The following is a 72,089-nucleotide window of genomic DNA, read 5'->3' on the forward strand; positions in this document are numbered from 1 at the left end:
GTGGCAGAGTGTCAGGTGCCGGGTGGTGAGCAGTTGCACTGTGCATCACTCTTTTTGTATACTTTTTCATTAGTACCGTTGTTGTTGTTGTAATTTTTTCTTTGTGTTTGTCCCAGTAAACCGCCTTTATCTCAACCCTTGAGGTTCCAGTTTCTTTTTCTTTTCTCTCCTCCGTCTCCTCCCCATCCCACCGGAGGGGGGCGGAGGAGCGAGCGAGCGGCTGCGTGGTCCTTTGTTACCGGCTGGGCTGAAACCACGACAGTCCTTTTTTGGCGCCCAACGTGGGGCACGAAGGGTTGAGATAACGACAGATCTGGCCAGAGCGTGTTGAAACAAATTTGCCAAACGCATTTCTTAGATAAATAGATGTTAGTCACAATGTTGTTTCATTTGTTTACATGGTGGCATTTTGTAAGCTCTTATATGCTCTATGTATTGCCTGTAGTTGCGTATCTCATCTCTGGGAGAGTGATTGGGATTATCATTTTGCTGTACTGGGCAATGTCGACTTATGAAATTATTACATCACTGGTCATGAGGTTAAGCTGGTATCTGTATGAGGCAGTGATATCATTTCCATACTTCGGGCACATTCTGACGGATTTTATTGGTAATTACACCCAATCCATGGGGAAATTAGGGGGGGATACCTCCCCCCGTCCGTTCACCTCCCTTTTCTCCTTCCGACTAATTACAACAGCTTTTGAGAATTTTGAATATCCTTGGGATGCGCAAGCCAGTGTGCTGTTAGTGCTATGCCTCCTGAATATGTTTCATGTCTTCTTTAGGGCTACAAAAAGGCTCTTTAAGAGTACCACTCTGAGATCTCCCCCAAAGCTGGATACTCATGGGTGGCACGGCATGTGGGAGGATGTGGGCAGTTACCTAGAGAACTTCTCACCGCCAGTGACTTGAAAGTTCACTCCCAAACAACTACAGAACCCTCATGAAGTGATAGAATATTTGAAAGAAAAATGCTGTGGCTATCCCAGAGACGCACAACTCACTACATTGTGCTGGGCCCTGGCCAGTATCTACCAAACACTGCTTGATACTAGGCAGCACCCTCAGGGAGAAAAGATGGAAAACAGGACAACAGGCACCGTGGCTACCCCAACCCCGACAACAGGCACCGCGGCTAAACCAGAGAACCAACCTGTGCCAGTATCAGTCGCCCCTGTACAGAAAAAGAAACACACAAAGACATCAGTTCGCTTAGCGAAAGATGAAGATGAACCAGGGTCATCGCGAGAACAGGAGGAAGAGGCAGAACCTGAAATAATTACCCCATCTCTATCCATGAGTGAGTTGCGTGACATGCGAAAAGATTTTAGCCGCCACCCAGGTGAGCGCATTGTTACCTGGCTGCTCCGATGCTGGGATAGTGGGGCTAGTAGTGTGGAATTAGAGGGTAAGGAAGCTAAGCAGTTGGGATCTCTGTCTAGGGAAGGAGGCATCGACAAGGCAATTGGGAGAAAAACACAAGTCCTCAGCCTCTGGAGGCGACTTCTGTTAGGTGTAAAGGAAAGATACCCCTTCAGGGATGAAGTTACATGTCACCAAGGCAAGTGGACCACCATGGAGAGAGATATCCAGTACCTGAGAGAATTAGCCGTGCTGGAGGTGATTTATAATGATCCAGAAAATGCGCAGTCACCCACAGGTCCAGATGAAGTCCAATGCACACAACCCATGTGGCAGAAGTTTCTACGAAGTGCACCACCAACCTATGCCAACTCATTGGCAGTAATGTCCTGGAAAGAAGGCTATGGACAAACGGTGGATGAATTGGCTGTCCAACTCCGGCAATACAAAGGAAGTCTCTCTTCCTCCCTACGGGCCTGTGTCTCAGCTGTAGAGGGGTTGTCCCGAGAGTTCCAGCAATTCAAAGTGGATCTGTCCTCCTCCTCACCTGTACAGGCCCACATCACAGTTATTGGGAGTAAGCATTCCTCTGCCCAAGAGAGAGGAGAGAGAAAGTACACACGACGGGCTAACCTGTGGTTTTACCTGCGTGACAATGGAGAGGACATGAGGAAGTGGGATGGAAAACCTACCTCAGTCTTGGATGCACGGGTACAGGAGTTGCGAGAAAAAGCAACCAGAAAAGAGAATTCTTCTTGGAAAACTGCTGCTCCAGTTTCCTGTGAGCAGTCCCCCAGACACAGCAGACAGGCTGATCTCATTTCTGATCCCCTTGTAGGGATTTCTGATTCACGTGTGCAGAAAGTAACAGATATTCTAACCAGGATTAGAGGGGCCCTGCCTCCAGCCAGGTGGAGGAGAGGGACAACCGAGTCTACTGGACAGTGTGGATTCGATGGCTCGGCACATCAGACCCACAGGAATATAAGGCTCTAGTGGACACTGGTGCACAATGTACCCTAATGCCATCAAGTTATAAAGGGGCAGAACCCATCTGTATCTCTGGTGTGACAGGGGGATCCCAAGAGCTAACCATATTGGAAGCTGAAATGAGTCTAACCGGGAATGAGTGGCATAAACACCCCATTGCGACTGGCCTGGAGGCCCCGTGCATCCTTGGTATAGATTATCTCAGGAGGGGGTATTTCAAGGACCCAAAAGGGTACCGTTGGGCCTTTGGTATAGCTGCCTTGGAGACGGAGGAGATTGAACAGCTGTCTACCCTGCCGGGTCTCTCCCAAGACCCTTCAGTTGTGGGGTTGCTGAAGGTTGAAGAACAACAGGTGCCAATTGCTACCACGATGGTGCACCGGCGACAATATCGCACCAACCGAGACTCCCTGATCCCAATCCATAAGCTGATTTGCCAACTGGAGAGCCAAGGAGTGATCAGCAAGACTCACTCACCCTTTAGTAGTCCCATATGGCCCGTTCGGAAATCCAGTGGGGAATGGAGACTAACAGTAGATTATCGTGGGCTGAATGAAGTCACGCCACTGCTAAGCGCTGCTGTACCAGATATGTTAGAGCTTCAATATGGACTGGAATCAAAGGCAGCTAAGTGGTATGCCACAATTGACATTGCTAATGCATTTTTCTCCATTCCTTTGGCAGCGGAGTGCAGGCCTCAGTTTGCTTTCACTTGGAGGGGCGTCCAGTACACCTGGAATCGACTGCCCCAGGGGTGGAAACACAGCCCCACCATTTGCCATGGACTGATCCAGGCTGCACTAGAAAAAGGTGAAGCTCCAGAGTACCTGCAATATATTGATGACATCATCGTATGGGGCAACACGGCAGAAGAAGTTTTTGAGAAAGGGAAGAAAATAATCCAAATCCTTTTGAAAGCTGGTTTTGCCATAAAAGAAAGTAAGGTCAAGGGACTTGCGCAGGAAATCCAGTTCTTAGGAGTGAAATGGCAAGATGGGCATCGTCAGATCCCTGCAGACGTGATCAACAAAATAGCAGCTATGTCCTCACCGACTAACAAAAAGTAAACACAGGCTTTCTTAGGTGTTGTGGGCTTTTGGAGAATGCATATTCCAAATTACAGTCAAATTGTAAGCCCTCTCTACCAAGTTACTCGGAAGAAGAACGATTTTAAATGGGGGCCTGAGCAACGACAAGCCTTTGAACAGATTAAGCAGGAGATTGATCACGTGGTAGCTCTTGGGCCAGTCCGGACAGGACAAGGTATTAAAAATATGCTCTACACTGCAGCTGGTGAGAATGGCCCTACCTGGAGCCTTTGGCAGAAAGCACCTGGGGAGACCCGAGGCCGACCTCTGGGGTTTTGGAGTCAGGGATATCGAGGATCCGAGGCTCGCTATACTCCAACTGAAAAAGAGATCTTGGCAGCATATGAAGGAGTTCGAGCCGCCTCAGAAGTGGTTGGTACTGAAACACAGCTCTTCTTAGCACCCCGACTGCCAGTGCTGGGCTGGATGTTCAAAGGGAAAGTTTCCTCTACACATCACGCGACTGACGCCACGTGGAGTAAGTGGATTGCACTGATCACACAGCGGGCTCGCATAGGAAACCCCAGTCGCCCAGGAATGTTAGAAGTGATCACGGACTGGCCAGAAGGCAAAGATTTTGGAATGTCGCCAGAGGAAGAGGTGACACGGGCTGAAGAGGCCCCGCTGTATAATAAACTGCCAGAAAATGAGAGGCAATATGCCCTGTTCATTGATGGGTCTTGTCGCATTGTGGGAAAACATTGGAGGTGGAAGGCTGCTGTATGGAGTCCTACACGACTAGTCGCAGAAACTGCTGAAGGAGAAGGTGAATCGAGTCAGTCTGCAGAGGTGAAAGCCATCCAGCTAGCGTTAGACATTGCTGAAAGCAAAAAGTGGCCAGTGCTCTATCTCTATACTGACTCATGGATGGTGGCAAATGCCCTATGGGGGCGGCTACAGCAATGGAAGAAGAGCAACCGGCAGCGCAGAGGTAAACCCATCTGGGCTGCCGCACTGTGGCAAGATATTGCTGTTTGGATAGAGAAGCTAGTGGTAAAAGTACATCACGTAGATGCTCATGTACCCAAGAGTCGAGCCACTGAAGAACATCAAAACAGTCAGCAGGCAGATCAGGCTGCCAAGATTGAAGTGTCTCACGTAGACCTGGACTGGCAACGTAGGGGTGAGCTATTTATGGCTCGGTGGGCCCACGATACCTCAGGCCATCAGGGAAGAGATGCTACATATAGATGGGCTCGAGATCGAGGGGTGGACTTGACCATGGACACTATCGCACAGGTCATCCGTGAATGTGAAACACGTGCTGCAATTAAGCAAGCCAAGCGGCAAAAACCCCTGGCGCATGGAGGGCAATGGCTGAAATATAAACAGTGGGAGGCCTGGCAGACTGACTATATCACACTCCCATGAACACGCCAAGGCAAGTGCCATGTGCTTACAATGGTGGAAGCAACCACTGGATGGCTGGAGACATACCCTGTGTCCCACGCCACTGCCCAGAACACTATCCTGGGCCTTGAAGAGAAAATTTTATGGCAACACGGCACCCCAGAAAGAATCGAGTCGGACAACGGGACTCACTTCCGAAACAACCTCGTAGACACCTGGGCCAAAGAACATGGCAGTGAGTGGGTGTATCACATCCCTTATCACGCACCGGCCTCTGGAAAAATCGAACGATACAATGGACTGCTGAAAACTACATTGAGAGCGATGGGGGGTGGAACTTTCAAGCATTGGGATACACATTTAACAAAAGCCGCCTGGTTAGTTAATACTAGAGGATCCTCCAATCGGGCTGGCCCCGCCCAACCAAGAGTTCCACATACTGTAGAAGGGGATAAAGTCCCTGTAGTGCGCATGAGGAGTATGTTAGGAAAGACAGTCTGGGTTAGTCCTCCCTCAAGCAGAGGCAAACCCATTCAAGGGGTTGTTTTTGCTTAAGGACCTGGGTACACCTGGTGGGTGATGCAGAAGGATGGGGAAGTTCGATGTGTACCTCAGGGAGATTTGATTTTGGGAGAGAATAGCCAGTGAATTGGGCTGTATGATATTTAACTGCTAAATAACCTGCCAATGCATGTCATTGTATCTATAGTGTCTATATGCCATATCAAGGGTATTATTGTGAGAATTATCCAAATGACTACAGAATGGACTTTTGAAACTGAGCCAAGTACAACAGCGATAGAACTTGAACTGGCACGCAGCAATTTCCTCAAGATCAACATCTTTGACCTGCAGACCAAGGGCGTGAGTTGCACCAACTATAATAGCCACAAGTTCCAGAGACAACATACAACGACCCAACATCTCACCATCTCTCTCTTATCCTGAAGAACTGTTACAACAGACAGAGCCCCAAGATCGATGGACACATTAGAGGGATAGCCCATAGGCTAAAAGAACACCATGTCTGTGTGTGTGCAAGGTCGGAGCGGGGGGGAGTCCATATACTTAGATATAAGACAAGGAAAGGAGTAGTGGTTGATTGGGAAAAAATGTAAGATCTGGGCATGATGTAGATGGTATAGAATAAGGGGTGGATAATGTCCTGGGTTCAGCTGGGATAGAGTTAATTTTTACAGGAACCTGGGAGGTGGGGGCATAGCCGGGGCAGCTGACCTGAACTGGCCAAGGAGCTATTCCATACCATATGACATCATGCTCAGTATATAAATGGGGAGCGGGCCAGCGGGTGCTCTCTCTTTTCAGTGGGGGAAGTGGCGGAGTGTAAGGTCCCGGGTGGTGAGCAGTTGCACTGTGCATCACTCTTTTTGTATACTTTTTCATTAGTACCGTTGTTGTTGTTGTAATTTTTTCTTTGTGTTTGTCCCAGTAAACTGCCTTTATCTCAACCCTCGAGGTTCCAGCTTCTTTTTCTTTTCTCTCCTCCGTCTCCTCCCCATCCCACCGGAGGGGGGCGGAGGAGTGAGCGAGCGGCTGCGTGGTCCTTTGTTACCGGCTGGGCTGAAACCACGACAAGGTACAAGAGCCCCAAAGCACAAAAGACACCACAAGACCCCCATGGAAAAACACGGGGGGGACCAGGCAGCAGCCATGCCCTACAAGGACAGGGCAGGGGGGCAATGACACCCCCTGCAGTCATGCAGGAAAGGGTCAGCAGAAGCCACACCCCTGTGGGTCGGGGGGCATCGGGGCAGCCACAAATGACACCAAGAAAACATGGAACTTCGGGGATACACGGCCAGTGGGGGGAAGGGGGTGACGCCCCCACCAATCGGCATGGGAAAAAACTCACAGGGAAGGTGGGTTAGATGGATAATTTGCGGTGGTAAGCTACGTGCGCAAGAACATGCACAGGCTGAGGGGGTCATGCATAAGGTTTACCTTCACCAGGGGCTCCAACTAGGTAATCCACAGCAGGTAAACTCATCTGGGATCATCTGCAACAGCAATTCCACTCTGGGGGAACCTCCTAACCTACAGCTCCCCAGAGACTCCGAGCTCTGCTACATGCCCACAAAATAAAGTCCAGTCCCAAGGCTTGTAATCTACGAGGGGCCTGCCACAAGCTGCAAAGATTCTAGGGACAACGTGGCATTCTGTGGGCAATGAGGAAAGGCATCCCAAACCCTGAAGGGCACTGTGCCTCACGGCCCTTCTGCTTTCTTCAGAAATACTAAAACTCCATATACAAATACATACAAGATGCTCACCCTAACCCCTGCTAAACAACATCACCATCAGTCCCGTTAAGAGGTATCAGCAATGTACAGAGCATACAGCAGAACGCGTGAAGAAAACAAGGTTCCTTTTTCGATAAAGTTGGGAATTCCAAAAAAACACATTGCATGAAGAATTAAAAACAAACAAACAATGCCTACTATTAAACCATCTTTCTACCCCTGAACACTCAAAACAAAACTACGGACCTGAAGAAAAAGAAGGGGGCGGGGGGAAGCAGCTACATACAAGTGTTACTTTCTACCACACATGCTGCTGAACCTTGACTGGTCCTGAAGCTCTTACCTCAGGCAGACACCTCTTCCCCAAAGGGCTGAGCCAGCTCAAAAGCTGCAAAGCACTCAAGGAAGAGCTGAGCACCAACACCAGAGAAACCCAGGAGTACAATGAGCTCCCTCAGCAGAGGCTGCGGCTCAAATGCCCCCGAGCCCCCACCCACCACCCTTAGCACAATCCCCTGGGAAAGGGGAAGGGCAAACCACCAGCAGTTATAAAGTCAGCTGGAGGAGCAGCAGGAGTGTTCTCACCTGCCTTAAATTTACAGCAAATGAGACCCTGAACAGAGAAAGTAACCCCCCCAGGAAATGACACTACTTGCACCTGTACTACAGCTGCAACTATTGCATCGGCAATGTGACCAGGTAAGGAGTTAATCTTAATTTTTCTGAGGCGCAGACCGAAAAAGACATTTGTGTCTCTAAACTAGGTAGGAAATTAGCTCGTTAAATGCAATGACAATGTAGTTATTAAAATCACAGTGGTCACTGGCGAGGCCAGCAGACGCAATGGTAAGTTGGCGGCTAGCGCTAGATTGAGGTGGACCAGGAGGTTCCCGAGGCCCAGGAGCCCTGGGGAAGAGCAGAGGAACCGTGCAGAGCAGGCAGCTCTCGCGAGAGAGGCTGACGCGGCGTGGGCTTTGCCAGGGGCAACCGTGGGAGATTTAAATGGCCCTGAGGAGCGCCAGCGACCGGGAGCTTGGCAAGCAGGGCGTGGTGCGTCAGAAAGGCATGCCGTGGTGTGTCAGGGGATGCAATGAGTCTACGGAATTCCTGACAGTTCAAGAACAGCGCGACCTTGAGCAGCTTGTAGTATATCCTTGAGAAGTCTGGAAAGATCCGAGAAGACCAGTACGAAAACAAGATAGTGATAAGAAGAACCGTCCTGACAAACTCACCAATCATGAATTGTTAGTTACTAAGTAAGCCAATCATATACTAACACATACTCTGAAGAAGGGGATAAAAAGGTGCGTTAGAACAATAAAGTAGCCATTTTGCGTGATCCATTACTTGTCATGTCCGTCTCTACCGCGACAGTGGTGCGGCACTTTGCGTGGCAGTTCGTGCAGGCAGGGCGCAGCCCCCCCCCCCTTCCCAGCTCAAGCAGGCTACTGAAGCGGTGGGCATCGTCCTCAGAAGGGGACCCCGGTATGGCTGCCACTGAGATGAAAGCCATCGCTAGGAAAAACGTGGTGACGCGGGCTGAGCTCCCATGTAAACGTGCAGCTGTCCGGGTATCTGGCTGAGGGGAGTGCCTGAGTCTATCACTGATGCTGGAGGGCAGCAGGGACACCTCTTGTGTGAGATGTGACCAGGTAGATGATCTGCTCAGCCTGGTGGCAGAGCTGAAGGAGGAAGTGGAAAGGTTGAGGAGTATCAAGGAGCATGAGAGGGAGATAGATTGGTGGACCCACACCCTACCATCCCTGGGGCAGAGGCAGCAGATGGAGGCTCCGCGAGAAGCGGAGGTTCCCCTGCCCCCTCGCCACCAGGCAGGAGGGGACCTAAGAGATGCAGGGGAATGGATACAGGTCCCTGCTCGGGGAGGCAGGCGAGTCCCCTCCCGGTCTCCCTCACCTTCCCAGTTGCCCCTACGCAACAGGAGCGTGGCTCTGGAACTTGAGGACCAGGTCAATGAAGATCAGGGTGTAGGCGAAGCCCTATCCAGGGAGGCGCCTAGGCTCAGTCGGGCAGCCCCACGCGTTCCCAAAGCCCCCCAAAAAAAGAAAAAGGAGGGTAATTGTCATAGGCGACTCCCTTCTGAGGGGGACAGAGGGCCCAATATGCAGTCCTGACCCATCCCACAGGATGAGGAGGAGAGGGAAGGCCGATAAGGCAGATATTGTGCTGAGAGTCTGTAATAGACTGCCTGACCGGGTTGAAGAGACGGATGAATCATTCTACAAGCGGCTGGCAGGGCACTAGGGCGATCAGTGGAAGGAGCACAGGTAGTGTTTTCCTCAATCTCTCAGTGGCAGGGAAATATACTGAAAGGAACAGGAAACCACACCTGGTGATTACGTGGCTCAGAGGCTGGTGCCATCGGTGGCGTTTGGGGTTTTTTGATCACGGGGAGGTTTACACGGCACCGGGCTTGCTAGCGACAGATGGTATTCAGCTATCTCAAAGGGGTAAAAGAATCCTCGCTCGTGAGATGGCGGGGCTCATAGAGAGGGCTTTAAACTAGGGTTGAAGGGGGTAAGGGATAAGACTAGGTGCACCAGAGATGAGCCTGGGGGCAGCGTGTGCCGATGTTAGGGGTGGATTCGATAGGCCAGCTCGAATGCATCTATGCCAACGCACGCAGCACGGGCGATACACGGGAGGAGCTGGAAGCCATTGCGCGGCAGGATACATATGACTTACTCCCCATCACGGAAACATGGTGGGACGCCTCCCGTATGGAGTACTGCGACGGATGGCTACGAGCTCTTCAGAAGGGATAGGCAAGGTAGAAGAGGTGGCGGGGTGGCTCTCTGTTATGCAGGGTTTGGACCGTACAGAGCTACCGGAGTGCGATGACAAGGTGGAGCGCTTATGGGTGAGGATGAGAGGGAAGGCCGATAAGGCAGATATTGTGCTGGGAGACTGTTACAGACCGCCCGACCGGGTCAAAGTGACGGATGAATCGTTCTACAAGCGGCTGGCAGTAGTCTTAGAATCGCGTGCCCTTGTTCTCGTGGGGGACTTCAACTGTCCAGACACCTGCTGGAAATATGCCACAGCAGAGAGTAAACAGTCTAGGAGGTTCCTAGAGCGTGTGGTAGATAACTTCCCGACACAGGCGGTAGGTGAGCCGACCAGGGGAGGAGCCTTGCTAGAGCTATTGTTTACGAACAGGGAAGGACTGGTGGGAGGTGTGATGGTCACAGGCCGTCTGGGGCCTAGCGACCGTGAAATGACAGAATTCTCAATTCTTGGTGAGGCAAGGAAGGGGGTTAGCAAAACCAGCGCTCTGGACTTCCGGAGGGCAAACTTTGGCCTCGCTGAGGCACTGGTTGAGAGAGTCCCTTGGGAGACGGTCCTGAAGGGCAAAGGGCTCCAGGAAGGACGGACGTTCTTTAAGAAGGAAATCTTAACAGCTCGGGACCAGGCTATTCCCCCGTGCCGCAAGTCCAATCGCCGAGGAAAACGACCAGCCTGGCTGAATGGGGAGCTTTTGCTAGGAGTCAGGAAACAAAAGGCGAATCTATCATCTCTGGAAGAAAGGGTGGGCAACCTGGGAGGAGTGCAGGGATCTCGTTAGGTCATAGAGAAAGGAAATTAGAAAGACAAAAGCTCAGCTAGAAGGAAATCTGTCTGCTGTCATAAGAGATGACAAAAAATGTTTTTACAAATACATTAACGGTCAAAACAATCCCAAGGAGCATATCTATCCTTTAAGGGATACAGAAGGGAACGTTGCCACCAGAGATGAGGAAAAGGCCGAGGTACTTAATGCCTTCTTTGCCTCAGTCTTTAATAGGGAGACCAGTTATCCTCAGGGTACTCTGCCTCCTGAGCTGGAAGCTGAGGATGAAGAGCAGAATATATCCCCCAGGAGGAAATAGTTAGTGACCTACTATGCCATATGGATGCTCACAAATCTATGGGACCAGATGGAATCCATCCAGGAGGGCAGAGGGAACTGGCAGAGGTACTTCCCAAGCTGCTCTCCGTCATCTATTGGCGATCCTGGTCAACGGGGGAGGTCCCAGAGGACTGGAGGCTTGCCAGTGTGACGCCCATTTACGAGAAGGGTCGGAGGGAGGATCCGGGGAACTACGGGCCTGTCAACCTGACCTCAGTACCGGGGAAGATTATGGAACGGTTTGCCTTGAGAGCACTCATGTGGCAAGTGTGGGACAAGCAGGGGATTGGGCCTGGTCAGCATGGGTTTATGAAAGACAGGTTCTGCTTGACCAACCCGATCTCCTTCTATGACCAGGTGACCCACCTAGTGGATGAGGGAAAGGCTGTGGATGATACCTACCTTGACTGCCGCAAGGCCTTTGATACCATCTCTCATGGCATACTCCTTGAGAAGCTGTCACGTCCTGTCTTAGACAAGTGTACTCTTTGCTGGGTGAAAAACTGGCAGGATGGACGAGCCCAGAGGGTTGCGGGGAATGGGGTTAAATCCGGTTGGCGGCGGGTCACTAGTGGTGTTCCCCAGGGCTCGGTGTTGGGCCCGGTTCTGCTTAACGCCTTTATCGATGATTTGGACGAGGAGATCGAGTGCCTCCTCAGCAAGTTTGCAAACGACACCAACTTGAGAGGCAGGGTCGATCTCCTTGAGGGTAGGAAGGCTCTACGCAGGTATCTGGACAGTCTGGATCGATGAGCCGAGGCCAACTGTATGAAGTTCAGCGAGGCTGAGTGCCGGGTCCTACGCTTCAGTCGTGGTGCCCCCGTGCAGCGCTATGGGCTTGGGGAAGAGTGGCTGGAAAGCTGCCCGGCAGGGAAAGACCTGGGGGTGCTGGTTGACAGCCGGTTGAATGTGAGCCAGCAGTGTGCCCAGGTGGCCAGGAAGGCCAGTGGCATCCTGGCCTGTGTCGGAAATAGTGTAGCCGGCGGGAGCAGGGAAGTAATTGTTCCCCTGTATTCGGCACTAGTGAGGCCACACCTCGAGTACTGCGTTCAGTTTTGGGCCCCTTGCTACAGGAAAGACGTTGAGTTGCTGGAACGTGTCCGGAGAAGGGCAACCGAGTTGGTGAGGGGCCTGGAGCGTAAGTCTGATGAGGAACGGCTGAGGGAACTGGGGTGGTTTAGTCTGGAGAAAAGGAGGCTGAGGGGAGACCTTATCGCTCTCTACAACTACCTGAAAGGAGACTGTAGCGAGGTGGGTACCGGTCTCTTCTGTCAAGTAACTAGAAATAGGACGAGAGAAAATGGCCTGAAGTTGCGCCAGAGAAGGTTTAGATTGGATATCAGAAAAAAAACTATTTACTGAGAGGGTTGTCAGGCATTGGAAGAGGCTGCCCAGGGTAGCGATGGAGTCACCATCCCTGGAGGTGTTCAAAACACACGTAGATGTGGCACTTTGGGACATGATTTAGCAGGCATGATGCTGTTGGGTTGATGGTTGGACTTAATGATCTTAGAGGTCCTTTCCAAATTTGACGATTTGATTCAATGCGATTTGATTCTGTTCTAGGGAGCAGAACAGAGATGTAGCAAGAAAGGAAAAAAAGGAAGGGAAGGAGAACAAAGGGAGAGAGACACAAAGACTGGAAGAAGGACAAAGGGATGGCAGAGGAAAAAATAGTGATAGGCTGCAGGAGAGAGAAGGAGGAGTTCAAAAAAGACACAGGGAGCACGACAGAACGGGAGTGAGAAACAAGGGACAGAGCAGGACAGCACTGGAGAAAAAAAAACCTGTGAGCGAGACATGGAGGAAGAGAGAAAAGAGAAGGGACAGCTAGCTCAAGAGGGGAATACAGTTAGAAAGGATGGAAGAGGGAATGGAACAGAGAGAAATACAGAAAAGATGGCAAGAGGAAGCAGGGCAGAGGGACAGCAATAGAAGGAAAAAGGGACAGGGATCTGGACAGATGGAGAAAAAAGCAGAAGGAACAGATACAACATGACATGATGGGACAGGAAGTAACACAGAGCAACAGATGATAATAATGACAAGAGATAGAGAGAGACTATGAAAAGCACAGGAGATTGGAGGGAGAGAGAGAGAGAAGACATGAATAAAAAGAGTAGGGAGCACCACAAAGGGTCAGGGAAAGAGAAAAACAGGAAGGACAACAGGGACAGTGAAATACAGAATAAACACATACACACACCCCCCATATTATCCACTTATCAAGCCCATTTCAGAGTTACACAGTACCCCAGCCCCTTTAAGAAAAAAAACACATCGCCCGAGCCCATTTCGGCGCCGCACCGCGCCCGAGCCCATTTCGGCGCCGCACCGCGCCCGAGCCCATTTCGGCGCCGCACCGCGCCCGAGCCCATTTCGGCGCCGCACCGCGCCCGAGCCCATTTCGGCGCCGCACCGCGCCCGAGCCCAGTTCGGCGCCGCCCCGCGCCCGAGCCCATTTCGGCGCCGCACCGCGCCCGAGCCCATTTCGGCGCCGCACCGCGCCCGAGCCCATTTCGGCGCCGCACCGCGCCCGAGCCCATTTCGGCGCCGCACCGCGCCCGAGCCCATTTCGGCGCCGCACCGCGCCCGAGCCCATTTCGGCGCCGCACCGCGCCCGAGCCCATTTCGGCGCCGCACCGCGCCCGAGCCCATTTCGGCGCCGCACCGCGCCCGAGCCCATTTCGGCGCCGCACCGCGCCCGAGCCCATTTCGGCGCCGCACCGCGCCCGAGCCCATTTCACATTTATGGAGCTACAGCTCCAATTTCAAAGTTTTGCAATCACTAGAGCCAGGAATGCACGCCCTTTCCATTAACCCAGCAGCAGCTACATTTACCTCAAGGTATCTACAACTCGCCCTTGGATGCCTAATTCCAACAGACACTTTCACTCACTTCAACAGCTAAGTTTACCTATGGGCACATGCTTCGCTCCGCACTTGCCTTTGTGATTGCCATTAGTACTGTGATTCCCACAAGGACACCTAATTACCTGTCTTTCTTTCGTTTTGTTCTTAGTGCTTCATTTGGTCCATTACTCATTCCACATACTTTCAGCTATGTCAGTATTTAAAGTCCAATTCTACAACCTTCTTTTTCTACAATATATAGAAAAGACTTTACGGCCTCACTCATCAAATATTTGACACTATTAGTTCTAGTCCTCTTTTAATCATTATTTTTACAAATACATTTAAACTCCAAAAAATCTAGCATTACCTGAAGAAGAAATGCCACTATTTAGTACCTGCAGTGCTCTACGGAGTGGTCTTTTCCACATTCCTCGCTCCCATTACATCCGTTGCTGCACATCCAGAAGCTTTACTCCCTGAGGTGACATTACCTGCACGATCCCCGCTCCCAGGCAGCAAACGAGTGAGCTCCGCTCATCTTGACAGACCATCCACTTCCACACCTCGACACAAAACCAGAAATGGAAACATATCATTACATCACAAACTACAAACAGCACCCAAATATTTTTTTTTAAAAACCCACCACAAACAGAGTTACACTCACGCACTTCACAACCCTGGCCTACTCCATGCTGGCCATCTAGTCCAACTCCCCCCACCCTTCGCCCACAAAATCCTCAACTGTCTTCCAAAGACTATCCACCGAACAACATGTTTCCCTGCGCTGACTGGCAATTACCAGGGTCCAGGGGAGCGCTCCACGGGAATAGCGTTCCCAGGAGCCTTGAAAAAAAAAAAAAAAAATCACCCTGCCTCTGAAAACCCGTGCCCAAGGCAGACCCCAGTCCAAACATTGGCGATCAACATTGCCTCATGGAGCAGCTGGGACCAGGGAAAAGAAAAAAATTGGGGCAGGGGAGGACACACCAAAAACCAACCCAGATCCCAGCTGGGGTTTTTTATTCTAAATTTTTGGGGTTCTTTTTCCTAATTCCCAGAAAAAACATCTCAACTCTACATCCAACCTGAAAAGGAAAAAAAAAAAACCCAAAAAGTCTAAACTACATAACCCTAAACAAGGTTAGACACATTCACAACACACAACTCATTCAGACGACATGCACGCCAGCCCTCACTCTCACCTCATCTATCCTACCGCCCACAGGCCTGGAGAGGCCGTCACCTCGTGCCTGCGGCAGCGGGGGCCTCAAAAATCGCCCTACCTGCAAAAACCCGGGCCCCAGCCCAACCTGCTTCCAACCAACCTCCCCACAAACTGCCCTTCCGTTACACCAATGTTTCAACACGCACCATCATCTCCACCATCCGTGCACGTTCAACCCGATACTGAGCTTTCACAGTGCCACGTGTCACAGTCCAACCTCCGTAGCAGCCATGTCACCTAAACGCAAGGTTCCTTCAAGCACCTCTCGTGCCCTGTCATCACCTGCAAAAACAACACACAAAGCTTGTCAACAGACACTTCATCCTTGAGAGAGAAGTCAAGTCCTCCACCGCTCCCCTACCCTGCTTCCCACCTATTCCAAAAATAACACATCCTCACAGCCAGTGTCCTCCATGGCACTTGAAAAAAACCAGAGCATCACAAACACAGAGCTCTCCCAAAGTTACCGATCGCTCCAAGACCCATCACGCTGCTACTCAGACCTCAAGGCCTTGACCAGTTCTAGAGACCTGCCACAAAGCATCCGCATAAACAAGATGAACACCATTGCCCAATTCCTGCCTTACTCAATGCTAGTTCACAGTCCAATTGCGATCCCCTCAACTCTTTGCATGCAAAGAGCCCAAAGTCACTAAACCTTCTACGCTGCCTCTACAATGCCATACAAGACACACACGAACATAGAACCATGTAATTCACGTGCAAATGTAATGCCATAAAAGGCAGTACTCTTACCTCGGCCAAGGCAAAACAACTCAGAGCACTGCCATACCAGACAAAATGGAACAGGGCCAATGCAAGAGACTCTCACGTCACAGTCAATACAAGTACAAACCAAAACAATACAAAACCAATACAGAACCATAGAAGGCAAGGCAGTCTCAGGTGGCAATCCATACAAGTACAGAGCACTGCAATACAAAACACAATGCAGGGCCAGGCAATGCGAGACAGTCTCACATGACAGTCAATACAAATACACAACAAAACAACACAGGGCAAAGGCAAATACAGACCAATACAATGCAAGAAAACTGCAAAACACAGCAAAGCAAAGCAGTCTCATAGAGCCACCGGACGCATCTTCCTTCAGAGTCCACTCACGGACCCACCTCCTTACAGCGCTCTGCTGCCTTCCCGCATTGCTCGGTGGGACGCATCTTGTCCCTCCACATCTGAAAAAAAACCCCACAAACATATTGAACGAGTCACCTGGATGCAGAGCAAGAGCTTCACAACTCCAGAGGTCTTGATTCCATCTACAAAGTCCATCTGGAGTCCAGCTACAGCCTGTCATTTAAAAAACAACAAAAAACAAACAAACAAAAAACAACAACAAAAACCAATCCCTCCCCCCCCACTGTAGGGTTCAATTATATGGAACTTAGTTACTGGGCCTGAAAGTAGCTCATGGTCGCAAGAGCGTTCCAGACACCTTTGAAGGCCCTGAACAGAACAAACAAGAAGACAGAAGAAAGATCCCGATTAGAAAAACACAGGTGCACATTCCACGATAAAGGCAACTTGGCACAGCCGGCCTCAATTCAGGGGCTTATCTCGACCGATTGGACTAAGACAAGTTTTGCATGCTCTGACATCGCCAATTATATCCTGTGTGTATGTGCGTGTACAGAGCGAGTATAACTAACTGTATCTTAGGTTTATACGCGTGGACAGTATCGATGTAACCAATCACCGCTTATGCTTGTGCGCGTGGACATCAAATGCTTGCGTGCAACAGCCAATCAAAGCTTTTAAACAACTTAGAGAATTGTATAAGAATGATCAGCTAAGCTCACTAAAGGGGCAACTTCAATCATCATACTGGTGTTCTATCGTCCGGGCCCCGCATGGAGTAACCCTAAACCCTACAACCCACCAACCAGAAAAAAAAACCCAGGGCCAAACTTGGAGCCCATCACATGCAAGTCTTAACACCTTGGAGAGTCAAATCCGCTTCACTGCCCCTCAACAGCCCCTGCCACACGGCTCCAATCGTCTCCGTGAAACACTATCGGCACGGCTGTCCACGCAGCCCGCTGATGGCTACTCGAGCCCAGATGACTGTACAACCCTCGCCTAAACGGTCTAGGCACATCAACGTTTCACCCGTAGACTCTTATCGCTGTTCCATCTACCCCTGACGCTACATCCCCGGGCAGAGCAGCTCCAAGCCAAGCACACCGTGTGCAGAACGTCACCACGCGGAACGCTACCAACGAGGTGATTCAAAGAGAGAGAAAACTCTCGGCAAGAAGAATGACCCCCGGAAGGGAGGCGCCGTCGAGCAAGATGACCTACGGGGCCGCAACCGCGAGGCCAGGAGGCTCCACGGCAGACCCAGAGGAGTCAAATGGAGCGGCCCGTTACAAGACAGCACTGTCAAAACCCAGACGACAGATGCGCCAGAAGCCTGGCGTCAAGACCTAAGAATGTCAGGATGCGGGGAAGAAGTCCCAGTCCGAGAAAACGGACGGCTAGAGAGCAGAGCTGCCGATGCAGCCCGAAAAAATGCTGCCATAGAGCACCGACCGGAACCCGCCGAGACCTACCCATGCTTTAGAGCTCCAAGCACAAGAAAAGAAGCACCCAATTGGCACTGGGCCGATGAGCAAGAGCATTCGAAACCCTACGGACAGCACCCGAAGCGCATGCCTCGCTCCTCCGGTGCAAAGCGCGACAAGGACATCAAGACCCGAGGAAGGTCTAAGTGCACAAGACAGACTACACAAACTACGCGCCACCGCGGACACGGGCTGGAACTGCCCTGTCCGGCACACACGGGTCTCGTGCTGAAAAGCAACCCGCTCCCTTTGCCTGCGCAAAGGCGACTGCTTTGGGACAGCCCTCTCTCCTGCGCTAACTTTAAAACTCCTCCCTGCTATTCCCAGCTTTGTCCCTTCCTCCCAGCCTGGTCCCTCAACTTAGCTTTCAGAGGGCCGAGGGTCCAAATCCATCCTCCACAAAACCACACGGGCTAACTGGGATGGTCCTCGAGGGGACACATTGCTCTTCAACATCTGCAATGAAAGAAACAAACAAACAAATCAGAAAAGGGAGTAGGCATCCCGCTGGCCAACTCCAACTACTTCCCCAACTCCCCTCTCCTCACGAGTGCCACCGTGTTCGCTTCCCCACTCATTCCAGACTCAGACCCTGCAGCCGTCATCACTCGTGGTACCTAAGGTACCGAGAGAAACCACGTTAGCGTGGCACTCATGAGAAGCCATCGGCCCCATGCTCCTCCTCACTAATCCACAGCTCAGCTCAAACGCTCATCCAATTCCAAAGGTGGCCCGCACAGTGCCTCCAGAACAGAAGGTAAATGCTTATCCAAGCAGCCCCATAATACTTCGCTATTCAACACCGACCTGGCCGACAACCGCCTCAACTCAGACCGCTCACCGGCATGCAGCTTTGCAGGAGATGTTATAGCAGACTTCACGGTACATAAAGGGTGCCTATAAGAAACCTGCAGAGGGACTTTTTACAAGGGTGTACAGCCATAGGACAAGGTGGTAACGGCTTTAGTCCTAAAGAGAGTACATTTAGTTTAGGCATTAGGAAGACGTTTCTCACTAGGGGTGGCGAGGCACTGGAACGCGTTGGCCAGAAAACCTGTGGATGCTCCCTGCCTGGAAGCATTCAAGGCCAAGTCAGATGGGGCTTTCAGGAACCTGGTCTCGCAGAAGGTGTCCCTGGGGGGCTTGGAACTAGAGGATCTTTATGGTGCTTTCCAACCCAAACCATTCTACGATTCTATGACATTCAAATCCAACTGCAAAACTCCTCTGAGAAGGACTGGTGAACCCTCCTCCCTTTCCCCAGCAGTCCCAAAACTTAAGAAACCCCTTTTCTTCTCCTCAACTGTCAGGAAACGAACCCCACTGCTTCCTGACACCTCCTGCCCTCAATTTGCAACCCTGAACCCTCTTCAGTGGCTACTCCTCAGGAGCCGCTCTTCTGAGCCACATCCCAAATTCTGGGGGAACCTCCTAACCTACAGCTTCCCAGAGACTCTGAGCTCTGCTCCATGCCCACAAAATAAAGTCAAGTCCCAAGGCTTGTAATCTATGAGGGGCCTGCCACCAGCTGCAAAGATTCTAAGGACAACGTAGCATTGGGTGGGCAATGAGGAAAGGCAATGAGGCATCCCAAACCCTGAAAGGTTGTGCCTCACAGCCTTTCTACTTTCTTCAGAAATACTAAATCTCTATATACAAATACATACAAGACATTCACTGTAACCCCTGCTAAACAACGTCACCGTCAATCCCATTAAGAGAAATATCAGCAATGTAGACAGCATACAGCAGAACTGGTGAAGAAAACAAGGTTCCTTTTTCAATGAAGTTGGGAATTCCACGGAAACACAACACATGAAGAATTAAGAACAAAAACCAAACAATGCATACTATTAAACCATCTTTCTACCCCTGAACACTCAAAACAAAATTACTGACCTGAAAAAAGGAAAAAAATAAAAAAAAGCAGCTGTATACAAGTGTTACTTTCTACCACACATGCTGCTGAACCTTGACTGGTCCTGAAGCTCTTACCTCAGGCAGACACCTCTTCCCAAAGGGCTGAGCCAGCTCAAAAGCTGCAAAGCACTCAAGGAAGAGCTGAGCACCAACACCAGAGAAACCCAGGAGCACAATAAGCTCCCTCAGCAGAGGCTGTGGCTCAAATACCCCCGAGCCTCCACCCACCACCCTTAGCACAATCACCTGGGAAAGGGGAAGGACAAACCACCAGCAGTTATAGAGTCATCTGGAGGAGCAGCAGCACTGTTCTCACCTGCCTTAAATTTACAGCAAATGAGACCCTGAACAGAGAAGGTAACTCCCCAGGAAATGACACTACTTGCTCCTATGCTGTAGCTACACCTATTGCATCAGCAATGGGACCAGGTAGGAAATTCAAATTAATTTGTCTGGGGTGTAGACAGAAAACAATAGATGCCCTTCTAAACTAGGTAAGAAACTAGCTCATTAAATGCAATGACATTGTTGTTATAAAAAATGATGTGCTTTAGTTTCCTATAAAAAAGCCAAAACACTCTGGGGTTATGCTTCACTTCTAGCAAGACTGTGCATACCACCTTACTTCTACCAGAACTACCTTCTGGATAGGAATGAATCAAAAAGCAGAATTCGATCCCTTAAGAATTCCATCTCCAAAATATCTCTGGTTGCAAAACAAGTTATTTACTGTGAATAGCCAATGATGCAGAGTCCCCCTGAGCATGTCTCCAGCTGACTCCCTTAACAGAGGTACAAGAGCCTCAAAGCACAAAAGACACCAAAAAAACCCCATGGAAATACATGGGGGGGACCAGGCAGCAGCCATGCCCCACAAGGACAGGTCAGGGCAGGGCAGGGGGGCAATGACAGCCCCTGCAGTCATGCAGGAAAGGGTCAGCAGAAGCCACACCCCCACGGTTCGGGGGGGAGGGGGCTGCAGCCACAAATGACACCAAGACAACATGGAACTTCGGGGATACACGGCTGGTGGGGGGAAGGGGGTGATGCCCTCACCAATCGGCATGGGAAAAAACTCACAGGGATGGTGGGTTAGATGGATAATTTGCGGTGGTAAGATATGTGCGCAAGAACATGCACAGGCTGGGGGGGTCATGCATGAGGTTTACCTTCACCAGGGGCTCCACCCAGGTAATCCACAGTAGGTAACCGCATCTGGGATAATCTGCAACAGCAGTTCCACGCTGGGTTCTTGACCCAACACCAGATAATCCACACTGCCTGCCCCACGGAGGGGGTGCTTCCCACAGGATGGGGCATCTGCTGAGCATCACCACACCCTTACGACAACACATCTAAAAAATGAAAATCACAAACTGTATTTCAGCATATTAAGAAAATAACACCAAATGAATAGAGGAATTCCAGCAAAGGGAGAGGCTAGCAGGTGCCCTAATTAGGACTCGAGCTAAACAGGCCAGCTCACAATACAACACATCCTTTAGAATGTAGACTGAGGAAAAATGGTTTGCTGTTAGATAACTGTTTAAGTGAGATTTGATAAATGATCATATATTAACATTATGGTTGAAACAGTAGACAAAGGGTATCTGGGGACATAATTACAAAAGTGTAGTCAAGTGATGAACTAGTAATTATTCATAAGTTTTGCAGTTCTTTGCTCTTATGACTAGATGTTCCTGTACACTAAATGAGAACAATGCTGAAATTGACCACATGTGATTGAAACTGCGTTAAGCTTCAAGATCAAAGAACAAGGACAAGAATAAAGACTTCGAGGACAGCCAGCAAGAACTTCAAATGGGTCGGTGGTCGCAAAAGCACCCCTTCGTCTCAAATGGATCCTTCATTGCGCGTGATCGGATGTAGGCAGTGCTATGATAATCGGTTGTCGTTGTTTTTATGTATATGTATACTAATCTGATTAATAAGCAATTAGTTATTCTATATAACCTGTTTGTGCTAAAGCTGTGGCATGCACACCAGGTGGAACTATCCGCCGTGCATCCAGCGCTGCAATGAAGAATGCCCACTTTCTAAAACTCCAAAACGAGTCTTAGGGAGTTTCTTCGACTGGCTTTTCAGTATCAGAGGTACAAGGGAGGAAAGGAGGGAAAAAAAAAAAAAAAAAAAAAAAGGCAGGGGTGTGGGAAAGAGAGGGGACCAGGGGAGGGAGGGGCAGGGAGGGACCAGAACGCTGAAGAGGGGAAACAGGGCCCCGAGGGCCTGGGGCTCACCACAGCTTGTGTTCTTGGCGCTGCCAGGAGAATTTGCCAGTTCAGACACTTCTTTCTGCTCCTCTCCCGCTCCCCTCCTCTTCTGTAACTCCGGTGGCATGGCCGTCCTCCCTTAGGAGAACACGCGAGATGTCTCGTAGGTCTTGCAAGACAAGGCTTCCTAGGCACGGAGCCTCGCTCGCTCGCACGCTACGAGGCCGTGCTGTATATGGACCCTGTGGAGCACCTCAGCAAGCCCCAGGGTCTGCTGTAGACGTCTGCATGTGGCATCAGGGTTGCAGGAGTGACAGCAGCCAGTCAACAGTTGCTGGCAAGAGATTTACAACAAAAAATAATGCCTGGTTCAGGTGGCAGCCTGAAGGCAGGCCACAAGAGACCCAAAGCTGCTTCATGCCAGAGGGGCAGCTCTGTTCGGCAGGAAACGCCGCGGCCCAGCTGCAAGCGAGCGATACCCCGGCGACCCTGGGGCTCAGTCGGGGTGGGCACCTCCGTGCTATCAGAACTCTGCTCTCCTAATCCTGCACGCACGCAAGGCTTCTTGCGCGGGGCTTGTCTCTTATCAAAGAGACGCTGCACGGTGTTGCTTAACCATCCTGCCCTCCGGTGTGCGAAGTAATTAGACGTTGAGGCAGGGAAAGCAAAGAGGCCTGCCGGCATATTAGATGTCCTCAGCAGAGGACCATAGAGCCCTCGAGGTTCCATCTTTGCTCCCCACAGGAGCGTGGCTCCGCACTCCTTGCCGCTCCTGCCAGCAAGTGTCACAATTGCCCTTTGCTGCCTGCAACACGCAGTACCTGCACGGCCCCAGTACTGCCACTTACACAGCGAGAGGTGCTCGCTATAAAGCGGCGATGAAGAAAAGGACGGCCTGGCGAGATGGCAGGAGGAACATAGAGAGCCTCCAGCATTAGCCAGGCAGGGCTTGCAACTCACCTCGCGTCGTGGTTTAACGCCAGCCAGCAACGAAGGCCCACGCGACCGCTCACTTGCTCCCCTGCCCCCAGCGGGACGGGGAGACAATCGGGAGGGCAAAAGTGAGAAAACTCGTGGCTTGAAACGAAAACAGTTTAATCATCATTAAAAAGAAACAACAACAACTTGTAAGGAAAAGAAGGAAAAAAAATGACAGAGAACAGGGTGCAGGCAGCACACCAGGGGTCTGGAGCCTGATGGATGATGGGGGGTGGTGGAATATGGAGGAGGGAAAGGAGGGAGGCAGGGCAGGAGATAGGAGAGCAGGGGGAAACAACTCGTGTGGGTTAAAAACTCGTGTGGGTGAAGGGGGGGGGCTGGAGCAGGAGATGGGGGTGTGCATGGGGGAGACACGGACATAGTGGGGAGGGTAGGTGAGGGTACAAAGGTGCATGGGGGGGTACTAAAACCAGATGTGCTGCTTCACAGAAATACGGTCCCACCTGAATTCAGTAGGGTTTCTTCTGCGCTTAAACATTAATCAGGCATTTAAAAGCTTCAGTAGACTTGCAAACTGAAACCTCCGACAATTTACGTAGTCTTATAATTTCTGATATCCAGGATATGTGAAAATAAAACTCTTAATTCAACAGTTTTCACTGAGAAAGATACGTGTTAACCTAAACCACACAAGGGAAATGATATCATGTTAGCCATGTAGCCTTTATTAAGAGGTTGAAATTAACTTCTCAGGATCTTTTAAGCTTCTAAGCGTAAAATAATTAGTGTAGCTTACAGATGTGGAAGAGAAATCTTATGGTATCATAACCAAAGTAGTCTTCTCCTCTATGAATGGCAACACAATCTGTAATACTGCACCGACACCTCAAAACCCATTCTGTCTCTCCTCTTTTCTCATCCAATGTTTTCTTCTAGATAGTTCAAGAAATTCTTTCATTGTCTATCCCATAAAATGAGAAGTAGATTATTATGGAAGAGCTCCTAAGACAAAAAGTTAATGCATTAGACTAGCTGTGATATAAAAATTATTTGAGATATATTTATGTGTGATGTTCTGATGAATTATCTCGTATACAATTGCTAGGACTTCTCTCAGTAGTAAATCACCGGCAATGTGCATGAACACAAGAAACTATTCATGGGGCACATTCATCCTTTATGCAGTTAAATGAAGTTTTTAAATCACAAAAAGATTTTGCTGTTACACAGTCTGTGTAAATAACATGATAGTAACCCAAACCACAAGACCATGTCTCTCCTACTTTCCTCTGTTTCAGAAGAATCTCAGCTTGCAAAGCACATCAGTTTTCCGTAACACAGATAACCAGGGTTCACACAGTCAGACTTTTCATTTAGAAGGACACAGAAAGAATCATAAAGAGACCAAGTATCTTTTCCTTAAACATCCTGCTTACAGACAGCTACGTTACCTCAAAGTGCTATGAAAGTTACTTTCTCTAAAACTATCTTCCATTTAGTTTTCCTTCCCCCCCCCCCCCGAAAAAAATCTTATAGCTTAATCCGTATAGGATTTTTTAAGTTTTGTTTTTTTCTAATGAGTATCAACACATGAAAACTCTAAATAGTTTCAGGAAGGTCAGTATTTGCTACAGTTGCACTTGATCCAACATCCCACTTTTTTTTCCAACAAGCAAAGGAGTTCAACCAAGTTTCTTTCAGGAGCCATACAGGAGAAAGTACAGGTTCTGCTCTGTCTGCTAACAAGCAGGCGAAGGAGCTGCTACCAATTTGAAAACTATATAGGCTCTGCCGTGCCCATTTTGAACAGGGGAAGAAAAAAAAGTATTTAGGTCCGCTTTTTCTCATTTGCAAAGCAGATCCACTGCCTCGGGAGACTGATCAGAATTACCTGGAACAAACATTATTTTTGCCCAGGATCTGTTTGTTAGTTGAGAAAACAATCACTATGTCTCCGTGATAATATTACACGATTTCATCACTACATTTCTGTCTCAAGGGGCCCAGTTGTATTTTATTTTCTAGTAACACGGTATCTATCCAATTCCTGTCTCTGACTTAAGAGATGAGCAACATGCAATTTCTTCAATGTCTACTTATCACATGAGGAAGTCAACAAACCTCTTTTCACAGTTACAAGCACTTTTCAAAGACGTGACAGTCCGCTCCGGTCATCAATTGACCCTGAACAAGTTGGAAAATGTAACAGGATCAATAAATGTGAGAAAGACCTTTGGTATTATGGAACCCAGACAAACCGGTGCAGCAGCTTTCTTCCCTATTGATTGGAAAAGAATGCTGTTTGGCTGCTGCTTATACAGATAATCCACAAATTATTTGCTCTTCTTCTTAGCCAAAGGGCTAAGGCAGTGCCATCAGCAACTTCATAACATACCCTGAAACAAAAAGCAGATATTACAGCTCCAAGTCTGAGGAAACAGCATCAATGATTAAGACAGCTCTAACATGGAAGGCCTGGTAAGTGGCAGTGGTATAAGGCACTAGCAATTTATCAGGGCTCTCTTTCAAATGCTGGCATTTTCTGTGACTTGGATTTTGCCTATTATTATGAGATCATTACATCACCTATCACACAAGTGTAGCTTTGTTAACTTTGAAAGAAAAGCTGCTAGACAATATACAAAGTTAGACAAGCAAGGGCAGTACACAGTGATTTCACAGGCAATCTGGAATTGGGCACCCGACTTGAATTCCTGGCTTTGAAAACCTCTCTCCAAATGAATTACCTTCTTTCACTAAGATCCAGCAGCAGTTCTCTCCTGTGCCTCATGCTCTTCTTTAGTCAGCCAAAGCCCACGGAGCTGCACTGTAAGCTTGAACACCAGGATGCCAGCTTCGTGTCCTATTTCTGTCACCTAGTTCTTACGTACCGTTTCTTGCCAACCAAAAGGCCCAGTGATTCCTCCTCACACATCACACTGGAGTTAGTACATCCAAGCATTACTTCTGCAGCGCTACATTTGCACGGATTAGCTGCTGAACCCTCCAGATGATGTACTGCTTTTCAAGAAGGGTGTAGTATAACTGGCGAGGGTCTACAGCAAGTCCAAGAGGGTGTTCAACGATGTACAGGAGTCTGACTTCAAAGCATAAATTGAAAAACAGCCGCTTAACCTGGAAAGGGCAATACTGAAGAGAAATAACAATGTTTAAACTCTAAAAGGTAGCTATAAGGAAGAACTTTTGTGTACATCCACTGCACACAGTTACACGGAATCATGGGGCTTAAATTACAACCTGAAAAACTTAGGGTATGTGGCAATCTTTGCAACAGTAGTAATAATTACAGGAAATGTTTAAGAATAAATTAGGCAAGCATTTGTCAAGAATGGTACAGAAAGTTGATCATTCACCTCTAGAATGAGAGCAACACTAGACTATCTTCAAAGGTTCTTCTTTCCCCACTGCTGTCCCTCTCCGTATTTCTACCCTCATCCAACACAAGCATCATCCCCAGCTGTGCACTTACAATTATATCTGCACATGCACGTGTCTAGAGATGCACATTTATTTCTTCGTTACACACAGTCGAAGGAGAGTACTCATAGGTAAGCCAATTTACATAAACAGCTTTTGAAAGTTAAACACCTCAGCTTCTTGCAAAACCGTCAGCCCAACAGAACACCGGGAGCGGTATGTAAATTCTTATTCCAAAACTGTGTTCTCTTAAATCTTATGAAAACCATTTCTAATATAAAGCCTGACTTGTCTATTTTCTGACACTCCCGTTCTCTATCATCAGGTACTTATTAGACAGTAAAACAACTGACAGGGCAAACACCATAACTAGCACAATAGCTGACTTCCGTAGCAGTTGCATATCATGTCTGAATAAACGTGAGTTTAGTACGTAGATACACATTCAGAAATGCACAAGAACTGAAAGGAGTAATCTGTAACTGGTAGACTAAGAACACTGCAATAGCATGCAATGTAAATCAACATGCACCTATAGGGAAGGGAAGGGAAGTACAGAAACATTCTTCTGGATTTAAAAAAAAAAAAAAAAAAAACAAAACACAGCAATGGTAGGAAAAGGTACTTGGAACGTGCCACTTTCAATCCACTGAAACGACGTCTGCAACAGCAGTAAGAACACTGGCAAACTACCTTCTCTGTTCCACAGGGCCTTGAAACCCATACGCATCGTCTGTTGCCAGTTGCCGTTAGGAAACAAAGGCACTGAGATCAGTAGAAGTGTGTAGAACACCGAAAATGAAACTTTTGAATACGTCACATGCAAGATCCTCATTCTCCGTACAGTCCACAAGGTTACACAATTGTAAAATACTTTGTAAGAATGAGAATCCTGAAGTTTGCCTTGGATTAAAAAAGTTTTAAAATTCCGTTTTGTTTTGAGTTTTTTTTCCAAGGGTTTTAGAAATAAAAGCATCTTGGTAAAGTGATTTTCACACACTGCACAGACACAAGCAGTGTTTCTCCCACTGCGAGAGGAGTATAAAAATACTCTTATCTAATATGTTATAGACAAGAGTGACCAAGGTCACAGGAGAATCTGTACTTTCCCACGGATTACAAGGAACGGGCTAGGTGCTTTGTGCCTCCTATGCAGCTGGAGCATGCAGTTGCCTGGTAACTTGTTCTGAGCTATTGCATCTTAATCACACATACATGGAGGAATACCAAGCTGACCGCTTAGGCTTATCAGCCAAAACAGTTTACAGCAACACAATAGTTTAGAGCAATTCAGGAAGTTTAACACTGAATTTAGGTATGTGCTTATATGGTTTGATGAACAGAACTTTTATAAATGAAAGGGAAACAACAGATGACTTTAGAGCATACAAAAGGTATAGTCTACAAACCAAATATCAATTATTCGCAATATTTACCTGTTCAAAGGGCATCATGTAATGTCTCAGACTCAACAAGCATAAACTGACAGACTGTTATGACTTGAAAATTTTTAAAAAGTTCTAATAGCGTGCCCAAAACGGAGGTGTTTCAGTGTTCAGGCTAGACTCGTTGTCTCCAGTAAATACATATCTTAATTCTAACACAGCATAAAAACCGATTTATAAATGTCCTCTTGTAAAAATGAAACTGTTCCAATCGCCCTGTTCACTCCTATTTAAGATATTAAATAGGGCAAATAAGAAGTAACTTGAACCAATCCCTCCCACCCAGCTATAAACCAGGACCATATACAGCCCTTGCAGACTACACAAGATCCTGTCTCATTCCAGCCGTATCATTAGCATAAGCTGTGCAAACCCATGCAAATCAACAGGTTTTTCAGGCATAAAAGCAGACTCCAACAGCAGTTAAGCCACTTCTTACAACTGACAAAGTCATACTTCCATCACTGATCATAGCACAAGAACAAAAGAGAATGGGTCTTTATTGTCCTTCATGAACTTGAGGAGCTGCAAGAAACCAGTGAAGTTACAAGCCTGGATTCTGTAACGTCGCTACCAGCATAATTTCCAGATCAAAGATCCGGCCTCCTGTTAAGATCATCAAACATAATTTTGAGTTCAGAGGACAAGTCATCACAACACTAGGTTAGGTAGAGTATAAAACCTTATCATCAGATTCTCAGCTAGTTTAAGTCAATGTATTCTGTGTGTTCCGCTGAAGTCAATGAAACTAAACACACTATCACAGGAAAGAGATATTTCAGCACGCCTCAGACCTGGAAAACTATCTTGAAAAATGCCCGTCACTTTTAACACAAATTCTCTGCACTTCCCACGATCTCTCAACAGCGAGCAGCAGTAAGACCCTAACAGTTACTTGCAACGTCTTTCTTGCATAGCATTCATTTTTATTTTAATTTTAAAAGGGGCAACTAATAAGATTTTTGCAGCTACTCACAAAAATCAATAAGCAAAGACATTTGTTCCAAGATTTAAATTACTTGTATAATTTAAGAAACTAGCAAAGCTCTGTAAAGTAAAATAGATACATTTACCTACTAATGTAGGAAACTACAGACAAACTTCAGGAAATGACCAAAGGTGCAGAGGATAGGCTAATAGGCTAAAATCAGAAAAACAACAACAACAAAAAAAAAAACCCCAGGAGTTCTACAGAAAAATGAGTGAGCAGCCCACAGCACTGTCAGACAACAGATTTTTTTATCCCCGATTCCTCCACCCCTTCTTCTTATTCCCCCACCCCCGTTTTTTTTAAAGGAAATAATTTTTCTATTGTGAAACACATTGTCAGTGACGCAGTTGAAGCCAAAAGTTTAAATGAGTTCAGGAGAGGATTAACCGAATTCTAAGACATGTGCCAACACAACTGCTATAGAAAGCATCTGCATCATGGTGAAATGCAAACAGCTACTCTGAGAACAACACACTATTCTTCACTAAATTTGCCTTTTACCCTGTTGTATAGTTACTAATGTTGAAAAGAGTCACTGCTGTGCAAGAAACTAAAACTTACAGCGCTTCATGCTCGGAGAGAACTGTGGCCCATCAGCTCGTAGCGGTGAAGTCTATACAACTTAACACGTTTCACGGCATCCCTTCTTCGAGAAAAGGCACACGCCACGCCGCCGTAAAGGGCAGCAACCGGTTTCCGACGTGCCAGACACACTGCCGGAAAGCGCGGCGTCTTTTCGTCGTGAAAAGAAACACGCCACGCCGCCGTAAAGGGCGTCAAGCGGTTTCTGACGTGCCCGCCACGCTGCCGGAAAGCGCAGCGTCCAATAGTCGTGAAACAGAGGGCGCCACACCGCCGTAAAGGGCGGCAAGCGGTTTCTGACGTGCCCGCCACGCTGCCGGAAAGCGCAGCGTCCAATAGTCGTGAAACGGAGGGCGCCACACCGCCGTAAAGGGCGGCAAGCGTTTTCCGACATGCCCGCCACGCTGCCGGAAAGCGCGGCGTCTCATAGTCGTGAAACGCAGGGCGCCACACCGCTGTAAAGGGCGGCAAGCGGTTTTCGACGTTCCCGCCACGCTGCCAGAAAGCGCGGCGTCCCATAGTCGTGAAACGGAGGACGCCACACCGCCGTAAAGGGCGGCAAGCGGTTTTCGACGTGCCCGCCACGCTGCGGGAAAGCGCGGCGTCCCATAGTCGTGAAACGGAGGGCGCCACACCGCCGTAAAGGGCAGCAAGCTGTTTTCGACGTCCCGCCACGCTGCCGGAAAGCGCGGCGTCCCTTCGTCGTGAAACAGCGGGCGCCACGCCGCCGTAAAGGCCGGCAAGGGGTTTTCCTTCCCCACGCCGCTGCTAACGGCACCCGCGTTAAGGGAAACTCGAGAACACCGGAGGGCCAGCTGGCCGCCCTCACGACAGGGCTCGGGGGCTGCCTGCGGCTGCAGCACAAGCTTCAGGGGAGGGGCTGCAGCTGGGGGCAGCCGCACGGGCCGAGCGGGGCCGGGGGAAGGCGCCGGGGGAGCTCCGGCGACTCGGGCAGGCGCCCGCTGGACGCGCCTGGAGGGTGCCCGCCTCCGTCCCCTCTTCCCTTCTGTCGGCTCTCGGGGACCTGCCCGGCGCTGCCCTGGCCCGGCTCGCCTCTCGCGGACCGGGAGCCTGCCGCGGCGGCCGCTTCGCAGCTTCCCGTCCCGCCGGCCCCGGGCGGCCAGCGGGCAGGAGGCACCCACCGGCCCCGCTCCCTGCGCGCCGCCACGCTGCTCCCGGGCACCGCGCATGCGCGCCGGCCGTACGACGGCGCGCCGGAGGGCTCAGAGCCGTCGCGCGAACGCCGGGCTGCAGTACCGCACTTTGCCCACAAGGCGGCACCAGCGGTGGCGGCGCTGCTGCTGCTGCGCACCTGTGCGGTGCCGGCGCTGCTATTCGGCGCTTTGCGCGCGGAGCGCCCGCCGACACCGCGCCCGCGGGGCGGCAGCGGCGTTTCCTTACCGGGAGGAGGAAGCAACGAGCGCGGCGGCACTTTGCCCCGGGGCCGCACTGCCGGTACCGTCGGACGGCACGTGTAGGACCGGGGCAGCCCCGCGCACTCGCAGCCTCTGAGCTGCAGTACCGAACATTGGCCGCGGGGTGGCAGCGGCGAGGGCTTGGCAGAACGCGCCAGCACGCAAGCGCGGCACCCCAGCTGCAGTATCGGACTGTGGTCGTTAGGTGGCGAAAGAGAGCGCTGGCGCAAGGGGCCGCCACCGCGCATGCGCGGCTCCCAAGCTGCTGTCCCGTGCTTTGGTAGCCAGGCAACAGGCGGAGAGGCGTAAACCGCGCCTCCGCGCATGCGCGTTTGCCGAGGCGTCGTGTCGCGATTGGGTTGCCTGGCAACAGCGGCGAGCGCCGTAAACGGCACAGCGCGCACGCCAGGCGGCCGTAACGCGTTCTGGTTGCTAGGCAACAGCAAGAGCGCCGTACAGGGGGAAGCACGCATGCGCGGACACAGAACTGCCGTAACGCGATCTGGTTGCTAGGCAACAGCAGCGAGAGCCGTACAAGGCGCAGCGCGCATGCAGAGCTGCCGTAATGTGCCTTAGTTGCCAGGCAACAGCGACTAGCAACGTCAATGTGCCACTGCGCATGCGCACCAGCAGAAGCCCACCGACTCACGCCACCGCGCATGCGCGCCTCCCCAACACCAGTTCCCATCTTTGCTCACTGGGCAGCAGAATCCGTATCTCCGCAAGGATCCTCTTCTGAGCATCAGCTGCATGAGGGACGACTGACAGCTGAGCCCAGTAGACACCAGCCGCAGGCGGCAACTCCTTACTGGGGGCACAGGGCTGACATCGCCCTGCCCTCTCCCCCCTCGCAGCCCGGGCACTCCTCTTCATCGCCTCCCTTCCAAAAAGCACCCGAGCGGCTGGAGCGTTTACAGCAGTCAAGTGCAAGGAGCAGACAATTCGGGCGGCCGCTTCTGTCCCTGCCACCCCCCCCCCCCCCCCCATTATCTAGAGAGGACAAGCAGCACAGGGAACCTGCAAATGGGGGGGTGGGGGTGGAAGGGGGGGTGTCCCCTGCAGCAAGCCCCAGGGACTGCTGTATCCCTCTGCATGGGGCATCAGGGTTGCGGGAGCGACAGCAGCCAGTCAGCAGACGCTGGCGAGAGATTTACAACAAAATATAACGCCTGGTTCAGGTGACAGCATGAAGGCAGGCCACAAGAGACCCAAAGCTGCTTCGTGCCAGAGGGGCAGCTCTGTTCGGCAGGAAAGGCCGCGGCCCAGCGCACCAGATGCGAGCGGCCCACCTGCAAGCGAGCGATACCCCGGCGACCCTGGGGCTCAGTCGGGGTGGGCACCTCCGTGCTATCAGAACGCTGCTCTCCTAATCCTGCACGCACGCAGGCAAGGCTCCTTGCGGGGGGCTTGTCTCTTATCGAAGAGACGCTGCACGGTGTTAGGTACCGCCCTGCCCTCCGGTGTTCAAAGTAATCAGACGTTGAGGCAGGGAAAGCAGAGAGGCCTGTCGGGATATTAGATGTCCTCAGCAGAGGACCGCAGAGCCCTCGAGATTCCATCTTTGCTCCCTACAGGAGCGTGGCTCCGCGCTCCTTGCCGCTCCTGCCAGCAAGCGTCACAATTGCCCTTTGCCGCCTGCAACACGGCCCCAGTACTGCCGCTTACAGAGCGAGAGGTGCTCGCTATAAAGCGGCGATGAAGAACAAGGACGGCCCGTCGAGATGGCAGGAGGAACACAGAGAGCCTCCAGCATTAGCCAGGCAGGGCTTGCAACTCACCTCGTGTCCTGGTTTAACGCCAGCCGGCAACGAAGGCCCACGCGACCGCTCACTTGCTCCCCCGCCCCCAGCGGGACGGGGACACAATCGGAAAGGGCAAAAGTGAGAAAACTCGTGGCTTGAAACAAAAACAGTTTAATCATCATTAAAAAGAAACAACAACAACAACAACTTGTAAGGAAAAGAAGAAGAACAAACGACAGAGAACAGGGTGCAGGCAGCACACCAGGGGTCTGGAGCCTGATGGATGATGGGGGGTGGTGGTGTGGAATATGGAGGAGGGAAAGGAGGGAGGCAGGGCAGGAGATAGGAGAGCAGGGGGCGCAGGGGGGAAACAACTCGCGTGGGTTAAAAACTCGTGTGGGTGAAGGGAGTGGGCTGGAGCAGGAGATGGGGGTGTGCATGGGGGAGACACGGACATAGTGGGGAGGGTATGTGTGGGTACAAAGGTGCACAGGGGGGTACTAAAACCAGATGTGCTGCTTCACAGAAATACGGTCCCACCTGAATTCAGTAGTAGGGTTTCTTCTGCGCTTAAACATTAATCAGGCATTTAAAAGCTTCAGTAGACTTGCAAACTGAAACCTCTGACAATTTATGTAGTCTTCTAATTTCTGATATCCAGGATATGTGAAAATAAAACTCTTAATTCAACAGTTTTCACCGAGAATGATATGTGTTAATCTAAATCACACAAAGTGAATAATATCATGTTAGCCATGTAGCCTTTATTAAGAGGTTGAAATTACCTTCTCAGGATCTTTTAAGCTTCTAAGCGCAAAATAATTAGTGTAGCTCACAGATGTGGAAGAGAAATCTTTTGGTATCATAACCAAAGTAGTCTTCTCCTCTATGAATGGCAACACAATCTGTAATACTGCATCGACACCTCAAAACCCATTCTGTCTCTCCCCTTTTGTCATCCAATGTTGTCTTTTAGATATGTCAAGAAATTCTTTCATTGTCTATCCCATAAAATGAGAAGTAGATTATTATGGAAGAGCTCCACAGATAAAAAGTTAATGCATAACATTAATTATAAAAGATTGAGCAAGGAGAGTGTGGGCCTGTTGCTGAATGGGGCAGGTAATTTAGTGATAACAGAGTCAAATTACGCTGAGGTGCTCAGTGCCTCCTCTACTTCAGTTGTCACCATGAAGGTGTCTCAGGCTTCTGGGCGGTGGTGGTGGCTGGGAACAGTCAGCATAAAAAGTTAATGCATTAGACTAGCTGTGATATAAAAATTACTGGAGATATATTTATGTGTGATGTTCTGATGAATTATCTAGTTGTTTACAATTGCTAGGACTTCTCTCAGCGGTAAATCACTGGCAATGTGCACGAACACAAGAAACTCTTCACGGGGCACATTCATCCTTTATGCAGTTAAATGAAGTTTTTAAATCACAAAAAGATTTGGCTGTTACACAGTCTGTGTAAATTACATGATAGTAACCCAAACCACAAGACCATGTCTCTCCTACTTTGCTCTGTTGCAGAAGAATCTCAGCTTGCAAAGCACATCAGTTTTCCGTAAAACAGATAACCAGGGTTCACACAGTCAGACTTTTCATTTAGAAGGCCACAGAAAGAATCATAAAGAGACCGAGTATCTTTTCCTTAAGCATCCTGTTTACAGACAGCTATGTTACCTCCAAGTGCTATGAAAGTTACTTTCTCTAAAACTATCTTCCATTTAGTTTTCCTTTTTTTTTTCTTCTTTTTTTTTTCTTTTCTTCCCCTGAAAACTATCTTATAGCTTAATCCTTATAGGATTTTTTTTCAAGTTTTGTTTTTTTCTAACGAGTATCAACACATGAAAACTCTAAATAGTTTCAGGAAGGTCAGTATTTGCTACAGTTGCACTTGATCCAACATCCCACTTTTTTTTCCACCAAGCAAAGGAGTTCAACCAAGTTTCTTTCAAGAGCCATACAGGAGAAAGTACAGATTCTGCTCTGTCTGCTAACAAGCAGGCGAAGGAGCTGCTACCGATTTGAAAACTACAGAGGCTCTGCTGTGCCCATTTTCAACTGGGGAAGAGAAATAGCCCATCCTGTTTCAATATTTAGGTCCACTTTTTCTCATTTGCAAAGCAGATCCACTGCCTTGGGAGACTGACCAGAATTACCTGGAACAAACATTATTGTTGCCTAGGATCTGTTTGTTAGTTGAGAAAACAATCACTATGTCCCTGTGATAATATGACACGATTTCATCAAGACATTTCTGTCTCAAGGGGCCCAGTTGTATTTTATTTTCTAGTAACACAGCATCTATCCAATTCCGGTCTCTGACTTAAGAGATGAGCAACATGCAATTTCTTCAATGTCTACTTATCACGCGAGGAAGTCAACAAACCTCTTTTCACAGTTACAAGCACTTTTCAAAGACATGACAGTTCGCTCTGGTCATCAGCTGACCCTGAACAAGTTGCAAAAAGGATCAATAAATGTGAGAAAGACCTTTGGTATGAGGGAACCCAGACAAACTGGTGCAGCAGCTTTCTTCCCTATTGATTGGAAGAGAATGCTGTTTGGCTGCTGCTTCTACGGATAATCCACAAATTATTTGCTCTTCTTCTTAGCCAAAGGGCTAAGGCAGTGCCATCAGCAACTTCATAATAAACCCTGAAACAAGAAGCAGATATTACAGCTCCAAGTCTGAGCAAACAGCATCAATGATTGAGACAGCTCTAACACGGAAGGCCTGGGAAGTGGCAGTGGTATAAGGCACTAGCAATTTATCAGGGCTCTCTTTCAAATGCTGCCATTTTCTGTGACTTGGATTTTGCCTATTATTATGAGATCATTACATCACCTATCACACAAGTGTAGCTTTGTTAACTTTGAAAGAAAAGCTGCTAGACAATATACAACACAAAGTTAGACAAGCGAGGGAAGTACACAGTGAGGTCACAGGCAATCTGGAATCGGGCACCCGACTTGAATTCCTGGCTTTGGAAACCTCTCTCCAAATGACTTACCATCCTTTCACTAAGATCCAGCAGCAGTTCCCTCCTGTGCCTCATGCTCTTCTTTAGTCAGCCAAAGCCCACGGAGCTGCACTGCAAGCTTGAAGACCAGGATGCCAGCTTCGTGTCCTATTTCTGTCACCTAGTTCTTACGTACCGTTTCTTGCTAATCAAAAGGCCCAGTGATTCCTCCTCACACATCACACTTGAGTTAGTACGTCCAAGCATTATTTCTGCAGCGCTACATTTGCACGGATTAGCTGCTGAACCCTCCAGATGATGTACTGCTTTTCAAGAAGGGTGTAGTATAACTGGCGAGGGTCTACAGCAAGTCCAAGAGGGTGCTCAACGATGTACAGAAGTCTGACTTCAAAGTATAAATTTAAAAACAGCTGCTTAACCTGGAAAGGGCAATACTGAAGAGAAATAACAATGTTTAAACTCTAAAAGGTAGCTATAAGGAAGAACTTTTGTGTACATCCACTGCACACAGTTACACGGAATCATGGGGCTTAAATTACAACCTGAAAAACTTAGGGTATGTGGCAATCTTTGCAACAGTAGTAATAATTACAGGAAATGTTTAAGAATAAATTAGGCAAGCATTTGTCAAGAATGGTACAGAAAGTTGATCATTCACCTCTAGAATGAGAGCAACACTAGACTATCTTCAAAGGTTCTTCTTTCCCCACTGCTGTCCCTCTCCGTATTTCTACCCTCATCCAACACAAGCATCATCCCCAGCTCTGCACTTACAATTATATCTGCACATGCACATGTCTAGAGATGCACATTTATTTCTTCGTTACACACAGCTGAAGGAGAGTACTCATAGGTAAGCTAATTTACATAAACAGCTTTTGAAAGCTAAACACCTCAGCTTCTTGCAAAACCGTCAGCCCAACAGAACACCGGGAGCGGTATGTAAATCCTTATTCCAAAACTGCGTTCTCTTAAATCTTATGAAAACCATTTCTAACATAAAGCCTGACCTGACTGGTCTATTTTCTGACACTCCCCTTCTCTGTCATCAGGTACTTATTAGACAGTAAAACAACTGACGGGGCAAACACCATAACTAGCACAATAGCTGACTTCCGTAGCAGTTGCATATCATGTCTGAATAAATGTGAGTTTAGTAGGTGTATAGGTAGATACACATTCAGAAATGCACAAGAACTGAAAGGAGTAATCTGTAACTGGTAGACTAAGAACGCTGCAATAGCATGCAATGTAAATCAACATGCACCTATAGGGAAGGGAAGGGAAGTACAGAAACATTCTTCTGGATTAAAAAAAAACAAAACGTAGCAATGGTAGGAAAAGGTACTTGGAATGTGCCACTTTCAATCCACTGAAACGACGTCTGCAACAGCAGTAAGAACACTGGCAAACTACCTTCTCTGTTCCACAGGGCCTTGAAACCCATACGCATTGTGTGTTGCCAGTTGCCATTAGGAAACAAAGATATTAAATAGGGCAAATCAGAAGTAACTTGAACCAATCCCTCCCACCCAGCTATAAACCAGGACCATATACAGCCCTTGCAGACTACACATCCATTCCAGCCACATCATTAGCATAAGCTGTGCAAACCCATGCAAATCAACAGGTTTTTCAGGCATAAAAGCAGACTCCAAGAGCAGTTAAGCCACTTCTTACAACTGACAAAGTCATACTTCCATCACTGATCATAGCACAAGAACAAAAGAGAATGGGTCTTTATTGTCCTTCATGAACTTGAGGGGCTGCAAGAAACCAGTGAAGTTACAAGCCTGGATTCTGTAACGTCGCTACCAGCATAATTTCCAGATCAAAGATCCGGCCTCCTGTTAAGATCATCAAACATAATTTTGAGTTCAGAGAACAGGTCATCACAACACTAGGTTAGGTAGAGTATAAAACCCTATCATCAGATTCTCAGCTAGTTTAAGTCAATGTATTCTGTGTGTTCCGCTGAAGTCAATGAAACTAAACACACTATCACAGGAAAGAGATATTTCAGCACGCCTCAGACCTGGAAAACTATCTTGAAAAATGCCCGTCACTTTTAACACAAATTCTCTGCACTTCCCACGATCTCTCAACAGCGAGCAGTAGTAAGACCCTAACAGTTACTTGCAACCTATTTCTTGCTTAGCATTCATTTTTATTTTAATTTTAAAAGGGGCAACTAATAAATAAGATTTTTGCAGCTACTCACAAAAATCAATAAGCAAAGACATTTGTTCCAAGACTTAAATTTCTTGTATAATTTAAAAACCTATCAAAGCTCTGTAAAGTAAAATAGATACATTTACCTACTAATGTAGGAAACTACAGACAAACTTCAGGAAATGACCAAAGGTGCAGAGGATAGGCTAATGCCTATTAGCATTAGGTTGAAAAACAAGGTAGAAAAGATAGAAATGCCTATTAGCATTAAGGTACAAGAAGAACAACAACAACAAAAAAGCCCAGAAGTTCTACAGAAAAATGAGTGAGCAGCCCACAGCACTGGCAGACAACAGATTTTTTTATCGCCGCTTCCTCCACCCCTTCTTCTTATCCCCCCACCCCCGTTGTTTTTTTTTGAAGGAAATAATTATTCTATTGTGAAACATATTGCCAGTGATGCAGTTGAAGCCAAAAGCGTAAATGAGTTCAGGAGAGGATTAACCGAATTCTAAGACATGGGCCAACACAACTGCTATAGAAAGCATCTGCATCATGGTGAAATACAAACAGCTACTCTGAGAACGACACATTATTCTTCACTAAATTTGCCTTTTACCCTGTTGTATAGTTACTAATGTTGAAAAGAGTCACTGCTGTGCAAGAAACTAAAACTTACAGCGCTTCATGCTCGGAGAGAACTGTGGCCCATCAGCTCGTGGCTGTGAAGTCCTACAACTTAACACGTTTCAGCTGCACACCAAAAAGTTCTGAGGTGGACTGCTGACTGTATTCAATAGTCACAGCTTATGTAGGAGGATATGATAAATTTGACTTATTTGCCTTTAACCGATGCTCCAAATATTTTAAAGTCGTTCTTAAAGTAGGTTACTGGTTTGATTACCCTTCATACAAAATCCTCCTTCAAATGGACGTTTCTCTTCTTTTCTTTTCAGATTTAAGGCATGAACAGAAACCACACCTGCATCATCACTGAAATCAGTGCCTATTTTTCAATAAACTTTAGCAGCATCAGAATTCGTCCTCAAGTACCGTTCATAAAGCAAATGCTTCATTCTTCAAAACTTTTTTTAGCAAAGGTTAGTAATGCTGTACCACAGACTTTCACGCCCAGTCACACATGTTCTTCCCGAGACTGTTACGCAGCTTCGTATTGTAAAAATCGCCATCCTAACTGCGTACCTGATACTACTGGTTCTCCCCTTTTTAAAGTCTGATGTTAAGGAAAAGCTGCAAGTCCTACAAAACCAGGCAGACTTGCTTGTTCTTGCCAAAGAGAAAAAGGTTAAGCATTATTAAAAAATAAGACTATTGCCTACCTTTAAGTATCCATAAAGCTATCAACATGAACCGTATGGTGGCTTGTTAGCATCACTGTTTGAACACGGGCATGCAAAATGTCCTTCAGTTACATTCCAAACTCTATGAATTAATTGGTGGGCAATTCCCCAAGGATAAAACTTCTATCAAAAGCCAACAGTAAGCCAGAAATCTCTTTCCGTTTCATAGGGTAAAAAAAAAAAAATAAATACAGTGAATCCTGAAAAAAGAAATCGATATTAGACAGGGAACGCCTATATAGTTATAGGGCAAGTAATAAAACATTTAGTGTTTTGATTTTTTTCTTTTTATTTATGTCATCACAATAGTTAGACAAACATGGAAACATTTGCAACAGCAATACTTGGGCCACTTTAAAATCTTGGTAACACTGAAATACAGGTCAGCAAAAGCTAATGATGTGGGGAGGGGACTTTAGGTCTTATTATTGTCATACACGTTCACACACACACACATATATCTATATACACACGCGCACTCCACAACTCCAAAGAGCTATCTTAACTATGTCTGCCAGTAAACGGAAATAGTAGGCAGACAGGAACCATGTCCATACTAAGACAGTTAGCTGTGTCGTAAAACTGAAGATCACTGCAACCAGTGCCATCTTAAAGAAGAAGGAAAAAAAAAAAAAAAACCAACACCAAAAAAACTGAAAGGAACCATCGCTGTGCATGTCATAAGCATGAAGTTATTTTAACCTGGTGACTACTCTGCTCTATACTTTAAGCATCATGAAGTTTTTATGTGTTTTTAAAGTCTAAGGTTATTATTTTAAATGACCTGCTTGTAGTGGCAGCCCAAGTAGCATTCTGGAGAACACCACAGTGCCCACAACTTCTACAGGTCAGTGCAGTCTGATCAAGCACTACATTTCTAGGGGAGGAAAACAAAAAACCACTACCGCTCATTTATTCAATTGAAAAAAGCTTATTACCTGCACCTTCCAAAGCAACAGGCTACAGGAACACTGAATGCAAAGTAAACCAGACCCATCTGGAATACTCTGACTCAGTCTCAGCTCCAAGTTACACATCTTTCATTTCGTATTTTAAGGGATTAACAGCATTTGGATGCACAGAAACTGTCTTTACAGTGATGTCTGCAGACCTCCGAGTCATAAGTTAAAAATGTCTTCCTAAATTATAACAGTATTAGCACTTCCTCTGAAAGGAGTGAAAAAAACACAACCAGGGAAGGAGGAAGTGACACAACACCAAGGGTTTTTTTCCCAGAGATAACAAAATCCTGAGAGAACAAGATGCTTGTGCTATCAGAATAAAAATCCCCAAAGAAACAAAAGAGTTTACCTTTCCCTTGGAAAAGTTACTTTTGAGTCAAGATCTCCTCTTTTTCTCTCCCAAGCATGAAATCTCTCTTCAGCTTAAGACTGTCTTCTACTGCAGTAGAAATTTAGTGCACATGCTGGAACCTGGACAGAATCTTATTTAAAAAAACAAACAATACAATAGTACTACAGTGGCTAGAAATCTTTTACATATTCTGATGAAAAGACTCAACTTATTTCTAGGAAATAAAGCGTTTGGGGCCAAAGCCAACGCAAGATGTTCATGTAAGGTTAAATTTTTATTAATTTTTTTTTTTTTAAATTGATATATTGAAAAAAGCTGGAGAAGGAAGCGGGGACAGAAATGAAAAACCATTCAGGGATTCAGTGGTATAGACTGTCAGCATGCAATCTCAATATTGTAATTGCAGATCACATAGTCAGAACAAGCCAGTCAAAAGTAGCACACTCCCTGGGAGAGGGGCGGGAGTCTCTCTCCCCTTGTCTTTCAAGCCCAGACCCAACTAGCAGAAGGCAGCTTTTCTGTCAGATAAAGCAAGGCAAAAGGATCATGTACAGCAACTTCCTTGCAGCCTCTTGCTCCTGAGCACCCTTCTTCACCTCTCTCTTTCTTTCTCTCTTTCTTCTGGTGATGGGAAGGCAAAGCATGTTCTGTTCCTGTGAGCCCATACTGCTTGTCCCTATAGTCACAGCAGGCACCTGGGATTCCTCTCCGAAGACATTTACGCATAGAAATCAGTTGAGTGGTGTGTTACGGAAGCATAAGCTGCAGTGGACGTGATTTTGAATCAGTTAATTTTGTGCCCACCATGACAAAATAAACCCAGCAATTTCTTACTTTATAGAAATTCTCCTAAAGTAGTAGTTGCCCCCAACCGCTGTCAAGTTTTTGTATCACAGGAGAACAAATGCAGCCAAAAGAACATTTTCTCTAAAATGACCACTCCGAACTACACAAGCAGGCAGGCGCAGGCAGCTCCCGATTTAATTAAGCGTATGTACACAGCACCACTTAGTGGTGCAAGCGGAGTCACCGCTGACAGGAATGAGAAGTCTGAACACCAACCTTCCCGCCCCAGCTCCCTGGACATGAACGATGTCTGGTCTGTCTGTCCTCACTCGCAAAATACCACTACAATGCCTTTACTACAAGAGAGTACATCTGCCAAGCAAAACAAGTCCAAGAGTGCTGAACCTCAAGGCCAGCAGAACCAACGGCTGCTGAGCATCAAACAGGTGCATCCACTCTGAAGAGCTTTCAGAATTCTGCAGCACTCTACCACACGGTTTCTGGCGACACAGCCTGAAGCAGGGTTTAAACAAATGATCCAGCTTAGTATCTGCCTGTAGTGCAAAGAATAGCAATCTCTTGGCCCACGATTTGGGTTTTATATAGACTGGGGCCATAAACAAATGCAACAAATGTAGAAAAACCGAAGACCGACAGCAACTGGAACGTAAGTATTATTTTTCCACTCCATCAACCCGTTGGAAAACTAACTCACTTGTGCACTTACGTAACTGAGCACAAAGAGAACAAAAAGAAAGGCTTTTATTCAGAACAAATTAGTGTGTCTTTACAGGAAAGTAACGGTTTCAACTTACAAAACCAGCATCATCATTAGTGATGCACCTTTCCTGAATAAGGGATAAAAGAGGAGGATAACCATTGCTTTTACTGATACGTTCTTAATAATTAGCTGAGCACTTCTAAAGAGGAAGAACTTTGCTGCTTTCAGGACCGAAGTAAGAAAAAGTCTAAAGCATAGTCTTCCTGACGTGGGAAGACGTGTCCGCAAGAGAGGCACAAGATCCGATACAGAAATGTATCTACGTCTCGCTGAAAATTTGCACTCTAAGCATCACCAGCTTCTGCTTCCAGGGCAGTATACCACCAGCTTAACCGGAGGGTAGTAATTTTACCCCACACAAGAAGTCAGAACATGCACTATCCTTTAAGGAGGCAGAACAATAACCAAAGCAGAAAGAGGCTTAGAAATTAAGGCAAGATGGCACTTGCTCAGACAGACAGTGAGGAGGTGCAAGGTGGGTAAGACAGCAAAATGGAGATTGTTCCCCGTTCACACAGAGCTGATGGCACTTGCTCAGACACACAGTGAGGAGGTGCAAGGTGGGTAAGACAGCAAAATGGAGATTGTTCCTCGTTCACACAGAGCTCATTTCGACTCGAGTTGGTCGTCCTCTCCTCTTCCCACAAAATTAGGAATGCTTTTATGTAGGAAGTCCTGACTTTGTAGCCATCTATGCCGACAAACAAAAAACTATTCTAGGTCTGCTCTTGTGGTATTTAGGAAGTTGCAGAATTCAGCTTAGGGATGCATAATCAGTTATTTAATTACTGTTTCAGTACTGACCTACGTACACCAGCAGATAATAAACTAAAAATCACAGTGCTTCTGATTTGGTGTAAGCCAACAGACCTCCAGATTTTTTTCAGAGCATGTAAAGGTACAGCTCTCTGGGCATCACATGGCAATCATAACTGCCAAACGACTTGACAAGCTTGTAAACATCCAAACTGCTGCAAACACATCTATACATACAATAATGGATAAAACGTAGATGCATTCCACCTACACGCTTATGCAGGCAAACACTCGTGAGTTAAAAGCCACTGTATGAACCAGCTTACGGAGCGCTTAACCAAGCCAGTGATTCCCTGGCACACCTGAAGACCAGAAAAACATTCACCAAAATAAAGTTAGGGACATGCTCTTTTTTTTTTTTTTTTTTTTTTTTCTTTCTTCCTTTTTTTTTTTTTTAAAACTGTAACATGTACCAAGACAGCAAGGTCACTTTTCCAGCATCATTCATACACACATATGCCCCAGAAGCTACTTGAAATTACCTTGTGTAATGGAATTGTCTGGAAAGCTCAGCTTAAAGTAGCTGAGCTCAGCGACTGATTGATTTACAGGTACAGAAAATAAATGCATGCAGCATTTTAACAAGGACGACTTACCAGTGTTATGTTATTTCCATTTAGCAAAATCTGGTCTAGCTTTGTGATTTTTCTGCCCTCAGACGGAATCTCACAGAAGCAGCCTTAAAAAAAAATAAGTAAGAACAGATAACCAGAGACAACATTTCCAGTTTTGATTACAGAATAAATCTCTCATTAAGATGGCAGTTGTTGCAACTAAGAAATAAATTGGCCATGCTGCAGCCCGATCTTGACAAATTGACCGCCTGGATAAAGAAAGCTATCTGGCAACTAAAAAGATCCATTGTCCTTTTCTGCTCAGTGCACCTAAAGATACAGATTCACCCTCTAAATCTCGGCAATTTCTTGAATACCACCAACACTCAGAACAGGTTTCAAATGGCAATGTGGCAGGACAAAGCAATAAATACTTATCCTTAAGTCTGCTAACTTTTTAAACCTTTGCCTAGACCTTAAGGAAATGTAAAAACAAACAAAATACTGCAATGTTCAAGACGCAATCCACGCAAAGTTAAGGCTATCAAGTAGGAACCTGATTACGAGTATAAATCATGCAATAGCTACTCTATGACATGGATGTCCTGAACAGATCATCCTCTACAGTGTAAGTCCAAGGTACAAACCCTTCAGCTGGCACGTATTCCAAAAATATAAAACCTCTTTGCTTACAGAGCTTACACAGTATTTTTCCCCAGGAAACCAAATGTTCAAGAGGAACAGGAGGCAGAAACAACACCTGCAATTCTGTAACGTCTTCTAGCACCGTATCTGAAAATCCAGTTTCAAGGAAAATAAGGCCCTGAATTTAAAAATAAAACTATTTCCAGTTATTTCCATGTCACACTGAGCTGTGATTTTACCTGTAAAATAAAAAAATCAGAACAAGACAACTGATCCATACAAAAAAGGCTCTCCTATCCGGTGAACTCAAACCTCTCAAAAGCAGTAACATCACTGAGCTGGAGCATAAACTGGACGGCCTTAAACACCTCCATCAAAGGATACGGACAAAGTCATCAAGTCCTACAAGCGGTCCCACAATTTCTGATCGCTCTTCATCACAACATGAACGCGTGCGTGGACCTACGCATTTGTCCACAAGTTCTGTAGACTGAAAGGCACAAGAGATTGCTTTGTAGAACATACATGTTTTCCAGCAAAAACCTTAACGTTGTGGCGGCAAAAAAAGTCCTTGCCGCGGGCACTGGTGAAAAGCACAGAAAGAAGGCGAAAAAAAGAGACAGGAGAAAAACCACAGTAAAAACCCCGCTTCCTCGCACGCTTAACTGCTGCCGGTAGGTACCTCCACAAGTTCCTGTGGCCGCAGGAACACGTTCCCTCCGCCGAGAGCCTCCCTCCACCTCGGTGCCGCCGGGCCGCAGCACATCACCGCGGGTCTGCCGAGCGCCGGCGCTCGTCCCCAGCCGGCCTTTGCAAACCTCCTTTGCCCGGAGCCACCCCCCCCGCTCGCTGCCCGCGCCGGAGACCGGGACGCCCCAGCGCCTCTCCGCCGCCGCGGGCAGGGGCCGCGCCGCTGACAGGCCCGGCCGCGGCTCCCGAGCGGCGGGAAGCCCCGCGGCCTCAGGCGGACGCCTGACTGACGAGCCCGGAGGGCCGCCGCGCCCGCAGCCCCGGCCCCTCAGCCCCGGCCCGGCGAGGATTTTTCCCTCGCCGGCCAACAACGCCGGACGCTGCGGCCAGACCCGCGCACTTCACCGCGGCTGCGAAGGCGACGGGCTTCGCCGCCCGCCACCGCGCCGACGCGGAGGGGTGGCGCGGGGCCGCCCGGCCCGGCCCGGCCCCTGCCTCTGCGCGCCGGCCCCCTCGCCCCATCCAGCCGAGCCGCTCGCCCTCCCTCGCCTCCCGCCACCTCCGCACAGCGCCGCACCCCCGGGGTGAGCTGAGCTGATGGGCTGAGCTACAGCCTCCCCAGAAACCTCTGCCCTGACACCAGAGTCTCTGAAAACAGTTTCTGACCTCTTTTGGCACGTCACAGGATAGTAACCCAAACCACAAGACCATGTCTCTCCTACTTTGCTCTGTTGCAGAAGAATCTCAGCTTGCAAAGCACATCAGTTTTCTGTAACACAGATAACCAGGGTTCACACAGTCAGACTTTTCAGTCAGAAGGCCACGGAATCATAAAGAGACCGAGTATCTTTTCCTTAAACATCCTGTTTACAGACAGCTATGGTACCTCCAAGTACTATGAAAGTTACTTTCTCTAAAACTATCTTCCATTTAGTTTTCCTTTTTTTTTTCTTCTTTTTTTTTTCTCTTCTTCCCCTGAAAACTATCTTATAGCTTAATCCTTATAGGATTTTTTTTCAAGTTTTGTTTTTTTCTAACGAGTATCAACACATGAAAACTCTAAATAGTTTCAGGAAGGTCAGTATTTGCTACAGTTGCACTTGATCCAACATCCCACTTTTTTTTCCACCAAGCAAAGGAGTTCAACCAAGTTTCTTTCAAGAGCCATACAGGAGAAAGTACAGATTCTGCTCTGTCTGCTAACAAGCAGGCGAAGGAGCTGCTACCGATTTGAAAACTACAGAGGCTCTGCTGTGCCCATTTTCAACTGGGGAAGAGAAATAGCCCATCCTGTTTCAATATTTAGGTCCACTTTTTCTCATTTGCAAAGCAGATCCACTGCCTTGGGAGACTGACCAGAATTACCTGGAACAAACATTATTGTTGCCTAGGATCTGTTTGTTAGTTGAGAAAACAATCACTATGTCCCTGTGATAATATGACACGATTTCATCAAGACATTTCTGTCTCAAGGGGCCCAGTTGTATTTTATTTTCTAGTAACACAGCATCTATCCAATTCCGGTCTCTGACTTAAGAGATGAGCAACATGCAATTTCTTCAATGTCTACTTATCACGCGAGGAAGTCAACAAACCTCTTTTCACAGTTACAAGCACTTTTCAAAGACATGACAGTTCGCTCTGGTCATCAGCTGACCCTGAACAAGTTGCAAAACATAAAAGGATCAATAAATGTGAGAAAGACCTTTGGTATGAGGGAACCCAGACAAACTGGTGCAGCAGCTTTCTTCCCTATTGATTGGAAGAGAATGCTGTTTGGCTGCTGCTTCTACGGATAATCCACAAATTATTTGCTCTTCTTCTTAGCCAAAGGGCTAAGGCAGTGCCATCAGCAACTTCATAATAAACCCTGAAACAAGAAGCAGATATTACAGCTCCAAGTCTGAGCAAACAGCATCAATGATTGAGACAGCTCTAACACGGAAGGCCTGGGAAGTGGCAGTGGTACAAGGCACTAGCAATTTATCAGGGCTCTCTTTCAAATGCTGCCATTTTCTGTGACTTGGATTTTGCCTATTATTATGAGATCATTACATCACCTATCACACAAGTGTAGCTTTGTTAACTTTGAAAGAAAAGCTGCTAGACAATATACAACACAAAGTTAGACAAGCGAGGGAAGTACACAGTGAGGTCACAGGCAATCTGGAATCGGGCACCCGACTTGAATTCCTGGCTTTGGAAACCTCTCTCCAAATGACTTACCATCCTTTCACTAAGATCCAGCAGCAGTTCCCTCCTGTGCCTCACGCTCTTCTTTAGTCAGCCAAAGCCCACGGAGCTGCACTGCAAGCTTGAAGACCAGGATGCCAGCTTCGTGTCCTATTTCTGTCACCTAGTTTTTACGTACCGTTTCTTGCTAATCAAAAGGCCCAGTGATTCCTCCTCACACATCACACTTGAGTTAGTACGTCCAAGCATTATTTCTGCAGCGCCACATTTGCACGGATTAGCTGCTGAACCCTCCAGATGATGTACTGCTTTTCAAGAAGGGTGTAGTATAACTGGTGAGGGTCTACAGTAAGTCCAAGAGGGTGCTCAACGATGTACAGGAGTCTGACTTCAAAGCGTAAATTGAAAGACAGCCGCTTAACCTGGAAAGGGCAATACTGAAGAGAAATAACAATGTTTAAACTCTAAAAGGTAGCTATAAGGAAGAACTTTTGTGTGCATCCACTGCACACAGGACACGGAATCATGGGGCTTAAATTACAACCTGAAAAACTTAGGGTAGGTGGCAATCTTTGCAACAGTAGTAATAATTACAGGAAATGTTTAAGAATAAATTAGGCAAGCATTTGTCAAGAATGGTACAGAAAGTTGATCATTCACCTCTAGAATGAGAGCAACACTAGACTATCTTCAAAGGTTCTTCTTTCCCCACTGCTGTCCCTCTCCGTATTTCTACCCTCATCCAACACAAGCATCATCCCCAGCTCTGCACTTACAATTATATCTGCACATGCACATGTCTAGAGATGCACATTTATTTCTTTGTTACACACAGCTGAAGGAGAGTACTCATAGGTAAGCCAATTTACATAAACAGCTTTTGAAAGCTAAACACCTCAGCTTCTTGCAAAACGTCAGCCCAACAGAACACCGGGAGCGGTATGTAAATCCTTATGCCAAAACTGCGTTCTCTTAAATCTTATGAAAACCATCTCTAATATAAAGCCTGACTGGTCTATTTTCTGACACTCCCCTTCTCTGTCATCAGGTACTTATTAGACAGTAAAACAACTGACGGGGCAAACACCATAACTAGCACAATAGCTGACTTCCGTAGCAGTTGCATATCATGTCTGAATAAATGTGAGTTTAGTAGGTAGATACACATTCAGAAATGCACAAGAACTGAAAGGAGTAATCTGTAACTGGTAGACTAAGAACGCTGCAATAGCATGCAATGTAAATCAACATGCACCTATAGGGAAGGGAAGGGAAGTACAGAAACATTCTTCTGGATTTAAAAAAAAAATATACGCAGCAATGGTAGGAAAAGGTACTTGGAACGTGCCACTTTCAATCCACTGAAACGACGTCTGCAACAGCAGTAAGAACACTGGCAAACTACCTTCTCTGTTCCACAGGGCCTTGAAACCCATATGCATTGTCTGTTGCCAGTTGCCATTAGGAAACAAAGGCGCTGCGATCAGTAGAAGCGTGTAGAACACCAAAAATGAAACTTTTGAGTATGTCACATGCAAGATCCTCATTCTCCGTACAGTCTACAAGGTTACACAATTGTAAAATACTTCGTAAGAATGAGAATCCTGAAGTTTGCCTTGGATTAAAAAAGTTTTAAAATTCCGTTTTGTTTTGAGGTTTTTTTCCAAGGGTTTTAGAAATAAAAGCATCTTGGTAAAGTGATTTTCACACACTGCACAGACACAAGCAGTGTTTCTCCCACTGCGAGAGGAGTATCAAAATACTCTTATCTAATATGTTATAGACAAGAGTGACCAAGGTCACAGGAGAATCTGTACTTTCCCACGGATTACAAGGAACGGGCCAGGTGCTTTGTGCCTCCTATGCAGCTGGAGCATGCAGTTGCCTGGTAACTTGTTCTGAGCTATTGCATCTTAATCACATATACATGTAGGAATACCAAGCTGACCGCTTAGGTTTATCAGCCAAAACAGTTTACAGCAACACAATAGTTTAGAGCAATTCAGGAAGTTTAACACTGAATTTAGGTATGTGCTTATATGGTTTGATGAACAGAACTTTTATAAATGAAAGGGAAACAACAGACAACTTTAGAGCATACAAAAGGTATAGTCTACAAACCAAATATCAATTATTCGCAATATTTACCTGTTCAAAGGGCATCATGTAATGTCTCAGACTCAACAAGCATAAACTGACAGACTGTTATGATTTGAAAATTTTTAAAAAGTTCTAATAGCGTGCCCAAAACGGAGGTGTTTCAGTGTTCAGGCTAGACTCGTTGTCTCCAGTAAATACCTATCTTAATTCTAACACAGCATAAAAACCGATTTATAAATGTCCTCTTGTAAAAATGAAACTGTTCCAATCGCCCTGTTCACTCCTATTTAAGATATTAAATAGGGCAAATAAGAAGTAACTTGAACCAATCCCTCCCACCCAGCTATAAACCAGGACCATATACAGCCCTTGCAGACTACACAAGATCCTGTCTCATTCCAGCCATATCACTAGCATAAGCTGTGCAAACCCATGCAAATCAACAGGTTTTTCAGGCATAAAAGCAGACTCCAACAGCAGTTAAGCCACTTCTTACAACTGACAAAGTCATACTTCCATCACTGATCATAGCACAAGAACAAAAGAGAATGGGTCTTTATTGTCCTTCATGAACTTGAGGAGCTGCAAGAAACCAGTGAAGTTACAAGCCTGGATTCTGTAACGTCGCTACCAGCATAATTTCCAGATCAAAGATCCGGCCTCCTGTTAAGATCATCAAACATAATTTTGAGTTCAGAGGACAAGTCATCACAACACTAGGTTAGGTAGAGTATAAAACCTTATCATCAGATTCTCAGCTAGTTTAAGTCAATGTATTCTGTGTGTTCCGCTGAAGTCAATGAAACTAAACACACTATCACAGGAAAGAGATATTTCAGCACGCCTCAGACCTGGAAAACTATCTTGAAAAATGCCCGTCACTTTTAACACAAATTCTCTGCACTTCCCACGATCTCTCAACAGCGAGCAGCAGTAAGACCCTAACAGTTACTTGCAACGTCTTTCTTGCATAGCATTCATTTTTATTTTAATTTTAAAAGGGGCAACTAATAAGATTTTTGCAGCTACTCACAAAAATCAATAAGCAAAGACATTTGTTCCAAGATTTAAATTACTTGTATAATTTAAGAAACTAGCAAAGCTCTGTAAAGTAAAATAGATACATTTACCTACTAATGTAGGAAACTACAGACAAACTTCAGGAAATGACCAAAGGTGCAGAGGATAGGCTAATAGGCTAAAATCAGAAAAACAACAACAACAAAAAAAAAAACCCCAGGAGTTCTACAGAAAAATGAGTGAGCAGCCCACAGCACTGTCAGACAACAGATTTTTTTATCCCCGATTCCTCCACCCCTTCTTCTTATTCCCCCACCCCCGTTTTTTTTAAAGGAAATAATTTTTCTATTGTGAAACACATTGTCAGTGACGCAGTTGAAGCCAAAAGTTTAAATGAGTTCAGGAGAGGATTAACCGAATTCTAAGACATGTGCCAACACAACTGCTATAGAAAGCATCTGCATCATGGTGAAATGCAAACAGCTACTCTGAGAACAACACACTATTCTTCACTAAATTTGCCTTTTACCCTGTTGTATAGTTACTAATGTTGAAAAGAGTCACTGCTGTGCAAGAAACTAAAACTTACAGCGCTTCATGCTCGGAGAGAACTGTGGCCCATCAGCTCGTAGCGGTGAAGTCTATACAACTTAACACGTTTCACGGCATCCCTTCTTCGAGAAAAGGCACACGCCACGCCGCCGTAAAGGGCAGCAACCGGTTTCCGACGTGCCAGACACACTGCCGGAAAGCGCGGCGTCTTTTCGTCGTGAAAAGAAACACGCCACGCCGCCGTAAAGGGCGTCAAGCGGTTTCTGACGTGCCCGCCACGCTGCCGGAAAGCGCAGCGTCCAATAGTCGTGAAACAGAGGGCGCCACACCGCCGTAAAGGGCGGCAAGCGGTTTCTGACGTGCCCGCCACGCTGCCGGAAAGCGCAGCGTCCAATAGTCGTGAAACGGAGGGCGCCACACCGCCGTAAAGGGCGGCAAGCGTTTTCCGACATGCCCGCCACGCTGCCGGAAAGCGCGGCGTCTCATAGTCGTGAAACGCAGGGCGCCACACCGCTGTAAAGGGCGGCAAGCGGTTTTCGACGTTCCCGCCACGCTGCCAGAAAGCGCGGCGTCCCATAGTCGTGAAACGGAGGACGCCACACCGCCGTAAAGGGCGGCAAGCGGTTTTCGACGTGCCCGCCACGCTGCGGGAAAGCGCGGCGTCCCATAGTCGTGAAACGGAGGACGCCACACGGCCGTAAAGGGCGGCAAGCGGTTTCCGACGTGCCCGCCACGCTGCCGGAAAGCGCGGCGCCTCATAGTCGTGAAACTGAGGGCGCCACGCCGCCGTAAAGGGCGGCAAGGGGTTTTCCTTCCCCGCGCCTCTGCTAACAGCGCCTGCGTTAAGAGAGACTCGAGAACACCGGAGGGCCAAATTGCCGCCCTCACGACAGGGCTCGGGGGCTGCCTGCGGCTGCAGCACAGGCTTCAGGGGAGGGGCTGCAGCTGGGGGCAGCCGCACGGGCCGAGCGGGGCCGGGGAGAGGCGCCGGGGGAGCTCCGGCGACTCGGGATGGCGCCCGCTGGCTGCGCCTGGAGGGTGCCCGCCTCCGTCCCCTCTTCCCTTCTGTCGGCTCTCGGGGACCGGCCCGGCGCTGCCCTGGCCCGGCTCGCCTCCGGCGGACCGGGAGCCTGCCGCGGCGGCCGCTTCGCAGCTTCCCGTCCCGCCGGCCCCGGGCGGGCAGGAGGCACCCACCGGCCCCGCTCCCTGCGCGCCGCTACGCTGCTGCCGGGGACCGCGCATGCGCGCCGGCCGTACGACGGCGTGCGAACGCCGGGCTGCGGTACCGTACTTTGCCCACAAGGCGGCACCAGCGGCGGCGCTGCTGCGCACCTGTGCGGTGCCGGCGCTGCTGTTCGGCGCTTTGCGCGCGGAGCGCCCGCTGACACCGCGCCCGCGCGGCGCCTGCGGCGTTTCCTTGCCGGGAGGGAGGAAGCAACGGGCGCGGCGGCACTTTCCCCGGGGACGCGCTGCTGGTACCGTCGGACCACGGGTACCGTTACAGGGGCACCACCGCGCCTTTGCCGCCTCCGAGCTGTAGTACCGGCTTTTGGGCGCCGGGCAGCAGCATCCCCGCCGTAACGATCCTCTTCTGAGCGTCAGCTGCGTGAGGGACGACTGACAGCTCAGCCCAGTAGACACCAGCCGCAGGCGGCAACTCCTTACTGGGGGCACAGGGCTGACATCGCCCTGCCCTCTCCCCCCTCGCAGCCCGGGCACTCCTCTTCATCGCCTCCCTTCCAAAAAGCACCCGAGCGGCTGGAGCGTTTACAGCAGTCAAGTGCAAGGAGCAGACAATTCGGGCGGCCGCTTCTGTCCCTGCCACCCCCCCCCCCCCCCATTATCTAGAGAGGACAAGCAGCACAGGGAACCTGCAAATGGGGGGGTGGGGGTGGAAGGGGGGTGTCCCCTGCAGCAAGCCCCAGGGACTGCTGTATCCCTCTGCATGGGGCATCAGGGTTGTGGGAGCGACAGCAGCCAGTCAGCAGACGCTGGCGAGAGATTTACAACAAAATATAACGCCTGGTTCAGGTGACAGCATGAAGGCAGGCCACAAGAGACCCAAAGCTGCTTCGTGCCAGAGGGGCAGCTCTGTTCGGCAGGAAAGGCCGCGGCCCAGCGCACCAGATGCGAGCGGCCCACCTGCAAGCGAGCGATACCCCGGCGACCCTGGGGCTCAGTCGGGGTGGGCACCTCCGTGCTATCAGAACGCTGCTCTCCTAATCCTGCACGCACGCAGGCAAGGCTCCTTGCGGGGGGCTTGTCTCTTATCGAAGAGACGCTGCACGGTGTTAGGTACCGCCCTGCCCTCCGGCGTTCAAAGTAATCAGACGTTGAGCAGGGAAAGCAGAGAGGCCTGTCGGGATATTAGATGTCCTCAGCAGAGGACCGCAGAGCCCTCGAGATTCCATCTTTGCTCCCTACAGGAGCGTGGCTCCGCGCTCCTTGCCGCTCCTGCCAGCAAGCGTCACAGTTGCCCTTTGCCGCCTGCAACACGGCCCCAGTACTGCCGCTTACAGAGCGAGAGGCGCTCGCTATAAAGCGGCGATGAAGAACAAGGACGGCCCGTCGAGATGGCAGGAGGAACACAGAGAGCCTCCAGCATTAGCCAGGCAGGGCTTGCAACTCACCTCGTGTCCTGGTTTAACGCCAGCCGGCAACGAAGGCCCACGCGACCGCTCACTCGCTCCCCCGCCCCCAGCGGGACGGGGAGACAATCGGAAGGGCAAAAGTGAGAAAACTCGTGGCTTGAAACGAAAACAGTTTAATCATCATTAAAAAGAAACAACAACAACTTGTAAGGAAAAGAAGGGAAAAAAATGACAGAGAACAGGGTGCAGGCAGCACACCAGGGGTCTGGAGCCTGATGGATGATGGGGGGGGGGGGGGGGGGTGTGGAATACGGAGGAGGGAAAGGAGGGAGGCAGGGCAGGAGATAGGAGAGCAGGGGGCGCAGGGGGAAACAGCTCGCGTGGGTTAAAAACTCGTGTGGGTGAAGGGGGTGGGCTGGAGCAGCGGGGGGCATATGGGGGAGACACGGACACAGGGGGTAGGGTATGTGTGGGTACAAAGGTGCACGGGGTGTACTAAAACAAGTTGTGCTGCTTCACAAAAACATGGTCCCACCTGAATTCAGTAGTAGGGTTTCTTCTGCTCTTAAACATTAATCAGGCACTTAAAGCCTTCAGTAGACTTGTAAGTCCAAACCTCCGACAATTTACGTAGTCTTATTTCTGATATCCATGATATGTGAAAATAAATCTTTCAGTTTAATAGTTGTCACTGAGAAAGAAACGTGTTAATCTAAACCACACAAGGGGAATAATATCATGTTCGCCATGTAGACTTTACTAAGAGCTTGAAATTAACTTCTCAGGATCTTTTAAGCTTCTAAGCATAAAATAATTAGTGTAGCTTACAGATGTGGAAGAGAAATATTTTGGTATCATAACCAAAGTAGCCTTCTCCTCTGTGAACTGCAACAGAATCTGTAATGTTGCATCAACACTTCAAAACCCACTCTGTCTCTCCTCCTTTCTCATCCAATGTTTTGTTTATTTCAACAATTTCTTTCATTATCTGTCCCATAAAATGAGAAATAGATTATTATGGAATTGCTCCTAAGATAAAAAATTAATGCATTAGACTAGCTGTGATATAAAAATTATTTGAGATATATTTATGTGTGATATTCTGATGAATTATCTAGTTGTTTACAGTTGCTAGGACTTCTCTCAGTAGTAAATCACTGGCAATGTGCATGAACACGAGAAACTATTCATGGGGCACATTCATCCTTTATGCAGTTAAATGAAGTTTTTAAATCACAAAAAGATTTGGCTGTTACACAGTCTGTGTAAATTACATGATAGTAACCCAAACCACAAGACCATGTCTCTCCTACTTTGCTCTGTTGCAGAAGAATCTCAGCTTGCAAAGCACATCAGTTTTCTGTAACACCGATAACCAGGGTTCACACAGTCAGACTTCTCATTTAGAAGGCCACAGAAAGAATCATAAAGAGACCAAGTATCTTTTCCTTAAGCATCCTGTTTACAGACAGCTATGTTACCTCCAAGTGCTATGATAGTTACTTTCTCTAAAACTATCTTCCATTTAGTTTTCCTTTTTTTTCTCCCCCCACCCCCCCCCCCCCCCCCCCCCCGAAAACAATCTTATAGCTTAATCCTTATAGGATTTTTTTCAAGTTTTGTTTTTTTTCTAATGAGTATCAACACATGAAAACTCTAAATAGTTTCAGGAAGGTCAGTATTTGCTACAGTTGCACTTGATCCAACATCCCACTTTTTTTTCCAACAAGCAAATGAGTTCACCCAAGTTTCTTTCAAGAGCCATACAGGAGAAAGTACAGATTCTGCTCTGTCTGCTAACAAGCAGGCGAAGGAGCTGCTGCCAATTTGAAAACTACAGAGGCTCTGCCGTGCCCAATTTGAACTGGGGAAGAAAAATAGCCCTTCTTGTTCCAATATTTAGGTCCACTTTTTCTCATTTGTAGAGCAGATCCACTGCCTTGGGAGACTGACCAGAATTACCTGGAACAAACATTATTGTTGCCTAGGATCTGTTTGTTAGTTGAGAAAACAGTCACTATGTCTCTATAATAATATTACACGATTTCATCAATACATTTCTCTCTCAAAGGGCCCAGTTGTATTTTATTTTCTAGTAACACAGTATCTATCTAATTCCTGTCTCTGACTTAAGAGATGAGCAACATGCAATTTCTTCAATGTCTACTTATCACGCGAGGAAGTCAACAAACCTCTTTTCACAGTTACAAGCACTTTTCAAAGACCTGACAGTTCGCTCCGGTCATCAACTGACCCTGAACAAGTTGCAAAACATAAAAGGATCAATAAATGTGAGAAAGACCTTTGGTATGAGGGAACCCAGACAAACTGGTGCAGCAGCTTTCTTCCCTATTGATTGGAAGAGAATGCTGTTTGGCTGCTGCTTCTACGGATAATCCACAAATTATTTGCTCTTCTTCTTAGCCAAAGGGCTAAGGCAGTGCCATCAGCAACTTCATAATAAACCCTGAAACAAGAAGCAGATATTACAGCTCCAAGTCTGAGCAAACAGCATCAATGATTGAGACAGCTCTAACACGGAAGGCCTGGGAAGTGGCAGTGGTATAAGGCACTAGCAATTTATCAGGGCTCTCTTTCAAATGCTGCCATTTTCTGTGACTTGGATTTTGCCTATTATTATGAGATCATTACATCACCTATCACACAAGTGTAGCTTTGTTAACTTTGAAAGAAAAGCTGCTAGACAATATACAACACAAAGTTAGACAAGCGAGGGAAGTACACAGTGAGGTCACAGGCAATCTGGAATCGGGCACCCGACTTGAATTCCTGGCTTTGGAAACCTCTCTCCAAATGACTTACCATCCTTTCACTAAGACCCAGCAGCAGTTCTCTCCTGTGCCTCACGCTCTTCTGTAGTCAGCCAAAGCCCACGGAGCTGCACTGCAAGCTTGAAGACCAGGATGCCAGCTTCGTGTCCTATTTCTGTCACCTAGTTTTTACGTACCGTTTCTTGCTAATCAAAAGGCCCAGTGATTCCTCCTCACACATCACACTTGAGTTAGTACGTCCAAGCATTATTTCTGCAGCGCCACATTTGCACGGATTAGCTGCTGAACCCTCCAGATGATGTACTGCTTTTCAAGAAGGGTGTAGTATAACTGGTGAGGGTCTACAGTAAGTCCAAGAGGGTGCTCAACGATGTACAGGAGTCTGACTTCAAAGCGTAAATTGAAAGACAGCCGCTTAACCTGGAAAGGGCAATACTGAAGAGAAATAACAATGTTTAAACTCTAAAAGGTAGCTATAAGGAAGAACTTTTGTGTGCATCCACTGCACACAGGACACGGAATCATGGGGCTTAAATTACAACCTGAAAAACTTAGGGTAGGTGGCAATCTTTGCAACAGTAGTAATAATTACAGGAAATGTTTAAGAATAAATTAGGCAAGCATTTGTCAAGAATGGTACAGAAAGTTGATCATTCACCTCTAGAATGAGAGCAACACTAGACTATCTTCAAAGGTTCTTCTTTCCCCACTGCTGTCCCTCTCCGTATTTCTACCCTCATCCAACACAAGCATCATCCCCAGCTCTGCACTTACAATTATATCTGCACATGCACATGTCTAGAGATGCACATTTATTTCTTTGTTACACACAGCTGAAGGAGAGTACTCATAGGTAAGCCAATTTACATAAACAGCTTTTGAAAGCTAAACACCTCAGCTTCTTGCAAAACGTCAGCCCAACAGAACACCGGGAGCGGTATGTAAATCCTTATGCCAAAACTGCGTTCTCTTAAATCTTATGAAAACCATCTCTAATATAAAGCCTGACTGGTCTATTTTCTGACACTCCCCTTCTCTGTCATCAGGTACTTATTAGACAGTAAAACAACTGACGGGGCAAACACCATAACTAGCACAATAGCTGACTTCCGTAGCAGTTGCATATCATGTCTGAATAAATGTGAGTTTAGTAGGTAGATACACATTCAGAAATGCACAAGAACTGAAAGGAGTAATCTGTAACTGGTAGACTAAGAACGCTGCAATAGCATGCAATGTAAATCAACATGCACCTATAGGGAAGGGAAGGGAAGTACAGAAACATTCTTCTGGATTTAAAAAAAAAATATACGCAGCAATGGTAGGAAAAGGTACTTGGAACGTGCCACTTTCAATCCACTGAAACGACGTCTGCAACAGCAGTAAGAACACTGGCAAACTACCTTCTCTGTTCCACAGGGCCTTGAAACCCATATGCATTGTCTGTTGCCAGTTGCCATTAGGAAACAAAGGCGCTGCGATCAGTAGAAGCGTGTAGAACACCAAAAATGAAACTTTTGAGTATGTCACATGCAAGATCCTCATTCTCCGTACAGTCTACAAGGTTACACAATTGTAAAATACTTCGTAAGAATGAGAATCCTGAAGTTTGCCTTGGATTAAAAAAGTTTTAAAATTCCGTTTTGTTTTGAGGTTTTTTTCCAAGGGTTTTAGAAATAAAAGCATCTTGGTAAAGTGATTTTCACACACTGCACAGACACAAGCAGTGTTTCTCCCACTGCGAGAGGAGTATCAAAATACTCTTATCTAATATGTTATAGACAAGAGTGACCAAGGTCACAGGAGAATCTGTACTTTCCCACGGATTACAAGGAACGGGCCAGGTGCTTTGTGCCTCCTATGCAGCTGGAGCATGCAGTTGCCTGGTAACTTGTTCTGAGCTATTGCATCTTAATCACATATACATGTAGGAATACCAAGCTGACCGCTTAGGTTTATCAGCCAAAACAGTTTACAGCAACACAATAGTTTAGAGCAATTCAGGAAGTTTAACACTGAATTTAGGTATGTGCTTATATGGTTTGATGAACAGAACTTTTATAAATGAAAGGGAAACAACAGACAACTTTAGAGCATACAAAAGGTATAGTCTACAAACCAAATATCAATTATTCGCAATATTTACCTGTTCAAAGGGCATCATGTAATGTCTCAGACTCAACAAGCATAAACTGACAGACTGTTATGATTTGAAAATTTTTAAAAAGTTCTAATAGCGTGCCCAAAACGGAGGTGTTTCAGTGTTCAGGCTAGACTCGTTGTCTCCAGTAAATACCTATCTTAATTCTAACACAGCATAAAAACCGATTTATAAATGTCCTCTTGTAAAAATGAAACTGTTCCAATCGCCCTGTTCACTCCTATTTAAGATATTAAATAGGGCAAATAAGAAGTAACTTGAACCAATCCCTCCCACCCAGCTATAAACCAGGACCATATACAGCCCTTGCAGACTACACAAGATCCTGTCTCATTCCAGCCATATCACTAGCATAAGCTGTGCAAACCCATGCAAATCAACAGGTTTATCAGGCATAAAAGCAGACTCCAACAGCAGTTAAGCCACTTCTTACAACTGACAATGTAATACTTCCATCACTGATTATAGCACAAGAACAAAAAAGAATGGGTCTTTATTGTCCTTCATGAACTTGAGGGGCTGCAAGAAACCAGTGAAGTCACAAGCCTGGATTCTGTAACGTCGCTACCAGCATAATTTCCAGATCAAAGATCCGGCCTCCTGTTAAGATCATCAAACATAATTTTGAGTTCAGAGGACAAGTCATCACAACACTAGGTTAGGTAGAGTATAAAACCTTATCATCAGATTCTCAGCTAGTTTAAGTCAACGTATTCTGTGTGTTCCGCTGAAGTCAATGAAACTAAACACACTATCATAGGAAAGAAATATTTCAGCACACCTCAGACCTGGAAAACTATCTTGAAAAATGCCCGTCACTTTTAACACAAATTCTCTGCACTTCCCACGATCTCTCAACAGCAAGCAGTAGTAAGACCCTAACAGTTACTTGCAACCTATTTCTTGCATAGCATTCATTTTTATTTTAATTTTAAAAGGGGCAACTAATAAATAAGATTTTTGCAGCTACTCACAAAAATCAATAAGCAAAGACATTTGTTCCAAGGTTTAAATTACTTGTATAATTTAAGAAACTAGCAAAGCTCTGTAAAGTAAAATAGATACATTTACCTACTAATGTAGGAAACTACAGACAAACTTCAGGAAATGACCAAAGGTGCAGAGGATAGGCTAATAGGCTAAGGTAGAAAAACAACAACAAAAAAAAAAACCCCAGGAGTTCTACAGAAAAATGAGTGAGGAGCCCACAGCACTGGCAGACAACAGATTTTTTTATCCCCACTTCCTCCACCCCTTCTTCTTCTCCCCCCCCCCTTTTTTTTTTTCTTTTAAAGGAAATCATTATTCTATTGTGAAACATATTGTCAGTGATGCAGTTGAAGCCAAAAGTTTAAATGAGTTCAGGAGAGGATTAACCGAATTCTAAGACATGTGCCAACACAACTGCGATAGAAAGCATCTGCATCATGGTGAAATACAAACAGCTACTCTGATGATGACACATTATTCTTCACTAAATTTGCCTTTTACCCTGTTGTATAGTTACTAATGTTGAGAAGAGTCACTGCTGTGCAAGAAACTAAAACTTACAGCGCTTCATGCTCGGAGAGAACTGTGGCCCATCAGCTCGTGGCTGTGAAGTCCTACAACTTAACACGTTTCAGCTGCACACCAAAAAGTTCTGAGGTGGACTGCTGACTGTATTCAATAGTCACAGCTTATGTGGGAGAATATGATAAACTTGACTTATTTGCCTTTAACCGATGCTCCAAGTATTTTAAAGTCGTTCTTAAAGTAGGTTACTGGTTTGATTACCCTTCATACAAAATCCTCCTTCAAATGGACGTTTCTCTTCTTTTCAGATTTAAGGCATGAACAGAAACCACACCTGCATCATCACTGAAATCAGTGCCTATTTTTCAATAAACTTTAGCAGCATCAGAATTCGTCCTCAAGTACCGTTCATAAAGCAAATGCTTCATTCTTCAAAACTTTTTTTAGCAAAGGTTAGTAATGCTGTACCACAGACTCTCACGCCCAGTCACACATGTTCTTCCCGAGACTGTTACGCAGCTTCGTATTTTAAAAATAGCCATCCTAACTGCGTACCTGATACTACTGGTTCTCCCCTTTTTAAAGTCTGATGTTAAGGAAAAGCTGCAAGTCCTACAAAACCAGGCAGACTTGCTTGTTCTTGCCAAAGAGAAAAAGGTTAAGCATTATTAAAAAATAAGACTATTGCCTACCTTTAAGTATCCATAAAGCTATCAACATGAACCGTATGGTGGCTTGTTAGCATCACTGTTTGAACACGGGCATGCAAAATGTCCTTCAGTTACATTCCAAACTCTATGAATTAATTGGTGGGCAATTCCCCAAGGATAAAACATCTATCAAAAGCCAACAGTAAGCCAGAAGTCTCTTTCCATTTCATAGGGTAAAAAAAAATAAATACAGTGAATCCTGAAAAAAGAAATTGATATTAGACAGGGAACGCCTATATAGTTATAGGGCAAGTAATAAAACATTTAGTGTTTTGATTTTTTTCTTTTTATTTATGTCATCACAATAGTTAGACAAACATGGAAACATTTGCAACAGCAATACTTGGGTCACTTTAAAATCTTGGTAACACTGAAATACAGGTCAGCAAAAACTAATGATGTGGGGAGGGGACTTGAGGTCTTATTATTTTCATACACATTCACACACATATCTATATACACATGCACACTCCACAACTCCAAAGAGCTATTTTAACTATGTCTGCCAGTAAACCGAAATAGTAGGCAGAAAGGAACCATATCCATACTAAGACAGTTAGCTGTGTCGTAAAACTGAAGATCACTGCAACCAGTGCCATCTTAAAGAAGAAAAAAAAAAAAACAACCAAAAAACCTGAAAGGAACCATCACTGTGCATGTCATAAGCGTGAAGTTATTTTAACCTGATTACTAGTCCGCTCTAAACTTTAAGCATCATGAAGTTTTTATGTATTTTTAAAGTCTAAGGTTATTATTTTAAATGACCTGCTTGTAGTGGCAGCCCAAGTAGCATTCTGGAGAACACCACAGTGTCCACAACTTCTACAGGTCAGTGCAGTATGATTAAGCACTACATTTCTAGGGGAGGAAAACAAAAAAACACCACCACTCATTTATTCAGTTGAAAAGCTTATTACCTGCACTTCCAAAGCAACAGGTTACAGGAATACTGAATGCGAAGTAAACCAGACCCATCTGGAATACTTTGACATCTCAGCTCCAAGTTACACATCTTTCATTTCATATTTTAACGGATTAACAGCATTTGGATGCACAGAAACTGTCTTTACAGTGATGTCTGCAGACCTCCGAGTCATAAGTTAAAAATGTCTTCCTAAAATAGAATAGTTTTAGCACTTCCTCTGAAAGGAGTGAAAAAAAACAAAACCAGGGAAGGAGGAAGTGACACAACACCAAGGTTTTTTTCCAGAGATAACAAAATCCTGAGAGAACAAGATGTTTGTGCTATCAGAATAAAAATCCCCAAAGAAACCCTCACTTGACGGCAGCTGCCACCTCCGCACAGCCCCGCACCCCCTGAGCTGATGGGCTGAGCTCCAATCTCCCCAGAAACCTCTGCCCTGACACCAGAGTCTCTTAAAACAGTTTGTGACCTCTTTTGGCGCGTTTTCTGCTTGCCTCCCTGTCGTGGTTTAATCCCAGCCAGCAATTAGGCACCAGGCAGCCGCTCGCTCACTCACTCCCCCCCACCCAGTGGGATGGGGGAGAAAATCGGGAAAAAAGTAAAACTTGTGGCTTGAGATAAGAACGGTTTCATAGAACAGAAAAGAAGAAACTCATAATGATAATAACACTAATAAAATGACAACAGCAATAATAATAAAAGGATTGGAATGTACAAGTTACCCACAGTGCAATTGCTCACCACCCACCGATCGACACCCAGTTAGTCCCCGAGAGGCGATCCCCCACCCCTGCTGCCCCCAGTTTATACACTAGATGTGCCATCCCATGGTATGGCATACCCCGTTGGCCAGTCTGGGTCAGCTGCCCTGGCTCTGTCCTGTGCCAACTTCTTGTGCCCCTACAGCTTTCTCACTGGCTGGGCTTGAAAAGCTGAAAAATCCTTGACTTTAGACTAAACACTACTTAGCAACAACTTGAAAACATCAGTGTTATCAACATTCTTCCATACTGAACTCAAAACATAGCACCATACCAGCTACTAGGAAGACAACTAACTCTATCCCAGCTGAAACCAGGACACTCCCTCATTGCTGGGGAGCTGTGACATCTGCCTCCACCCGTGGAAGTCCCACCATAGCTCTATACCCTCCCCTTCCTGAAAATTGTTGCTTCCCATTTGGGGGGGGAATCTAATTTTGCCTTGAGCCAAGGGTACTGGAGGTCCTGTCCACACAGAGTCCACGGCTACCGACCCCATTGCCACTGAAGCTGTCATCATCTTTGCTGTTGTTATTCATACTGCCAGTATTCTGAAAGAAGTTTGGCCGAGTCCTTGGCTGAGTCTTCCTGAAAACCCAAACCCCACTACTTAGACGTTTGTGTGAGACAGACACCTCTGCCTCCAGTCTAAACCTCCCTTTCCCTCTCCGTGTCTATTCCCAGGCACCGTGGTACCTGGGGAAAAGCTCATCTTACCTGAGAAGCTGCCATGATGCATCCCAGCACCAGAAGACGGAGTCAGGAACATAACACAAATTTGCTCCTCCGTTGCTTCTTCCTCGGATTGGGGTACCTGTGCCCTTCATGTTGGCACTCTACAGGATGCTGAACCTGAGGCTGGATTTACAAGGAACAGCCAGATCCTGCCACCTCAGCCCTGTCTGAGCCAAGCCCTGATATATCTCCACCGGGTTTCTTGGTACCACCAGTCTCTGCCATAGCTTATCACTTATCACCCTCTCTATCACTCCCTTTTGCTTTTGCCTCAACTTTGTTTTCTCTTCATCCACGTTCTCCCGTTTCTCAGGGATGCAAGCTTTTGGCTCTGCGACTTCAAGGCCACGCCAATGAATTGCCACAGTCCCCAGTCAGTGGCTCATAAGTGAGGCTCTTCCTGTTGTCCTGTTATGGGTCCTCCAGGGAAGGACTTTTCTCTGTGCCCTAGTGGGATTTCCACTGTGCCAACTTGTGCACATGGGGAAACAAGACCAGAGTAAGATCTTCCTGAAGTAGAGGGTGTAGGGCCTTGTAGTGTGCACCATGATTCAGCTCCTGCCAGGCATGGACAGAGCTGCTGCAACCCCAGACAAGGCATGAACCGCAGTGCATGACAACATGCACTGCCCCATTCCAGAGCTGAACTGAAGTCCCACAGGCAGCGAGGCATGGGGCCAGGGCAAGTGTGAGAGCACTGACTCCTACCTTGTTCCATCTCCTCAGCCTCAAGTTCTGTCACTCCTCCTGAAGCTGGGGTAAGAAGTGAGGCATCGAGGTACCTAAACCCAAGTGGAGAGAGAACTCAGGCATTCTGCCCCTCCACTTGCCAGCAGTAGTGAGTGATTAGAGCCAATCAAAAATTCACCCTGCTGGGAGAACTCCAAGAACTTTGGCTTTATTGTGATGATTGATAAGCTTTAATTCCCTTTGTGATTCCCTGTTTCCCAGTGGAGGAACTCCACTGCCCTGATTCTCAGTGGACGGGCCATGGCTGAGCCAGAGTCACTGGGGGGTGGTGGAGTGTAGCGGTCAACTGGGGAATTGCAGTGAAGTCTTGGACACATCCCCCTTTTCACAGCAGAGCCTACAGTCCCCGTGGTGCCTCTCGCAGCAGAATCAGCAGAACCAACACCTTCTCAGCTTCCTCCAGGCTCCCTGCAGGTGAAAGAGAGACATTGGTGACCCTCCAAGGAGGGGAGAACAGAAGAAGGAGCTGGGATGAAGCTGGGAGCCAGAATGCCTGTGTTCTCGCCTCAGTGCCAGGCAGGTAGTAGGAAAGGACGAGGAGGCCAGACGCCTGCCTATAGGGAGGGCCACGTACTTGATCTGCTAGGTCCATGAGCCCACAGGATGGGACACAGATTTGATCATGTTGACACTGTTATTCACAGGGGATTTCTGTGTTCCCCTACCATGCTGGGGAGATGTGCCCTCTGACCAGAGGAAGAGAAGGAGCAGAAGGAGAAGGAGGAAGAGGAGACATAGGGCCAAGAGTCTCCCCTCCATGTTTGGCTCTGAGCAGAGCTGATGGGAACCAGAACTTTGACCAGATGTCTGCACGGGGCTGCTCCTGTCCACCCATAGGGAACTGCCTAACCTGAGCAAGGCCCTTGCCTAACATGCTAGGCGCTTCACAGAGGTCCAGCAGGCATTGTATATGTAAGCCATGAGGTTTGTGTCTCTCTGCGTGTGCGTGCGCACGTGCGTGCACAAGGTCAGTATGTGCGACCATGGGATTGCGTGGCTGTGTCTATGTGTGTGAGAAACAGGGTGCCTATAATGGTGTGTGATCACAACAGGGGGTGTGTACAGGGAGCGTGTTCAATGTGGTTTGTGGGTGTACACATGGAATGAGTGTGTGTGAAACTGAGTACATACGAGTATGTGTGTGTTTGTGCACGCCCTGGTGTGAACCCAACAGTAAGTATGTGCAGTGGTGTGTGTGTACACACATCCATGTGTGTTTCTGTGTGTTTGTGTCCCCATTTGTCCATGTCTCCCCTACCCCCAAACATGATTACCCTGTAATTGTTTTCCTCTCACTGGCCTGCTGCCTCAGGGAGTAATTGGCAACGTGTCCAGGGCCTGGGATTGAGATTCATTCAGCTGGAAACCAGGAACCCTGGAGATCTCAGGTATTGGGCAGTGGAAGGATAAGGGGAGAGAATCATCATCACTGGGAATAGTCTAACTAGGGCCAGTGTGGAGGAGAACCTTGCTAGCACTGGATGGCCACACATGATGCCCAGGGCAGAGGGAATCTCACTCCTGTCACTCTCTGGGGCACTATGCACATCCTACAGGCAGAGGGGATCAAAGGGGACCGAGTGCCTGAATGCCGGGGTCCTCTTCCCTTCTATCGGGAGATTCCAGGGTTTAGTGGAATAGAAGCGAGGGAACGGGGGAGCAGCCTGGGTGCCCAAGCTGCACTGGAGGGATTAAAGCCCCATGTGTGAGGAATTAAAGGTCTTGCTTTTGTGATAATTGTGCCTGTCTTATAAGTGGGGAGGGTGTTTTGCTGACACCCAAAGATGTCTCCTGGGGCAGAGTCCCCTGCTGTGGACATCACCCTGGTCCTACATTCTGTCATGCCAAAGACCATAGTGATTAACAGCCAGAAATGAAATCTCTCTGCATGAAAGCTAAGAACAGGACCCAGGTATCTGGCTTCTCAGCACCTCCTTCCCTTTCTGTATCGCTGTGGTTATCTGCTCCATGCCCAGAGCAAAAAAGAATCTAGACGTTGGAGTTACTGTTCCTTTTATGCCCAGCCCGATACTTCTTTCCCGACGGAGAGGTGACGCACCTGATTTGAGGTGGAGTGCAGACAACCTTCTCATCTAGTGCTGGGCAGTTTATTTGTCCCATAAACAAACCCCAGGAAAGAGAAAACACGGTTGGACAGGTGCACTTGAGGTTTTGACCACGCGGTAGCACCGTTAACTGCTGAAAGAGCAGGACTCTCTGACGCTCTGTGTCCATGTCACGACTGCCCTCACGTCCCCAGTCTGCACCCAGCTCCTCCAGGGTGTGCAGAGGGGCTTCCAGCCCTGGCTCAGCAGGCGTCCACATAAGATCCCCCAGCCAAGAGGGGGGTGTATGCTCACCTGCCACATTGATACCGTGGGTACATTAAAAGCCACCCCCCAACTCTTTCCCCAGAAGTGACTGGGGGAGGCTTTTCAGTCATCTGGCTGTAAACCCCCTCCCCCTCAGGGAGACCAACATCCAGGCATGCCTTGCTCTAACTCCCCAAATCCACTGCCCTCCGAGGAATAAAAAGCGTCTGGGCCACTCCCCCGGCTCTAATCTGCAGATATGCCTGGCTTCCCAGAAGTAGGCTGAGAAAGCCAGCATTAAGGCAGTCCTTCCCACGCCCAGATCCACAAAATCCTCAGAGAAAAGAAGAAAAATAGCCACTTCACTGCAGCATGAAGTAAATAAACTTGGGGGACACAGGAGGCCAGTTCTCCCGGGGTCAATGGAAAGGAGGGGTAGATGCAACACATCTGAGGATTTTCCATGTGCACAGCTGAAAAAGCCATGCCTCAAGCAGGGATGCATCCCATTTATGGCAGTTCCTCCCCACTTCTCATCCCCAAAAGACAAACTCGGGCCTCTGCCTTCTCCGTGTGTAGCTCCCCACTCCCTTCAGCATGGAGCTGCGAGGCTCTGGGTTTGTGGAGAACCACAGGTGGGAAACCGAGGCTACTAACGGTGACCACAGAGAACAGACCAGCTCGGAGGGGGCGAGGAGGGCTGATGCACAATTTCTACCTTTGAATTTGTTGGGAACTGGGTGGGAGTCACAAGCTTGCAAGCCACAACCCCAGCTATCCAGGACGCCGGCTTCCCAAGATCACAAACCTCCGGGGACGGGGACGGCGCCTGCGCGCGAACGCCGGGCTGCCCCAACGCGAAGCACGGCGCATGCGCCCGGGAGGCGCGTCCGCACGGCTGGTCGGGGAGCGGGCGCAGCGGGAAGCCCGCGGAAAACCACGCGAAACCGGCAACGCTCCCGAGTCTGACCTGGTCGGACTCCGGGGGCCGCGAGGACTACGCCGCGCCCGAGAGCCACGCTGCTGCCCGGCCGCCGAGTCCGCGAAAACTACAGCTCCCGGCATGCCCCGGGAGGCAGCCTGCCCTGCTGCCTGACCCCGAGGGGACGCCGCTTCCGTTCCCCCCCACCTCCCCACGCCGGCGCAGCGGCAGTTCCCGCCGAGCCCCCAGCGCCGCTCCGGGTAGCTCCGGCGCGCTCCCGCCGCCGCTCGGCACGGCGCGACCCCGCTGCCGCTCCGTGCGTCCGACAGGGACCCCGCCGTCCTCCTCACGGTTTTCCCCGGGACCCGCCGGCCGACTGCGCAGCCCCGCCACGGGGCCCGGTGAGCCCCTCCGCGCGCCCGTTCTCTCAGCCGCCCTGTCAGCGGCCCCCCCACCCCCGCGCGCACGTTCTCTCAGCCGCCCTGTCTGCGCTCCCCCCCACCCCCGCGCGCACGTTCTCTCAGCCGCCCTGTGAGCCCCCAGGGCTCCCCCTCGGCCTCGGCACAGGCGACCCCCACCTCCCCCGGGCCGCCTCCGACGTTCGCGCTCCGAGGGGCGCCCGGCCCCGCTCACCTTCTCCCTCGGGGCAGCCGCAGCCCGGTCACCGCTCAGCTCCGCTCTGCTCCGCTCCTGCCTGGGCTCCCGGCGGCCCCTCCCCCGGCAGCTCCTCCTCCCCCGGCGGCCCCTCCCCTTGCCAGGGAGGGGGCGTCGCCATCAGCCTCTCACTGCCCGCACCTGCGGCTCCTCCAGCCCCGGCCCGCAGCTGTGGTACCGAAACCCGGAACCAAACCCCTCACCACCAAGGTGAAGTGAAGCAGCAGGCACTGCCTTGATTGAGTGAAAGATGTCAAGAGTCATCTGATGTGGAAGAGGTGTTAACTGGGGTCAAAATACAGATTTTAATACCCATATTATTTTAGTTCTAAGACTTGGCGATTGCCAGGTATCATCTTTTCGATTTCCCCAGGTCCACCCGCGAGCGAGGCCACAAGGGAGATTTCTTCCAGAGAAAGGATAGAGTTATTAAGTCTCAAGACCACGATTTGCTTTTCTCCTTCATGAAAAGGTGAGTGGATCGTATAGCATCACTAGTCACCCAAGCAGTTAACCCTGAACTTTTCACCTGTCCTTTAATGCCGTCAACTCCAAGCTAAATTTTTCCCGTTATTAAGAGGGGACCAAAGATCATGTGAAGTATTATTATCCTTTCTACAAATACACCCCCATCTTAGAGCTTTAGCTACTAGAGAAAGTCTTGGGAGTTTGGGGTCAGAGGAGCTAGCTGCAAGTACAAACTTTCATACAGCTCTGTTTAGGATGTGTGATGTTTCTCTGGTTGTCTAAACCAGTCTAAATTTCCACAGATGGTCCCGACTCTGGGTGGCTCTAACAAGGATCCTGGAACTCCAGTAAGCTCTAAACATCGTTTTATATTTTAAACATGATCCCAAGTTCCTTTTTGCACTTGTCTCTACGGTTTTGGCAGCTGACAGCCCCGAGGGGTGCTTGTACAAGTTTCTCCCGAAGGGCGAGTAAATTAATTCTTTTGTCCGTGAGGTGGATGGTTTGGTAACGTTATAATTCACAACGCTATAATTCCTTCTTTCAAATTTAAAAAAAAATAATTGCCTTTTAAATCCATCCAATTTAATCTGCTAAAATGATTCTCATTGTTCTACCTCTTTTCTCAAGTTTTGGTTAAATTCAATGTCAGTATTCTCCACGGAACTAGATTTTCATCTGACTTTGGAATCGGAAAGGCAGGCTGTTACTGAGGTTAAATTTTGTGTCTTTACAAAACTTTGAATCAGTTACAAAACTAGAATTTTTTTTTAATTCAAATTACAAAAACGGTTAATATCAAGATGAATAGCTCAAACAATAATTGTTTCATTTTGTTTGTCTCATGTTTAGAACCCCTCAAAAAAAATACATACACCCTCTAAACACACAAAAAGATTATTGCCCTCGATGATATTCCTAATAGCAACCCCAACATTATAAACTTTACACAACTGTTTTCCCAAATAGATAACGTGAAACTTACTTATAGATTTTCCGTTTTAAAGGGCCAGTTTCTTTAGACTTCCAGTTTCTTGTTGGGTGCTTTCTTTATTCTCGAATAATGAAGCCAAGGTTCTTCTCCCAGACCTTTACTGCTACAAGTGTTGTTAAAATGACTCGATACGGTCCTTTCCACTTCACGGTGATTTTATATATATTCAATCTCCTGGTTGGAAGGGATGCGCTGCTACGTCCAATTCTAAGGGTCCAGCTGTGGAGACATACTGACAAAGTTCTTGAAAAGAATTGCTTAAAGAAATCATAACACCTTTTAAAAACATATCTCCAAAGGCACTCAAGATACTCAGAACACAGGACTCTTGATACGGTCTTTCATACAACATTTCCTAAAGACTTGACTTTTCTTTCTCTTCTGGCTATACTCCGATTCTTAATAGAGCCACGGGTAACGCTTTAACCCATGTGAGGAGTGAGGTTTCCTGACAAATTTTACTCGACTGTTGCTTAAGGATATAGTTCATTCTCTCTCTCTCTCTCTCCCCTCCCACACACACTTGCTTGTGGTCTATGTGGGGTGTGATAGTCTCAATCCATAGATAATACTTTGCTCAACTTGTCTCATAATCTTTGCTATAAAATGAGGGCCATTGTCAGATGACATTCTTACAGGCACCCCATATTTTGGTATTATCTCTTTGAGCAAGACTTTGACTACTTCCCTTGCTTTGTTGGTGCGACAAGGGAAAGCCTTGGGCCACCCAGTAAAGATATCAACTAAAACTAGGACATATCCTTCTTTTCAAGGCAATTCTATAAAATCAATTTGCTAATATTTTCCTAAAATATTTCCTTATTTAATAATCCCAAAGATGATCTTATTACTGATTCGGGGATAATTTTACATATAAATTTCACATCCACTTATAATTGTTTAAACAATCTTTGTCATATTGCACTTTCTGTTCCCCAATATACTTTGTTATGTTCAGCTCGGGCAATTTCTCTTATTACTGTGGGTGGGACTATTCTTCGACCTGTCGGTGTTACAGCCTATCCTGTTTCATTTTGTTAGCCTGCAATCTAATAATTAATTCTTCATCTTTTTCGTTATAATTTGGAGTTTCTTTAGGCAATTTTATACTTTTCTCTGGAACTAGTGCTAGGATGCCTTTTTCTGCAGCCTCTTTAGCAGCTTTATCAGCCAGTCGGTTACCTGCGTTTGGACCGGTCTTACCTAACTGATGTGCTTTACAGTGCGTTATTGTGACTGCTGTTGGTTTTTGAATGGTTTCTAACAATTTCAGTATTTGTTCTGCGTGCTGAACGGCGGTTCCTTGTGCAGATGACAGTCCTCTTTCTCTCCGTATCGCCCCATGCACACGTACTACTCCAAAAGCATACTGTGAGCCTGTCCAAGTGTTGACTCGCTTTCCTTGACTTAGTTCCAGAGCTCTAATAAGAGCTATCAATTCAGCCTTTTGGGCAGATATCATCGAAGGCAAAGTTGGCAACGCAATTACCTCCTCAGTAGTTATTGTCTATCTCGATAAACGTTTTCCTTCACAGATGGAACCGCTTCCGTCGGCATATAGTTCCCAATCTGTTTCTTCTAGTGGCACATCTCAGAGATCCAGTCAGCTGGAGTAAACTCTTTCGATTGTCTGCAAGCAGTCACGTTCCAGTTCTCCTTTAACTCGGTCAGTTGTTGGAAATGCAACAGTGTTAACGGTGGTAGTAGTTTCTAGGTAAACATCATCTTGTTCCAGCAACAACACCACTTGGTATTTCAGCATTCTGCTAGGGGATAACCAATGCCCCCCTTTCTGTTTTAGCACAACAGTTATCATATGGGAAACGTACAGTAATCCTTTGTCCTCAGGTTAAACTTACGAGCTTCCTGGATCAGTAGCACAGTTGCAGCGACGGCTCTCGGACGACCAGAGCATCCCAGACTCACATTATCTCATCGCTTTGAGAAGTAGGCCACAGCTCGCCCACTTGGCCCTAATTATTGGGCCAGGATACCCAGAGCTCTACCTCTTCTTTCACGAGCAAAAAGTTCAAGAGTCTTTGTGAGATCTGGCAGACGCTAGGGCTGGCACCCCTATTACAGCCTGTTTCAATTCTTGGAAAGTAGCTTTCTCGGCATCGGTCCAATCCATTGTTTGAGGTTTTGAGCTGCTCCTATAAAGGTCAGGCCAGCAAGCCACAATTTATAATCTAGAGGTGACACTGCTCAACAAGTCCCGGAAATGCTCGTCATTAATTTTTTTAGTCTTAGGTTTGGGGAGACAACACATTGCCTCTTTTCTCTCAGTTCCCAATTGTCTCTGTCCTTTTAGGATTTTAAAACTCAGATAAGTTTCTTCTTTCTGGGTTATTTGGGGTTTTTTTCTTTTGACACTCGATATCCACTGATTCCCAAAAAGTTCAAAAAGTTAATAGTTAACTTTGTGCATTGTTCTTCCGTCTCAGCTACAATTAAGAGATCATCCATCTATTTCAACAAGATTTCTTGATTATTTTATTTCTTCCAAATCTCTAATTCTCGTGCCAATTGATTTCCAAAAATGGTAAGACTGTTCTTAAAGCCTTGAGGCAAGACTGTCCACGTATATTGTGTTTTTCTCCCAGTCTCAGGATTTTCCCATTCCAAAGCAAAAACCTCTTGACTATTGGGATTCAAGGGAATACAGAAAAAGGCATCTTTTCGGTCTAACACTGTGAACCATTCTCGTTTCTCAGTTAGGGTTGTTAACAAAGTATAAGGATTTGCTACTACCGGATGAATATCTTGTACTATTTGATGTATTGCTCTGAGGAGGTCTTGAACTAACCTATCATCTTTTTCATTAGGCTTTTAAGAGGCAAGATCGGGGTGTTATATCCGGATTCACATTCTATTAACAATTTGTATCTTAAAAATTTTTGTATTACCATTACTAACCCTTTCCGACTTTCCGGTTTTAGGGGGTATCGTTTAATTCTTACCGGATTCGATCCTGGCTTTAAATCAGCTCGCACACGTTCTGCTTTTTGGTTTTACCGGGAACTTCCCAGTCCAGATGATTGGAATGACAGCATTATACTTTGACCGGTATAATCTTCTGCTTTCGGTAACCATCCTGTTAACAACAAAGCCGCTGCTTCGATACGTTTAGTTTCTGGAATTAAAATTTTAAGCTCTCCATTTTTAAATTTAATTTCTGCCTCTAAGTTCTCAAATAGATCTCTCCTTAACAGGAGTTTAGGAGAATTTGGCACATACAAAAACTGCTGAGTGACCCACTGCTTTCCTAATTTCATTGTTAAAGATCTAAAGAAGGGTCTAGTTTCTCGTTCGCTTGTTGCACCAACACGACCAATTTCTTCAAAACTTGACTCTCCCTCTAAGGTATTTAAAACTGAAAAGGTGACTCTAGTGTCAATTCAAATTCAATTTTCTGTTCTCCCAGTTTAGCTGTAACCAGAGGTTCTGCTGGGAGACTCCCCTCCGGTCCCCGTCAGATACGTTCACTTAA

General features: G+C 47.3%; 2 long non-coding RNA genes across 3 annotated transcripts; one reads left to right on the plus strand and one right to left on the minus strand.

Annotated features, from left to right (window-relative positions):
• Positions 1 to 25,475: 25,475 nt before the first annotated feature.
• Positions 25,476 to 29,215, minus strand: LOC126038292 (uncharacterized). Its single transcript, XR_007505987.1, has 3 exons — positions 29,156 to 29,215; positions 28,681 to 28,744; positions 25,476 to 25,821 (listed from the first exon to the last, which is right to left on the minus strand). It is a non-coding gene; the product is annotated as an uncharacterized LOC126038292 (long non-coding RNA).
• A 7,125-nt stretch (positions 29,216 to 36,340) lies between these two features.
• On the plus strand, positions 36,341 to 57,643 carry LOC126038288 (uncharacterized). 2 transcript variants are annotated; one of them, XR_007505984.1, is made up of 2 exons: positions 36,341 to 36,669; positions 57,024 to 57,643. It is a non-coding gene; the product is annotated as an uncharacterized LOC126038288 (long non-coding RNA). The 2 variants fall into 2 exon arrangements; XR_007505983.1 differs by lacking the exon at positions 57,024 to 57,643 and adding an exon at positions 47,971 to 48,590.
• Positions 57,644 to 72,089: the final 14,446 nt, after the last annotated feature.

Source organism: Accipiter gentilis, chromosome 5, assembly GCF_929443795.1.
Source record: "Accipiter gentilis chromosome 5, bAccGen1.1, whole genome shotgun sequence".
In the NCBI taxonomy this organism is placed as follows: Eukaryota; Metazoa; Chordata; class Aves; order Accipitriformes; family Accipitridae; genus Astur; species Astur gentilis.